Source organism: Saccostrea echinata, unplaced genomic scaffold (assembly GCF_033153115.1).
Source record: "Saccostrea echinata isolate AGI-Se365-2 ecotype Australia unplaced genomic scaffold, CSIRO_AGI_Sech_v1 ptg000016l, whole genome shotgun sequence".
Lineage (NCBI taxonomy): Eukaryota > Metazoa > Mollusca > Bivalvia > Ostreida > Ostreidae > Saccostrea > Saccostrea echinata.
Window position 1 is genome coordinate 22,733,701 of NW_026889765.1, and position 72,089 is coordinate 22,805,789.

At 32.4% G+C, this 72,089-nt stretch overlaps 2 protein-coding genes and 1 long non-coding RNA gene across 3 annotated transcripts; all 3 read left to right on the plus strand.

Moving 5' to 3' along the window:
* Positions 1-15,350: 15,350 nt before the first annotated feature.
* LOC133189019 (uncharacterized) lies at positions 15,351-18,620 on the plus strand. The gene is made up of 6 exons (XM_061324463.1): positions 15,351-15,415; positions 15,563-15,621; positions 16,971-17,013; positions 17,118-17,381; positions 17,539-17,575; positions 18,414-18,620. Exons 1-6 carry the CDS (start codon positions 15,365-15,367, stop codon positions 18,566-18,568), a joined length of 609 nt encoding a protein of 202 aa, XP_061180447.1. The 5' UTR covers positions 15,351-15,364; the 3' UTR covers positions 18,569-18,620.
* Positions 18,621-34,591: 15,971 nt separating this feature from the next.
* LOC133189020 (uncharacterized) lies at positions 34,592-36,239 on the plus strand. Its single transcript, XR_009721384.1, has 3 exons — positions 34,592-34,654; positions 34,803-34,861; positions 36,186-36,239. It is a non-coding gene; the product is annotated as an uncharacterized LOC133189020 (long non-coding RNA).
* A 68-nt stretch (positions 36,240-36,307) lies between these two features.
* LOC133189021 (uncharacterized) lies at positions 36,308-37,859 on the plus strand. Its single transcript, XM_061324464.1, has 3 exons — positions 36,308-36,568; positions 36,727-36,763; positions 37,641-37,859. Exons 1-3 carry the CDS (start codon positions 36,428-36,430, stop codon positions 37,793-37,795), a joined length of 333 nt encoding a protein of 110 aa, XP_061180448.1. The 5' UTR covers positions 36,308-36,427; the 3' UTR covers positions 37,796-37,859.
* Positions 37,860-72,089: the final 34,230 nt, after the last annotated feature.

Genomic DNA, 72,089 nt, shown 5'->3' on the forward strand with positions numbered 1-72,089 from the left:
ACTGATATTAATATGCAAGCATCCCCAGGTATTACAAATTCAAGTTTGTTCAAAACATGGCCCTCAGGGTATAGCCCCTGTAGGATTTTCAAGTTTTAGATCTAAAATTATATGAAACTGTGTTTAAAGATCTTACCTCTCAAGTATAACAGGACGATGATTCTTGATTTTTGCAAGAATCTGCAGGTACTGCAGATCCTAGTTTGTTCAAAACATGGCCTTCGTGGATACTACTGGGCCCGAGTATGCTATCAATGTTCTACATGGTAATATAAAGAAACATTTTTGCAAAATATTCTTTTCACGAACAATAGGGCTGTGGTTGGTGATATGTATATGCAAACATTATTAGATATATTTAAGATTTGGCACCTTTGGGTGGGGTGGGGCCACAGTAGAGAATTGAAAAATATCTTTATTTTCAAAATCTTGTTGTAAAAACAATATGGTCATGATAAGTTATTCTAAAACGCAAGCATCTTCAGGAAGTGTACATAAAAGTTTGTTTAAAGCATTGCCCGCTCGGCCAGGGTGGACAAGTGTAATGAAGAAATACTGGACCAATGTTACTCTGATGAGCGTTGTGGCCCATGTGTCTTTTGGTGGTCTTAGTCGGACTCAAACGAATTCAAAGAATCGCAAGAATCTGATGAAAGTGATTGAAAAGCAGACAAAGTGTTGACGGTCAGTAAAACTGAAGAGAAAGTAAATGTTAATGATACAGACTCAGTAACATTTCTCAAAGAAGAATCGGTAAACAAAACTGACGTGACAGAGATAACGCCGATTCTTCAGAAAAGAGAATTTATAAGAAGACTGAGGACATCTGCTGGGATTTTGAAAAAGGAAAGCTGTAACGAAATTCCCGAGGTATTTATTTTCGTCGTGATATACGGACAATGTGTTTATTTTAAGACAAAACAGTCGAATAGTTAGAAGGTAATTCAAATCATGTAATATCTATTTCCTTTTTCTGTTTATTAGTTTATCAAATATTCAAGTAAGTATTATCAGGTTGTTTTTATCTATTTTCAGTGGATAAGCTTTTGTGAAAGTGATGAAACTTGTCATTGTAATTTTCTTCTGTTTTAATTTTATTTAGATTTATTTGACATATATTTTTTTTTTTATATATTTTAATTTTTTTTATATTGATCTTTATTGAATAGAAGTACACGTATAACTCTTTGAAATTAAAAATGACTCAGACTTACATATACATGAAATTCATTAAAAAGAAATCTTACTTTTATATTATAATATCATTTCTATAATTATAATTATTGCCATTGAAATTTAGAAATACTGATGTTCCAGGATTCAAAAAAGCTCTACAGAAGAGTTTCATAAAAATCTAAGTAAATATAAAGTTTCAAATTATCATATTTCTACGCCGGATATTTGGTGAAATTCTGAAAAGTTTAAATTAATATCCTCCATTTTGTCGCTGACATGAATATGTTTCTTACTACGAATTAGCAATGATACCTCACTTCAAGTACTCGATTTTCAATCCGGATTCGCGTGTCACCTTCGCTCTGGTGTTAGGAATGGTGGAAATCAAACGAAATAAATTAAGTACAGGTTCATTTAGGAATCATGCAATATTGAAAATATGTGATAAATAATATGAAACCGACTATGTTCAAGTTGATATTAAAATAAAGTAATGACTGAATTAGAGCATCTCACCAAAAAAATCCACTTTTGATGTCAAATCAAAAAACTACAGGCAGTTGAAGTTTTGGGCTTGGGTCCCAATTTTTAATGAATTATATAGTAGAATTTGAAAAAAAAAAAAAAAAAAAACAACTCAGCTTTCCCAAACCAGAATGAAAAAGTGATGCATATTTTTTCTTTAAGTCTAGTGACATTAACATGTATGCAAAATGACAGACCTGACAAATACACGTTGTCTGAGAAATGTCTTTGAAGGAGTAGATTTTTTAATTCTGTGAGAAGAGAGTCCAAGATTTCCGTATCGGAGATTATTGTAAAAAGACGCCTTGCTAAAATGTATGGAATATTATTCATGGTGTGTCTAGGGTGATATGAATCACATATAAGGCATTGCTTTGTATCTGTTATTTTGTAGAAAAAGTCCGTTATTATACGGTCACAGTGACTTACTTTTGGAATCTCAAGGCAATATCTGAATATTTCAATTAATAAAAAGCTTAGCATCATCAAACTCTGTCATCTTGGATCGTCGGAGTGTGTCAACTCAAAAGTAGGTCACGGTGATTTACTTTTGGAATTTCATAACTTTATCGGAATATTTCAAATAAAGGAGGTCTCGTGATATTTGGGTGAAAGATTCAACGGTCAAAGGATAAAAAGAATGTTAGCAAAGTTGACAATCTAAAGAGAAACATTTGACCTTTAAGTGAAAATTAAACTTATTGTAAGTCATTTATTACATCAATTTACAAGCTAATCCCTAAGACGGAAGACCCACTCGTTGCTTTGCAACAAGCTTTGCTCTAGTTAATATTTATTTTTCTTTTTTTTTTTTTTTTCCTTACCGATTCTGTGCACTCGATTTCTCGAAAACAGTGCGATGAATTCCTATGAAACGTTCAGGACTTATGTTACACCGCTTGAACCTTATGATTTTTTTTTTCTGTTTTGATGACGTCTCTTACGGTTCGGAGATTTCGTCAATTTAATGATTTTTGAAGGGTCGGGTTGTCCGCATTTTCCCATAAACGGTTCTAGATAGAAACATGAAAGTTTCAGAAATGATAGACCTATGCCTGTAGATATACGTAAGGTATTTCATTTTTACCGCAAATGCTAGACGTCGACACTCGCTATGGTCCGAAAAAAGGCATATCGAAAATAGCAATTATCGGAGACGTCGGACTTTATTTTCGTCGATTGACGTCACTTCCAGTCAAACCAGAAATTGTTTTAAGTTGCTTCAATGTCCTAGCAATTGGATGATTAAAGTCCCTGAAGACGTCTTGCATCATTATAAGTTGTATGCTCTTCAAAACAGTATTCTTTTTTACCTACTTATTTGCATTTTTGACCTTCATTTTCTTCTTCGAATCGGACGGAAGACGTGCTTGTTTCTCCAGCTGTAGTTATTATTAAGGTCTTTCGTCTTCACGGAAGACCTTATAGTGTTATAGTGATTCTACTGTTTCTTACTATTATTATTCTTTTTTTTTTTTTCTTTTCTTTTTTTTTGTGACCAAATTCTGTGCACGCGATTTCTCGAAAACTATTCATTAATTTTCAATGAAACTTTCACAAAGTATGAGATATCATATGAACTTTGTTCATCACAAGTGAAATTTGGAAAATTCGCTTCCGGTTCCAAATTATTCCTGATTTTCAAATGGAATTTTGTCCGCGGCGAATCTAAAGAACAACTAAAGGTATGAACTGGATACTTATTAGAGATTATAGAACATATCTCTTAGATTACCAGAATTGCCCTTTCGTGCGTCGTCACTATTTACGGTCGCTACCGGAAGCGAATTTAAAAAGTGGAATTTTTAAACTTTTTTCCCCAATATATTTCGATGATATTTGTAGGGTTTTCAGAATGCATAATATATAATTAGTTTGAAAATTGATAATAAATATTAGAATTATTTTTAATATTTTTTAGACAAATATTATGCATGCGATATCTCGAGAACTATTCAGTGGTTTTTCGTCTAACTTTCAGGGAAAATGCGTTTTAAAGAGCCATTGTTTAATTTGAAAGAGTTTTGGAAAAAATCACTTCCGGTTCCATGTTACGGGAAATTTCCTGATTTTTAAATGAATTTTTTTCCGCGGCAAATCTAAAGAACGGCTAAAAATATGAACTGGAGACTTAATGGAGAGCATAGAACATGACTTGTGGATTTGCTTAATTGCCTTTTTGTGCGTCGTCAATAGTTCCGGTCGCTACCGGAAGCGAATTAAAAAAATCGAATTTTTCAACTTTTTTGTCTCTCAATATTTTTTAATGATTTTTCTAGGGATAATAGAGACTCTAATAAGAAATGCGTAATGTTCAGAGTGGTCAATTTTCACGCGGACGACCTGGACCCAATCCCCAGAATGTCTGGATTTTTTTGTACCATTTTTCAGCTGAAATATGATAATGTATCTTTGAAATGATATCTGGTATAATTTTCTGTTCGAATTACGCAATATATTTTTACATACAGTTTACGTTTAATAGTATTTAATGTATGAAGGAGTTAAATGGAATGCACAACGTAATACAGATAGTGTTATGAGTGAGGAATTAACTTCTCTAATAATGGAAAAGGGACGGAAGACTTTCCTGTTGCCATGGCAACATGTTTCTAGTTATTATACTTTTTTTAACTCACCGAAAGCATCCAGTCTCTCTTTTTTTACTGATCGACGTCACTTCCTGTCAAACTTAATGTAGTCAGAAAATGCTTATCATTGCAAGTGTCGGCACGAAATTGAATGATTTAAGTAATTGAAGACGTACAAACTTATGTTTTATCGATCGGCGTCACTTCTGGTCAAACCGGAAGTATTTACCAGTGGCTTCTCTTTACAAAAATCTCCTTCCGATAGAATGATCAAAGTCCCTAAAGACGTTTCACATCATTATAAGTCGAATGCTCTTCACAACACTGTTTTATTTTTACATATTAATTTGCATTTTTTCCTTCATTTTCTTCCCCGAATTGGACGGAAGACCTGCTTGTTGCTCCAGGAACGAACTTTGCTCTAGTAATTCTTTTTTTCCCGATTTTGTGCTTCAGATTTCTCGAAAACGGCTCAATCGATTTTCATGAAACTTTTCCATGTGAAAGATAATAAAATTCTCCAGAAACATACTTTTTTTTATTGATTACGTCATTTTTGGTCTCTAGATATGGACGTTTTCTTGATTTTCAGAGGGTGGGTTTGCCCAGAGGTGTTCTTAGAAACCATTCAAGATATCATGTTCAAACCTTTAGCAATTAAAGTAGAGTGGTTGCTGAGGTGCTGATTTTTTTTTTTTTTTCGTTAATTAAGCACAGAAGGCACCGAAGCTCAGTAGGGCTCTTAAATATGGTTCACATATATTTCGCATAATTTGACACTTTAGTATATCTCTTTACCTGTAAATATTTTGATAAAACATATAGATAAAAAGTTGTGCAGAATTACAAGATATAACAAAGGATATCATGAAAAAAGGGGCTGGATCTAGATCTAGAGGGGATACACATGTAAATGAATTTTCTTGATGTCTCAAAAAAGTATTGAGCATTTGTAATACATCAAAGAAGCAAAGTTGTTCAAAATAACAAGAAGCAGCTCGTGAGATCATCAAAAATCGTCCAATGACGTCTCTTGTGGTCAAACCAAATATGTTCGTAAATCGCTCATTTCCGCCTATATCATAGTATGTTTCAATTACTTGTGCTAATGAAGATGTCCGACATCTCTTGGCGCACTTCATAATGATTAGTCTCTTTCTCGATCTCGTTTCCTTAAAAATTGGACGGAAGACCTTCTTGTTGCTTTACAACAAGCTTGTCTAGTTATTATTAATTATCATTATCATTATTTTTTTCTCACTTATTTTGTGCAGTCTTTTTCTCGAAAACTATTAAGTGGTTTCAGGGGTTATGGGCAATCTTATGAACTTTGTGCATCAGAAGAAAAAATTTGAAAATTATCTCCCAGTTCTATGTCAAAGATGTTAGAGCATGAATTGTAGATGTGTGGGTTTATTTTTCGTTCGTTGTCAGTGCTTACGGTCGCCGCTGGAAGCAAAATTCAAAAATCGACTTTTTCATTTTTTTTTTTTTTTGGGGGGGGACTATATTTTTAATGATTTAATTAGGAATAATGGAGGGTCTTCCCTAATCCTAAATATATAATTGTTCAAAATTAATCAATCTGTTTTCTAGATATTCGTCATTTTTGTTTACTTTTAAGTGGTGGTCCCGTTGGCGTTATGGATAGCGTGTTGGATTTTCACGAGGGCAACCCGGGTTAAATCCCCAGACTATGCAGACTATTTTTTTCTCTTTTTTAACTTTAATATACGTTTTTATCTTTAAAAAATGATATGTGGAAAGATCGGGGAACATTAACTGGCAGTATTGTAACATGCAGCTATTTTATTTACATCCGTTACAGTCTAAGCATTTGATGATAGACTTGAAAAAGGGCGGGTACAATTTGTCGCAGATGTCTGAAAAAACATTGGATTGAAAATGTCCAGAATTTCAATCAGTATTTTCTCAGATGTCCGCGCCGAATGAACTAGAATTTCAGTCCAATATTCTCTCAGACGTCCGCGTAGAGTTATCGCGGACGTCTAAGAAAGCATTATATTAAAATCATAGTTCTGTTTTTTGAGACATCCGCGTCGAATTTATTGCAGACGTCTCAGAAAACATTTAATTAAAATCCTAGTTCTAACGAGAATTTCAATCCAATGTTTTCATAGACGTCCGTGTCGCATTGTTCCCACAATTTTTGTTTCTAGAATCAAATGTTTTGATTGAAGCACGTGGAAATACCTTAGGAGAATGTTAATCCAATCTTGGCATTATTGTTCCTCAACTCAATTTTCCCCGCTCCATTTCTGCATTTTTTTTCACAGTTTGTAAAAAAAAAACTTAAATAATGAAATTTTTGTGTTTTTGAAAGTCATACTTATATGTATCTCTTCATACATACAACATCACAGATAAAAATGGAAGACCTTCTTGTTGCCATATCAACAAGTTTCCAGTCTTATTAAGGTCTTATGTCTTCAACGGAAGTCCTTCTTATTATTCCGTTGTTTCTTTTCCACTATTATAACTATTATTCTTCTTACCGAATCTGTGCACACGATTTCTGGAAAACGCCTCAATGGATTTTCATGAAAGTTTCAGCAGTGATGAATAATTAAATGAACTGGTCTCATTTGTAATCATTCACGAGTTAGGGTCGATTTTCAGTTTTTCATATGAAGATTTGTCCTGGCGTTTTCTCAGAAATGATTGAATATAAAATCATGAAACTTTCAGGGATGGTAGACCTTGACCTGTAAATGTGCCTAGTGTCTTTCATTTTCTCAGCCGTCATTCCGTTGTCAACAAGAAGAAGTTCAAAAATATCGATTTTTTAACGGTTTTTTTTTTATATTTAAATGAATGTAAGTGTTCATAATAAAGATTTTTAAAAAAGAAATGCTTCACGTCTGTCCATTTCCACCGGAGATATGTTTCGTCCAAACAGGAAATTGTCTAAAATTGAGTATTTTTCAACGAAACCTTCAGGGATGATTCCTACACGCTCAGTTTGGAAATTTAAGTCGTTTTGAGTTCTTCCGGTCACACGAGAAGTGCATGAAAGAGATCAGGCAGTTGTGTAGAATTATAAATCTCGCTCTTTTGTGTGCTTCTTAACATATTTGAACGCATTCATGTGCCTTTTTAACTTTTTAACTAGTAATTATTATTGTTGTTTTTCTTACCGATTTTGCATTTGCGATTTCTTAAAAACGGCTCGATAGAATTTCATGAAATTTTCAGGAGAGATGCAATTGAATTATTATTTTTCAAAATTCATTTCCGGTCGCGCGATAAGGCCGATTTCCTGTTTTCTAAATGAAATTGTGTCCGCATTATTTCTCAGAAACGGTTTAAGACAAAAAAATGATATTTCAAGGATGATAGTTCGTGACTTGTAAATGTACATATGAGACACTGTACGAAAATATGTGGAAAATATAGAAAAAATGTGCAAGCACATGCGCTGAAATGTGATTGGTTAATACCCATACGACTATATAAAATTAGTTTTACAATAAATACTTTTGAAAATAAAATAAAGTGTACATATATAATAAAAAGGTATTGCCTGTTGATATAATGATGCCAGTAAGGAATGAGCATCATAGGGGATTGGAGAGCCGTTTGGGTAACATCTGTAACAGTTCCCATTACAATTAGCATTAGTTTGGAATGAAACTTCACACATCAACAGGGTATTTTTTTTAACGATAATGTGCTGATGTTCGATTTTTTTGTTTTTAACATAACAAAGACTGTTATTGACTGCCACTTTTTGAAAAACCCTCATTTGCTTTTGATTTCGACCAAAAAAATGTTTCAAAGTATGCGGCGTAGTGCTGATTGAACTTCTGCATCTTGAATGTTGAGATTGAGAGAGAAAAAAAAGCTTTGATGGGGAATGAAAAAATCTCAGTCGGCAAATATTTGATCAACATTTTTATGATGTCATGGGTTAGATATTTAACACCCGTGTCATATACTTCTTCATTTATACCATACAAAGTAACAAACTTTAATTTATATTATGTTTTGGATCTTTCCGTTCATTTCTAGGAATTGAAATTAATCTTTAAATATGAATATTAAAAATCATTACCTCTAGAGTTTCTAAAAGTTAGCTTTCTATGAAGCTATATTGTATAAGCAAGTAAGAATATCTAGTTTTAACTTTAACAAACCGCGTTTACTTTTCCGCAAAGGATGATTACATTATGCGGAAGCAAAGTTATTATTTTTGAAACAAGACAGGTGCCTGCTGCATTTGTTTTCGTGTAGGGTAGTTGAATAAATATTAGAGATACCTAGGGTTGATCCAAAATTCGTGGAATTTCTTAATATTTTATATATTTATTAGTGGAAGTGATTGAAAATTACAGATAAATATATATACCTTTGTTGAATTTTCTTAAGAAAAATATATTTTAAATATTCATGATAGTGATACTTTGGCAGTTGTCATAGAAACGGATTTTTCAAAATGCCGGGTAGATAATTATTCGTTAATTATCACTTAATTCTTTATACTCACTGAGAGGAAAAAACGCGTTATGTGGCATATGAAACGATAATGAAGTCATAATTACGAAAGGTTGAACTCATAAACCATGTGTGAAAGTATTATCGATTTTACTGGATACTTATTTCTATTGCTGATTTGTTGGTCATTATGACATCGTTAGACAACGTCGAAATTCGTTCATGTAATAAGTTTCGTGAAAATCTCGGGAACACTCTGACTTGAACGCATATACTAATCCTACAGGCAGGACAAAGGTACAGCAAGCAACTTGATTTTAAGTGGCGGGAAAAATTTAAGGAAAATAGAACTTCCATGGAGGATGATGAAAAGTATGGCCGCCTATTGGAAGGTCGTTTTTTTTCTCGAAGACAAATTGAGGGTATTAATGGGCGTGGACCGCCGACGCACTGTTCTTGACAATGCCACTAAAATTGGAACATCATACGGAACGACGGAGAAGCGTATTTTGAAAAAAAATGATCGTAATATGAACAAAGTGGGTGCGAGATGGGTACTCAGGCTTTTCTCGAGAGCAGAAATGGAGAAAAGATTGCAGTGTTCTGAAGAATTTCTAAGTCTATTTGAACATAAGGTTGAGATGCTCTTTGAACGTGACGTGACAGACATCGCTTGACGTTAAGTCGAAGTCGAAGTCTTCCACAGATTATGCAACTGTCAATGATAAGAAGGCTCTTGTGACCTTAATGGTTATTGGAACGTGGTGAAAATTTTCAGTATTGTTGCATAATGGCTATCTTTTGTAGATATGGCTATTGCTTGCTTTAATCACATCACATTAAAATTTTGCAAAGAAATACCACAAACGTGGATCAACCCTGGTACAAAGAACGTTTAGGCCATCATGTATAATTTAATTAGCTCTTTTGTTTAAATGCTTGATTGCTTGTTTCTTACAATAAGACACTTTTTTCTATTTATTTCGAAATACATGTCTGTTCAAAGATTGTGAGTTAATGTCAAAATATTTATTTGTTATTTTGTAGGGTCCATGATGTTTATTTTATAACTTAAAAAATGCTCTTTATTAGATGGATCATAGGTAAACTCTACCATTTTCACGTTATATTGACAGATTATCTTATACTAGTAAGTGTCAACGAACTTTACAAAATGCCAGTGTTGTACATATGTAATATTAATTTCTTAACTGTTATGACAATATATGAGGGTTTACACAAGAGTGATGAAATAGGATCGATTAAATATGCAATTGTTTGACGTTTTTTTGAAAAGTATTAAACTAAAGATGTGATATCAGGATTTTTTTTTTTTTTTTTTTTTTTTTTTTTTTTTTTTGAAAAAAGTTTATTTATAAGTTTTATTTATTTGTATAAAAAGTTTATTTTTAAAATTTTTAGATTAGAAGCTTGAGCAATATAGGTCAATCCCTAGTCAAGGACAATGTTTCGAAAACTTTTCGTCTGATGTGTTCGGAATTCAGAAGTAAAACATTAGACAGATTGCATGATCAATATCTGCTTGTCCCTGATGATAAAGCAGATAAGAACATTGTCTTTTTTTGTAAGGCGTATTATTACAATTACAATTTATTTCTTGTATTTTTATGCTTTTCCCCGCTTTAAGAATTAACCTTATATTTTACTCCTATTTTTGATACTTTATTTACCTTTCAACGGTCCCAAACAGACCTTTATGGTTTTGGAATGTCGGTTAAAAAATTCCCATTCCAACGTCCATGTTGGGGATTGTGCGAAAAATAGTCTTTCAAAGAACATAAACTTACAGAAAAGGTGTAAATAAAAAATTCAGGAGGTTCAAAAATCATGTACATTGTCTATAAAGAAGACATTGAGTGTGTAGAAAAAGAAAATAGATATATAAAACTCGGGCATGTTATTTCAGGATGAAAACAACATAGAAGCCAGAATGTATTTTTTAAACTGATACTCCAAAACCACATACGGCAGTTAGAAACCGTTGAAAGGAAAATAAAGTATGAGGAATAGGAGTAAAATATATGGATAATTATCGGATAGGGGTAAAGCATAAAGTACAAAAACGAAACAAGCGACAAAAAAGCGGCTGCGTAAATCGAATGTTTTTATAACGCTTGGATCTATAGCCCTCTGCTTTATCTGTTCGAATTTTCTCAAGCAGAGAGCTACAGTTCTGCAGCTAGTAAATGTGCTGACGTGAGAAATTGTGCGTGAATCGGGTTCAATCGTTTGCAGTTTTGATCTTGTTTGATCGTGCGGCAAGAACCGTGCAAATTTCGTTTTGTCAGTTATTATCAGAATGTAAATTATAAAAAAAAAAAAAAAAGCCCAAATTTGTATTTATTTATTTATTTTTGTTTTTTTAATGGATATAAAAGAAATAAAATCATTTTATAGAATATACATATTGTAGATATATTATTTATTTTTCTGATAGCCATGCAGTCTATCAGATGATCCAAAAATGCCGTTTTATTTAATATTTTTTTCATTCACTTATTTATTTATTATGTTTTATTCATAAAATTTCTGTCAAGGCATAAGCTCTTATAATTGTTTATGACACTAGATATTTTTCAACTCGAATTGTCTATCTTTCAAGATATAAAATTATCAATATTCGGTAAGCAACTATTTAAGATGCTTAATGATTTTTTAAACGTTAATTATGTTCACTGCTAATTGTGTCTAGGTATTTTTATATCAAAACATCGAAAAATTATATCTTTACAAGAAGAAAAGAAAATTCAGAATTCGTATATAAATATATGAATATAAAATGACATGAAAGCAGGGATTACTGTTATCCTGGATACTTATTTTATTTTCCTTAATTCTGAGAATGAATTAAGTGTTAAAAAAGTATATAAAAATTAGCTGATTTCACATATCTACAAATGTAAAGAATGGTATACTTTAACTCATGTTTGTCTTGCCACAATAATTTAACCTTCATTATTATATACATCATAAAATCCAATAGAATCAAAACTCACGGCCCACTTGTTTCATCTTATATTGTATGCGGCAGACAAGTACATGTATAAATTTCGTAATTGTAGGGTGAAAAATCATCTTAACATATCTAACAGTTAAAAAAATATTTTCAAGTGTTTCTACATTTGACATGATGAATTAAAATTTGCAGTTGTTTCCCTTAAAATTGCATATTTTGACCAATATCTCAAAATTTACACCACGGCCCCATCTTTTTCTTTAATTATTTTAAAGTACACAAATTCTTCTAACCGATCAGCACTAGAGTAAAAAGAAAAAAAAAAAAAAAAAAAAAAAAAAAAAAAAAAAAAAAAAAAAAAAAAGGAGAAACTTGATACATGAAAATAATGTATTGCCTATTTTGATTTTTAATATCCCAATTATGATACTTTTTAGTGCAAAAATGTCACAAAATAATTTATGCGCATAAATTTGCATGATTTGTTCAATTATTAATATTATTTAAACTATTTTATGTAAAATAAGATTATATGCCATTTGATGCCATGATTACATCTGGTTAAGTATTACAAATGTTTAACTGATTTATCTAAGAGTTACAATTTCAGTGCAAAAAATCAAGTTCAGTGTACCGTTACTCAGTAAGATGCACATTGACCCCCAATTTTCTTTGCGATTTTGAGTCATGCTATATGAGTATTTATCTAAAATATACTTCTCAAAAAATCCTTGATATAACTAGTTTCACGAGTGACATACCTTATCAATAACAGCAATGAAGAAGAAACTTCAAGAGTACTTACACCAGCATTGTCGAGAAGTGATGTAAATCAAATACGGATACTTAAAAACTTCAAAGAACTTTAAGAATACTTGAAATCACAAAATTTAACTAAACTCAATTGTATTAAAATGTATTACTTTTCAGCACATAATTTTTACTACTATTCTCAACGATAAATTAAAGACCAGTCCTCTTGACAACGATGACAACTGCTTCTTCACTAAAATTCAAACAGGTTAATATGCATACCTTGCAATTGCAAACTTATTCAGTTTAAAAACATTCTTATTCTACACACAAATACTCCGAGGCTAATATCAAAAAGTGATTGAGTTTTTCAGTGACAATATCTATGTAATTTTTGAAGTTCAGGTTAATTCCCTTGGGTAATAATTGTGCCACGTTATTAGCAGACCTGGTTTTGCATATTTTTATGAGTCAGAATTTATTAAAAAAATTCTAATTAAAAGAGAAGTTGGAAGCCGTAGCCTTCAATGCGACGGCGTTTATTCCTTTTAATTCCTAGGTAAATTAAATAAATTCTATTGAACTCGAAATAAAGGACACCACAGATTCTGACATATCTCTTTACAATAAGACATTAATGGCAAATTGTTTATTTAAGACTGCAGATTCAGATTTAAAAACGGTAGAAGATCGTTACTCTTTCTTTTTTTAGGGAATTTTTTTTATCTCAAATAACAGAGTCATGCAAGTTGACAACAAAAGTGCAAGGAAATTGATTTTAACTTCAGGCCAGTTGAAAGAACTTATACATGAAATATATTGATATAACGAACATTATTCAAGCTCAAAAGTAGATTAAACAATACAAAATAGGAGCAGAGCAAACACGGACCTCCAAAACATCACAGGTGAGATCAGGTGCCATGGAGGAGTGAGCATCCCCTGCCGACCGGTCACACCCGCTGTGTTCTCCTTGTCATTATCGGGTAATAACGGAAAAATTCGTCGACAATTCAGTGTGCAAATAATGGCCTAACAATTAGTATGAAAAAAAGTCAGTCAGCATTTGACTCAATGATAAATTGTATTTGCTGACAAGGGCATTGTATCGATCATACGAAATGATGACTTTAAACGAGTCAGCTGATATTCTTGTATCATCAACTTGTTTGTCAATAATTTACCTTGTTTTAAAAATTGTACATACGAAGAGCATGCTCTTGCGTATCGAATCAACTAAGAGATATATACCCCGTATGCAGGTGATGAAGGTATATTGCTGCATAAGTAAGGGAAGTTGACGATTGAAAAGTTAAAGTCATCACGTTTATCATAAAGCTTGCTTGTTAGATTACCATTAACGTCTTTTTCAAGTAAAATATCCAAATATGAAACAGATGTGCCAGACTCTGTGGTATCTTTTATCTCAAGCTCACAGGGATATATCATATCGACGTAAGAATGGAAATAACCATTGTTAATTGACAATACGTCGTCGATGTAACTAAATGTCGAGTTGAAGGCCACAACAAGCGTTTTCTTCTTTTCACGTATAAGATTTTGGACAAATTCTTCTTCATATGAATACAAAAAAGGTCTGCTAATAAAGGGGCGCAATTTGCACCCATGGGAATTTCAATAGACTGATGGAAGACCTGATCTCCAAAAACGACATAGATATTATCAATCAGAAACTCAAGCATCTTTTTAATGTCAACTTCAGAGTACTTGTGTGTACAATCAGAATGTTTTTTAACAAAATAATTTTGCAAATGACCAATGACAAGGTAAGTAAAAATTTACGATTTCCATTTTTTTTTTTTTTTTTTTTTTTTTTTTTTTTTTTTTTTTTTTTGAAAAAGCAGCTGTCAATGATATCAAAAAGCTTGAACTTTAATTTTTCGTGGGAAATGGTTGTGTATAAAGTTGAAAAGTCGTAAGTTTTTTAGCTGTTGATTTTGGTAAAATCTTGTGATTTCAATGAAAGGCAGGACTCTAGTTGGCGACTAATTTAGTCGCTATGGCGCCTAAAAATTATGAAGGCCGCTATTTTTTTTTCTATCAGTCGCCAAATTGTTGACCCTTTTACATTGATTTGGTAATCATCAAATTACTGAGCTATAAACATTTTCAATTTTGTTTTATTAAGAGCAGAAAAAAAGTCAAGTTTAAAAACGGACTTGTCCCTATATATTGACAAATATCAGTTTTTGAATTAATGCTTAAGGAAAATTTGCCTGGCGACTAAATGTTTGCATTGTGACAATTTTTTTTTTTATTCTTTTTTTGATAAGGAGCCAGCTGGCATCTCAATTTGAGAGGTCACATACAGGCCTGAAAGGTGATATAAGGAGTGCTAGTGGTAGATTTCAGGAATCCTTAATGAAAGTCCACAAGATTTCTTTCAGAGATAAAGATAAATAGAAAATGATTTTCATGCAGTATGTCTTGAAAGAAGTCATCATTTTGAATAGGAGATTGAAATATAATCTCGGGGTCTTTTATGCATTCAAAAATAAATAAATACGCTATTTATTATGTTGATGTTTTTAAACAATATTCAAATTGTGATATTTGGAAACAAAATCCTGTTGACTTTCACCTTAAGAATTATTTCAGGCAGCTCATGTGACATAACTTTTGGATAAAGGCTTAATTCAATTCTACCTTCATTTATGATGCTTCACGCAGTTGATTTGTGAGCAATTTTCCACTGAAAGTCCAATACAATTAAATTCATATCAAGTATGCAGAGAGGTTTTCAAGTAATTTGCCCTGTAATTTGTCATATTTGCAGTGCATGCACTGGAGGAGGTATAAAAACAAGCGATGTATGTAAATATGTATTTTTCTCTACAGACCTAGAACTTTCTCGGGGAGAAGAAATATGATAATTTTCAAATCATTTTTGATTTTGATGCATCTTTTTGCTATTTTGGTAGGTATTATCATTATTTCATCTATCGTTTCAATTTTTGCTTAGTTGAAGTACATGACAAAGGAACCTTTATATAAAAACATTATTTCATTAAGGATTAATATTATAATCTTTAAAAAAAATGTAAACTGATGTTGTTCTTTAAAGGCAGCTTCCAATGGAATCAGATCAATGCCAGAATCGGAGAACATTAATGCCAAAACAAGGTATCTCTCTCTCTCTCTCTCTCTCTCTCTCTCTCTCTCTCTCTCTCTCTCTCTGATTTTTAAAATGAATTAAAGGCCTCCAAGAGAAGCTCATATAGGAACTATAAAAGACGGATTTCGATATAACGAATTTTCGATTTTTTATAAAGAAATAATGTAATAAATTTTAAAATTCGTTTAACTTAATTTTTATAACAGATTTCTGAATTCGTTTAAACGAATTTAATCCTTTAAAACAAATATATTGAATTAATTTTAAGTGATTCTAAATCTTATTTTATCAAATTAAATTTCAACGAACGAATTTCATAATTCATTATTTTCCAGATTGTTCAATTAGATCTTAGCGATTTATAAATTTCGTAATATAAATTTTGCCACATTTTTTTCTTTTTTTTTTTTTTTTTTTTTTTTTTTTTTTTTTTTTTTTTTTTTTTTTGTATTTTACTGACTATTGACCATAAGGGCCAACTAACAACTAAATTTTCTGACAAACGAGATGACTGACTTTAGCTTTTCCATCGTCAACTTTCCTTATTCATGTGGTAAAATTCTGCTGTCAACTGAATATTAGGTTTAATTTCCTAACTTGTTCGATACTCAAGCTCTTCCTCTGAGTACGATCAATTCTTAAATCGAGACAGGCTACTGACAGTTAATATTAGAGGGATTTCAACAACCTCGTTCAAAGTCAGCTTTTCGTAACAACTATTATCGTTTAAATGACCTTTTTAGAAAATATAACCTATCATTGGGTCCTATTTTTGCTGAAGTTTTTCATACCAATTGTTAAGCCTTTGTTTTTATACTAAATTTGTCAGCAGAATATTCCGTCAAAACGAAATATGACGTAACTAAAATTATCAATACTTATGGCTCACGGCAAGTGTGACCCGTCAACAGTGGTTGCTTTCTCCTCCTAAGCACGTGATTCTACCTATAGAATTTCAGGGGCTCCTGTTTTTTGCCCTGCTCACAGAATTGTATTATTTGTGGATTTGTTTGAGATCGATCACGATTCGTGATATTCTCCTTTTTCATTTAATATATTTTTTTCCAATATGTGATAACAAACATAATATATTTCATTAAACGAATTGTGGACTTTGACTTAAATTTAATTGCATATATTGCATTTCAAATTCGTAATAACGAGTATTATCTGTTGAAACGACTTCTACAAATCTTTTATTTATAACAAATTAAATTCGATAAAAGAATTCAAAAACTGTATTCAATTCAATTTTTCATATTAAACAATTTGTAATATCGAATTCAGAAACACTTTTGATAGGTTCTAAATGGGCTTCTGTACAACGCCTCCCGTCTGACATTTTTCTCTATTTTAGACGGTGCTTAAGCAAAGCGACAGACAATAACCTCAGTCGACAGGTACACTGTACATACATAATCTCTCTCTCTCTCTCTCTCTCTCTCTCTCTCTCTCTCTCTCTCTCTCTCTCCGCCGGCTCCTCACTGTTAAATTTTCTTTGAAGTTAGACTCAAGCGAATCCAAAGGATCTGAAGAATCTGATGAAAACCACTTAAATTCTGACCAATTATTAAGCGTCAAGAAAACTGAAGAAAGAAACGATGTTGTTGACAAGGACTTTACAACAATGCCCGAAGTAGTAGATTCGACAACGATGATTGATGATACAGGTGTAAAGCCAATGCCCGAGAAAGCAGAACTGACAGATGGACCTGATGAAACGTGCTGGAATTTTGAAAAAGAACGGTGCAATGAAATTCCACAAGAGGTATATAATTTTGTTCTCTTAATAAAACGAATTTCGATGTGTTTATCCAAGGCAAATATAACAGTTGTGAAAAGTGAATCTAAGTACATGTCATAAGGGGTTTTTAAAACTATTTAATTTTAATTAATCGTTTGAGCAGTATTACATTTTTTTTCAGTGGAGAATCTATTGCCAAAGTGATTCTAGTTGCCAGGGTAAGCTGTTTTTTTTTCTTTCTATGATAATATTTGAGGCATATAAGTACAAAATAGTGTTTGGTATCAAAACAAACATCAGTATAGAAAAAGAAAAGTTGTTATCGTAACGTTTTGTAGGTAATTCAGTCTTAAGCCCTGACAAATATATTTTGTCTAAAGTAGAAGTATTAAAGATTTTGCCATATGAATTCAAAGTACATGCATAAATTTCTTTTCTAAAATACTTAAATAGGTATGTTTTATTTCATCAAATTTGTGAACGCAATTTGTTGTTGATGCTGACTGGTTTTAAAATCTAATAGAATACCCTTTCTCTTAAAGAATGTACTAAAATATAATGTCACAGTTTTAAAAAAAAAAAACAAATATTTTTTTTTAGTTTGAAAATAATTTATAGCAAAAAATACCATGGTAGTAAATAAAATTAAAACTATAATTTAAGTAAATGAAGTAAGTAAATGAAGGCTTTACAATATTAATCACAATTTTTTTTTTTTTTTTTTTTTTTTTTTTTTTTATGCGATTCGCACATGCCAATGAAATTGAAAGAAAATATTACATGAAAATTCACATTTTATTTAACAAACGGACATCAATGGTAGGAAAATTAACAAATATTAGGGCTGTACCTTTCAAAAATATTATAGAGTAGAGTTTCACTGTAAATCAAAGTATTAAAGTATTTACTATAGTTATGTAAAAAAAAAAATAATGAACTAAGTAAAGTTTTGTTAGTGATGTTTACTCAATGACATTTTCTGTCTTTTTTTAAATATTTCAATTTAATGAAGAAGAAATTCAGACTTGCTGAGTACATGTATTTTCTTGTCTGTAGACGATGGAGTAAATAAGGAAGGGGAATGCTGCACTGACGCATGTGAAAATAATCCGAGGTTTCATCCATTAAACCAAAGATTTTGTCGTTGGCCAATTGATACCTATGATCTTGTGGAATCTTTTAAACCAGTAAGCGCGCGGCAGAAGAAATGAAACTCTATTTGAGATTGGAAGCATTTGAGCAAATAAATAATTCCACAGCTTATGAACTTGAACATAATCTACTGAAGTTACAATACAATATTTGTATAAAAAACAAGAAGCCCATGGGTTATAACGCTCACCTGAGTCACCACATAAGGTATGACTTTAGGTAAATATAAATTGATTATTTTGTGTGTATACAGACATCCATCTTATGTTGAGTCATCTTTTATGAAATCTATGTGCAATTTGCTTGAAAAAAGTACATCTTTTTATGAAAAAAATATGGTTATTGGATATTTAAATTTTGACTTGATCAATATAGAGAAATCTAAGTGTATAACAGAAAGATGTGACATATTTGATCTCTGTAACATTATTAAATCACCCACATGTTTCAAAAAAGGTTGTGAACCATCACTGGTTGATGTCATAGTAACGTCTGATAAAACAGTTTGTAAATTCTCCATAAAGAACTATATATGGTTTGGGCCATTTTAGGCCCCCATTCAGAAAATGTTTATATTTACTATGGGGAGTGATAAGGCACGTGTGTTGCTTAAAAATATATTTTAATGTGTTGAGGCATTTCGTTGCCATGGAAATCCTCGTCAAAAACACATACCTTCAGACCTAAAAATCTGGAATCTATTGTCATTTAACCAATCTTTATTTTTGATACCAACTATAATGTCTTCAGTAAACGTCTTTATTTATACTTTGGGATATGTCAAAACGACTGTTTTACGAAGAAAATATATTTTAATTAGTCAGGCATTCCGTTGCCATGGAAACCATCTTCAAAAACGTATTTTTTCATACCTGAAAATCTGACTTTTATGGAAATTTGACAAATCTTTAATTTTGGTAACATCTATAACATCTTCAGTAAATGTCTATATTAATACTTCGAGAAATGATTAGGTGATTGTTTTACTTAGACAAAATGTTTTAAATTGATAAGCCATTCCGTTGCCATGCACATTATCTTTAGAAAAACGTATACCTGAAAATGTAGCTTCTATTGTCATTTAACAAATCTTTCATTCGCAATACAGTTAAGGTGCCAAATGGAAATATCGGCGAATATTTTAGAACTTGACTATTACCGGACAAATGCAATGTTATTGAAAATCACATGTTGAGGACGATTAGATTTCTTATTTAGACTTGTCACGTGATGTGGCAGTCACGTGATTTTAGCAAGTCTGCCGTCATGAAACTAAACGGCGACAGCGCCGGGTGATCATATAATGTCTTTTTTAATTTAGAATAATTTAGCAAATTATCAACATATCAAGCTAAAAATTTATATATATATATACTTTAAGAAAAATCCAATTTTTGGTAAAATAAAATATTAATATATCTAATGAAAAAATAAAGAATCACAAGACTCGATTTATGCCTTTTAATGGCTCTTCAGACAGTTACAAAATGAATATGAAATTGCTTAGTAACGTTCATAAGCACGACGTCAATTATTGTCCTTTGTGACGTCATAATAACGTTAAAAGGTAGCATCATAATTCGCACAATTACAATCACTTATAATTTAAAATCAAATAGAAAATTAAATAGAAAATTAACTCTGAAGCAATTATTTTCTGTTAACTTTCGGGTTAAATAATTCAATAAAGTAGTCCTCCTTTGCTACTCTGGATATTTCACAGTCATTGTGCATTCTATAAAATGGAAAGACAATTTTAAACATTTATATATATAAGGTTTCTCCATCATTTGAAATTTGACTGTGTTGCAGACTTTACGTGAACCACTAATATTCGCGGTATTTTCGCTATCAAATTCGCAACCGAACCACTATTCATTATAATTACAAAAGCAAACACACAAACACAGAACTGTTTTGAATCACTATTCGTTATACAAATGGTATGATCGTACAAATACCGGTACATATCATTAAAAAATAAATTAATGGAATGGATATTTAAAACAATTAGAAATTTTCCATAAAATAATGTACATACAATGTACTATAAGACAAACCAACTGTCAACCCATCCCCACCCACTCCCCACCCCGAAACACGCAACTTTAAAAAATATGTCCGATATAAAAAATAATCATTAAATATACTTGTATCACTGTCTACAAGTTGTTTAATATTAAACCTTGATATTTTTGTACATACAATGTATATTTAACTTCATATTTTACACATACTCTGAAGAGCAGAGAAAATTCTGGTAATTAAATCGATCTACTTCCCCACTTTAAAAGTAAATTTCCCGTGATTTTTGTCAGTTGATCGAATTTACGAATTAAAAAAAAGAAACTTGAGAAAAGCAAAATACTTTTAGGGAATGCCTTTAAATTCTTCAATAATACATTTACATCAATGGAATGATAACGGTACCGTGAGGATGTTTGACTCACAGTGCCAACATAATTTTAGAGACTTGGTTCTCAAGTTTAAAGATATATATCTATAAAAAAATGATTTTTAAATAATGTTTAAAAATGCAATTTATACGGTTACGTGGAAGTGTAAAAACAAGTTATTTGTCTTTTTTCCTTCAAGCGTAAAGTCCAGTGAGGGTCTAGGAGATAGTTGATTATTCAAGGGTGAAGCAAGACAATGTGCCCTAATTAAGAGATAATTAAGTGCTCTGCCTTAAAAATTGAAAGACGGTAGATTTGTTTGATTAATGTTTCAGTTAGAGAGATTATAATTATGTTCTGATTTTCTGATTATGACAGATCTTACTGTGTCGCAATTTTTTACCTGTGTCGCACGCATAAAAATTTGAATCGTTACTGTGTCGAGGAAAATTTTACTGTGTCGGGGCCGACACAGTAAAACAGCTCATGGAAAACCCTGTATATATATATGTGTGTGTGTGTGTATGTGTGTGTTTGAGGGTGTGTGTGTGTGTGTGTGTGTGTGAGGGAGGGTGTGTGTGTTTGTGTGTGTGTGTATATATATATATATATATATATATATATATATATATATATATATATATATATATATATATATATATATATATATATATATATATATATATATATATATATATATTATATAATATATATGACGCGAAAGGTACGAGTTTTCATGGTCGTAGGAAAAGGGGGGGGGGCAACGGAGCTTGTCAAGGATATTTTGAATTTTTGGTAGTGCCCCCCAACTGAAATTATAATTTGCCCCCCTCCCCTCCCCTCAACTGAAATGGCTTCCTACGGGCCTGGTATAACGCGAAAATTTTCGTTTATTCGCGAAAGTTACACGTTATAACGCGAAAATTCAGCTTTATTACGAGACAGTTCTGTGTTTATTCGCAAAATTTTCGTGTTATGAGGCGAAAAATATATTTTCTTTTTATGTACGAAAATGAACTCAATGGGCTCTCATACTTATTTAATTAGTACAAACAAGACATTGTATTTTTTTTTTTATTGTGATGTTTCAGACGAAAATCTATCCATTTAACCATGTTTAAGTAAGGTTAAATCACTGATAATTTACCGAAAAAATATTTTAATGGGGATAATGTATTGAATACATTCATCTTTTATCCAGGTCTTGAATTGATATTCTTATAAGTAGTGAGTTAGATTAGCAATCTACATACTTTTCAAATTTATGATAAATTGTCTCTGTTGGTATACATGGAAATCTTACCAAAATTTTATTTTGTAAGAAAGAGTCGCTAGGAATATTATTTCGATATGTGCAGCAATTAAGAAACTGACTTTTATGCCTGCATTTTAAATCTTTTACAAAATTTACATGTACTAATGTTTTTGGAGCTCGTGATAAAGAGGACAAATTTGTGAATTGATTGGCCTGTGGTCTATCAAAGTTTCAGAAATAAGGGATGAAAAATAATTCTAAAATAGTTAAGCTAAAAACTCTGTACATGTATAATTATGATTAGCAAATTTTCAACTTATATGCATATGCTATGATTAACAAAGATATTAAAATGTAATTTAAAAAAAGTAGATAGTAGTGTAAAACATGTCTAAATTGAAATCAGCTGACACAATACATGCAGTAATAGGACATACATTATTCTAAAAGCTGTGGCCGGATTATACACATTTGCATTACGTTCTCAATTTAAAGGACAGAGATAAATTGTATTTAGTTCAAGATTCAAGTACAACTGACGGGGACAAATTACATATATAATTTTGAATTCCTAGAACACTGTAGGTTCTATCTGTTTTGTCCAGCTTTAAAATAAGCCAATATTAAGGTAGAACGGTTGAAAAATTAACAAATTATTTTTAAAGACATTTTCATCACCTGAAAGCTTAATTCAATGATGCAAATTATCCAATATTTCATAGATATTCACACCTGCTTGTATAAATACTGTGATATTCCAAGCGGATGCCAAATACTGAGAACAAAAAAAAAAATCTTCATAACCAACTTGCTTTGCTTTTCTTTTTTTACCTCTTGTGTCGCTATTCGGAGTATGCAGCCTTTGATGTGAGGGGAAATTGATACAAAATATTGAAAATTTTTATATGCCTATTTTATCTGATTAATCAGTAAAATGTAAAAAAAGAAAAAAAATCATCAGAATTGTTTATTCCTATAATTGTAAGAAAAAGGCGCATAGGTTCTTTCGAAATATTTAGAACATTTTAAGCGGATCCATCCGATCATATTCTTCAAAGAAAATTAAGGTCTTCTGAGTTATTCATCTGGTCTTCAAGACTTTTTTTTTTAATTGTTATAACTTAGTTTAGGAACATCATATCCATCTTTTTTTATGACTACACGCTTTCACTACTTTTACAAAGATTTTCAAAGTTTTTTTTTTAGTTTTTTTTTTTTTTAGTGTACGAAATTTGTTAAAAATATTCGATTCATCTTTTACTGTAATAGTCTCTTAATTCAGGACTAATAAAATATTTTAAAAGTGTTTTCCTTCTTCTGTGTAATTTACCTTTGTCTCAGACAATTTCCCTAAAATCTATTCTTTTTTAAATAAATATTATTATTTTTCTTCTATTCTATTTGTTAGTTCTTCCGTAGATTTCTGTGTAAAATTCTCCTCAAAACACAAGATTTCCTTTTCTACCTGTAGCTTCAGATATTTTCTTTTCTTATAGACTGAGTAGGAAATTGATTTTCCTCTTACTTCCATTAGTAATGTATCTCTGAATAAATTAAGTGATCAAAAAAGGGCAGAATTTTTATCAAAAGCATTAACATTTTCAAAATGATACGTAGGCAATCTGTATATAATATATATTCATCTTTATTTAAGATTCACATCCATGTATTCTTTTTTGGCAAGTAGAGGGGAATAAAAACTAAAAATAACTCTCCCTTTCATGAGTTCATTTCTTATAAAACTAATTAATACTGGATAGTGATCAGAAGGGTAAGTGATATCATACTATATATGTATGAGGACAAATAAAGTAATCAAACTGAAATTTGGAGTCAAATCAAGACTGTTTATTTTTTCTTCTCTATATGAATCTTTTTTTTCATGAAAAATCATACCGTAAGGCCATTATTTTTATACAAGATTTGACTGTGGAATGTTCCGTCTACCTAATCAATACATAGGGCTCACGACGGGTGTGGCCGGTCAACAGAGGATGCTTACTCCACCTAGGCACCTGATCCCACCTCTGGAATTTCCAGGGGTCCGTGTTTTATGCCGTGTTCTCAGATTTGTATTTGCAGATTTTTTGAGGTCGATTACTATTCGTTATCTTCACCTTTTTTCATATTTAATGTCCATTAGTTGTAAGATTCTTATTACGTTACTATGGAAGCCCATTGAAAACTTCTAAACAAATATTTTGGAATTCTTTGTAACGATTTTTTTTTTTTTTTTTTTTTTTTTTTTTTTGAATTCTGTATAATGAATTCAATTTATATTTTAAACAATATTCAAAATAAATTTTGATACTTGTCGACTACTTGCACTTAGGGGGAAAAATCTTTTCATTTGTTATTTGCGATTGTTTATGTAAATTTATTGGTCGTAAACTAAGTTTTACCGGAGACGCGTCAGTAGAGAAAGTTCGCAAATAACAAATGAAGAGATAGTTATTCTCATTCTAATGCAATTTATGTATTTTATTTGTTTATATCTTCTTTCGTTGAGTTTTGTTATATGAAATGTGTCAGGAACGTTGTGTTTTGCATCGCTCTATTATGACGTCACTATGAAAAGCTTTCACTCTTGTTTATGCTTGTTTAACTGCCTCAAACAAGAGTGCAGTATGCAATCAAAAAGCAGATTACAAAACACTTGCATTAAAAGAAAGAATTAATGTAAATGAAAAAGGTGAAGATAACGAACAGAAATCGATCTCAGAAAATCTACAAATAATACAAATCTGTAAACGGGACATGAAACACGGACCCGTGGAAATTCCGGAGGTGGAATCAAGTGCCTAGGAGGAGTAAGCATCGCCTTTTCACCAATCACACCCACCGCATCAAAAATTGATCATACTCAGAGCATACTCTCGAGTACAGAATAAGTTGGGAGAGGTAAACAGCATATGCAGGTGATAGCGGAATATTAGTACATAGATATGGAAAGATGACGATAGAAAAGGTGAATTCATCTCGTTTGTCATACAGTGTAGTTGTTAACGGATGTGGCAGACTGTGGGTTTCTTTTATTTGAAGTTCACTGGGATTTATCGAGTCGACATATGAATGGAAGTAACCATTTTTAATTGATAAAACATCGTCCATATATCTGAATGTCGAGTTGCAAGCCACAGCAAGTGTTTTCTTCTTCTCATGTAGAAGTTTCCAAATTCTGCTTCATAGGAATATTAAAACAGGTCGACTAATAAGGGAGCACAAATAGTACCCATCGAAATTCCAGCAGTTTCTTGGAAGACCTGATCTCTGAAGACTACATAGATGGTGTCAATGAGGAACTCCAGCATCCAGTTCATACCAACTTTGGAGTACTTTTGTGTAGAATCAGATTTTTAACAAAGTAACTTTGTTGATGACCAATTACAAGATACAAAAATTTCTGACTTCCATTTTTACTGACGAAGCAGTTGTCTATGATATCAATAAACGTTATGATTGATCGTAGGGAATGGTTGTATAAAGTGTGGAAAAGTCGTATGTTTTGGTATTGACTTTAGAAAAAAAAATGGAGATTTTAAATTTTCTGAAAGTTCTATGGAGTTTTTGAGAATCCACATCTGATTTACACCACTTCTAGAATATGTAAGATAGCGTAACGCCTGTGATATTACCTGTGAATCACCCCGTATTTTAATTCTACATAGATTAATGATGTGCCATACATATTGTCTCTATGCCATTCTCAACTGACAAATTCAAAATAATTTTGTTATTAATTTTGGAAAAAATAACTGTGTTTTTATGTATTGCGCAAAGTGCATAAAGAGAGATACGTCATGAAATTTATTTTATTTATAGAGCTCGGACAGGAGAAAATACAAAACCTAAGAGTTAGATTGAAAAGATAGCCATACTTTTGTATTAAACGAACACTTTCAAGGGACAAAAATATGACGAATTTGGAATTATTTTTCATTCTGACACTTCTTTGTACTATTTTGCTAAGTATCGACATATATATCATCTATCTATCTATCTATCTATCTATCTATCTATCTACGAGGGGTTATCAAAAAGTTCGTGGACTAGCGCTATAAAATTAAAACCGCTTTAGGTACATTAATGAATTGTAATACATTTAGTTAGCATATATATAACTTATAAAACTTCTACTAAAGGACAGCAGATCATAATTACCGGTAGTCATATTGATATAGAAGCATCTTAAGGCAGTGTAAATTCAAATTTGTTCAAATCATGACCTCTTGGGGTAGGGTCAGGCCACAAAAGGTTATCAAAGTTATAAATCAGCATGTACAAAAACATCTTTAGATTTTTTTTTCCCAAAACAGCGAATCTATGATTAGTCAAATTAATACAGAGGCATCTACAGAAAGTGTAGATTCAAATTTGTTCAAGTCATGACCCCGAGGGTAAGGGAAACAGAAGGCAAATCTTGAGAAAAACGTCTTCTCAAGAAAAGCAAAGCGATGTTCAATCATATTAATACAGAAGCATCCTCGGGAAGTGGAGATTCAATTTTTGTTCAAATCGTGACCCTGACGGTAAAGGGAGGGGGGTGTCTCAATGAATGATAAAAGTTTTGCATACTAGGAAAATAGAGGACAAATCTTGAAACACATTTCAAGAAAGCAAAGCCATGTTCAGTCATATTTATATAGAAACATCCTCAGTAAACGAACTTGTCTTTAGGTTATATATATCACCTTTTATTTAGCATCTGTTACTTTCAGTTGACACTTGTAGTGTTTTTAAATTAAGTGATTTTTTTTTTTTAATAAATTGAACTTTGAATAAAGTCATATAGAACTGTGCGACAAAAACAGTCCATTTGAAGAACTTCTGATTAAAACCAGAAGTAGTCAAAAACTACTTTTTCCTAGCCAAAGTGCTCAGCTGTGTTATGTGGCCCATGGGCTTCTTTTTTAAAAAAAAAAAATCACTTCCAGTTCAATTTTTTGTCCTTTTTTCATGATCTAAATAATCATTTTGTCCTCGCCTTATCTGTAAAACAACTCAAGACAAAATCTGATATTTTAAGGGATGATACATAATAGAACATTTCTTTGGGTTATACATTACACTTTTTTTGCTTCCATTACTTTCGCTTGTCACTTGTACTGATTTAAAATTTAGCTTTTTTTTTAAACTTAAACTTTGAATAATTTGTAAAGGCAAAAAGAACTTTGCAACAAACACAGTCCTGATATGAATCTGAAGTAGTGTTTTTTTTTTCTCTTAAATCATAAGAAGTAATAAACAATGATTTCTAAATGAGGTTAAAGGTTTTGTTCTGGACTTTGAAACTTCCGAGATACCTTAATGTCCAGAAATGTATGGATTGAGCTTGAATTTGTCAAGATATGAATTTGTTGTGTATTTTTGGCAATTTGGCTAAATTTTATTATTTATTTAGAAAAACATGTCTAAACACATTACTTTCGTCGTCCGTCGGAAGACCTACTCGTTGCTTTGAAACGAGCTTTGCTCTAGTCTTATTATTCTTTTTTTTTTTTTCCCTAGATGCCAACTTTGAAGCTTTATATCTTCCTCATTCCTGAACGGATTTGTTCAAATTTTCAGAGCTTTTAGACTTTATAAAGCACTCTTAGAATACTGTAATACAATTCGAAAATTGCCTTCTGTTGACGAGTTATTCCCCTTTGATTTAAATTTTAAGGCCTTTGATTTCCAGAAAAGGCTCTGAGACTGTAATAATTGAAGCACAAAACCCTTTGAAGAAGAAGCATTGAAGTTGTGAACATCGGTTTTTGTTTTCTGATCTTTGCATTTAAAATGGCGCTAGAGAGGGGTCAAAAGTTAGAACGCGGAATAGAGCCAAAATTTTGACATATTTTCCTTTATATCTTTAAAACTAAAAATATTTTGTTAAAACATGTAGAATAAAAGTTGTGCATAATAGCACGAGCTTTCATTTGATATCATTTAAAAGGGGCTGGCCCCTAAAATTAGGGATCTAGAGCCCTTGAAATTTTCGCTTTATAACTCAAAAACGGTAAATATTTCGATATGCCTTCCGCAATAAAAGTTGTTCTTTAACACCTTATTGATCTCATACAAATGTTGTTTTGTTCGAGTATTGCGTAATAGGTCGTAATATGTAGGTAAAAAGCAGGTCTCGTAAACAGGTAAGCGTTTTCATTCGGCAAGTAAATCAGAACTCTTCATGTGTATAACTTAAACAAACTTGCAATAAATTATATACCCAACTGTATTTAATGCTAATTTTCTTTTAAATAAGGTTTTAAACGTGTTCTGTGCTCGCTCGTAAACTATTTTTTACAACTTTCTTTTCTTTTTTAATTTAGTTTTAAAGGGAACACGTCTTCAAATAAAGGAAGAAATTAAATGTATCTATATAACTATGTAAGTAATACTAAACTTTAAGGATCGAATAATTAATGATCATTAACTCTACGCATTTTACGTTCTCCATGTTCACCTCGATCTTTATAGTTATGTAACACAAGCCGCAATCCCACGTTGCCGAGGTCACCAATGTACCAGCCACCTGCGGTCATAAACCATGTAAACAAAACAAACATCTGTGAAGACAAATCCATTGTGTAGAAGCAACGATTAATGAAACATTACGTTTTTTTATTTATATCGAATCTTTAAGATAACTTAATCACATCTTTGATTTAAATCTTAATTCCAAACACTAGTGCATAAAATCATTACGAATTTTAATCGCTGTCACCGGCCTGTTCACTGTCGACACAACAATACGATTAAAAAAAGGAACAATTTATTTCTCTATCCCGTGTTATTGTATTCTATTTCAATTGTAATTGAAAAGGTGCTACGACAAATAATTGCAATTAGTGATGGAAGTATTAAGTATTGATACTTGTGTAAATTATGATTTTTACTATCAGTCTCTTGTTTCTTCATTTATTTTTTCATTTCATATTAAATACACTATATACATAAAATAGTACTTTTAAACATACAATAATTCACGCCTTCTTACAGCACACATTATACATTCCGCTCTGTCTTTGTGTTTAACTTTTGTAACCCGCTCGCCGTTCACACGTGGCCGCAAAGATTAGCGAGCCGCGGTCATATCGGTGTTAAAATGCAATGTGTACTCATAGCGATTAATGGAAAATTGTGTTTGAAATCATTTCGAATCTTACATATTATTTTATTTCACTCTATCTCACACTTGTTTTTATCATTATTTTATCCGGCTGTGCATTTATTCATTTCAAGTTTTATGCATTTTAATTGTCGACTTAACCACTGGGTTTCCAACAATTTATTTTTCTGTCTCATGTTTACACATGCATGATAATTGTAAGTGGAGGTGACGTTTTCTTTTCTCGGGAAAATTGAAAAATTAAATTGATCACTTCTAAGTTTGCATTATTAGCTACCAAACTTATAATTGTATTGTACAGAATGATATACTTATGCATTTCTTTATTTCGTCGAATAAACAGAATATCCCAATGCACGATTTTACGGATACATGCTTGTAAGTATATGCAGTTTTACATGGGAGAGCGCCAAAACTAAATACATCCTGAGCAAATTTCAGAATACACATGCTTGTGTACAAAGCAAACGGGTAATGGAATACGGAGAAAATGATCAGCATTCCACAGGTGAAATGTAAAGGGAAAATGTACTTTTTCTTCTTGGAAAAGAGTGAAAGAGAATTATCTAAATGTGGAGACTACACCCTCTTTATCTGATACATATGTAGGTTCTGTTCTTCATTATGGATGTGAGACGTGGGGATTTCATAAAGTCCCACATGTTGAGCAAGTACATATTAACTTATTGAAGAAAATTATGTTGCTTCGAAAATCTACAAATAACTTAATGGTTTATTTCGAATTTGGTAGATGCCCAATGTATGTTCAAAGTAAACTTTGAATTCTGAAATATTCGGGTAATTTGCTCAATACAAATAATTGCGTTCTGCAGACATGTTATAAACAATTGTTATGTGAGTATGAAGAACAACAGGAAAATTGCACAAACTGATTAAGTGCAGATAGAAAGCGTTTTGAAAACGCTATTTGGTTTGAGTGATAAAATCCTTTAAAAAGAATATTGATGACTACCCTAACTCATTTGGAAAATCTGCAGCAAAATTTAAATTCTAATGAATCGATTTCGACTTCTTTATCAAAATTTTCCCGAACTTTTTCGTAGACCTCTGGCTTTTCCCTTAATTCTGTAACACTCGGAACTCGAGAGTTACCCGCTAGGTGTCGTGTCTGCATCACTTCCGTATAATTTCTACTTTGAAATTTCCAAATCCTACATTTTTTACGTTTGACGATGAATACTCGGATTATTGTGGAATGCCTAGGCAATTAAATAGCACGATTAAAGACAAAAAATATCTACCGAAACAAGATATAATAACATATTTTGGTGACATGTAGTAGGTATATGATATTTTAGGCCCGATATCCAAGAGGGATCCAGTGTTAACAAATGGAAGTGACTTACCTTCAGGAACTTTTTAAAATTAGGGGTAGAATCAAGTGCCATGGATCTGTCATGTTGTAAATTTTAAACTTACGGATTGGCAGTAAATACAAAATTTACATGTCATGCTGTATATTTTGTATTAACTGCCACCCGGTAAATTCAAAATTTATAGCATGACATATCCTTTTCATGCTAGCACTTACCCCAACACGAGACCTTATACGGTCTCATCCAAAGAACCGATCTCCACTTTTTACTACTTATCCAAACTGGACATAAAACATTTTCAATGAATTTTTAAATCATTGTGTTGAACCTAACAAATTTTTTCCGACTCGTTGTATGGTCTGAAAAAACAAGGCTGAACTTATCCATTCAGAAACCCACAGATTGGGATTGCTCTTAACCAGTGTGTGTTATGGCCTTGATGCAAGGTCATTTGGTCGAGTCAAGGTCACTGACCGAGAAACTAATTTCTCTACCGTATTTCTACTAGTGAAACATTGCTGGTATCATGCAGAGTGTGACATGGCCTTGACTCAAGTTCAAGGTTACTAAGGAAAAGATGTATTGACTGTATGTATGGACTAAATGAACATGTGTCACTGTGAACTTTTCAAGTCGGTAACACACGGATTGGGTTTTATGACGAGAGTGTGTCATGGCTTGACGCAAGGTCATTTGGAATGTTCAAGGTCACGTACATTCCTTTGCAGTATTTCCTAGCGAAATATTGTAAGTTGCTTCCCCTTCCAAGATTGCTTATATGTACAACTTTAGAATGTGGCATGACATTGACTCAAGGTCACTTCTTCCTTCTGCAGCTCCAACGGAAGACCTATTCGTTGCTTTGCAACGAGCTCGCTCTAGTTTTCCTTACCGATTCTGTGCACGTGATTTTGTAGATATACGTAAGGTATGTCATTTTTGCCGGGAATTCTAGACGTCGGCACTCGCTATGGTCCGAAAAAAGGCATATCGAAAATAGCAATTATCGGAGACGTCGGACTTTATTTTCGTCGATCGACGTCACTTCCGGTCAAACCAGAAGTATTTTTAAGTGGCTTCAATGTCTTAGCAATTGGATGATTAAAGTCCCTGTAGAAGTCTTGCATCATTATAAGTTGTATGCTCTTCAAAACAGTATTCTTTTTACCTACTTATATGCATGTGGATACCTAAAAACTTCAAAGAACTTTAAGAATACTTGATATCACAAAATTTTACTAAACTCAATTATATTAAAATGTATTACTTTTCAGCACATAATTTATACAACTATTCTCAACGATAAATTGAAGACCAGTCCTCTTGACAACGATGACAACTGCTTCTTCACTAAAATTCAAACAAGTTGATATGCATACCTTGCAATTGCAAACTTATTTAGTTTAAAAACATTCTTATTCTACACACAAATACTCCGAGGCTAATATTAAAAAGTGATTGAGTTTTTCAGTGACAATATCTATGTAATTTTTGAAGTTCAGGTTAATTCCCTTGGGTAATAATTGTGCCACGTTATTAGCAGACCTTATTTTGCATATTTTTATGAGTCAGAATTTATTTTTAAAAATTCCAATTAAAAGAGAAGTTGGAAGCCGTAGCCTTCAATGCGACGGCGTTTATTCCTTTTAATTCCTAGGTAAATTAAATAAATTCCATCGAACTCGAGATAAAGGACACCACAGATTCTGACATATCTCTTTACAATAAGACGTTAATGGCAAATTGTTTATTTAAGACTGCAGATTCAGATTTAAAAACGGTAGAAGATCGTTACTCTTTCTTTTTTTAGGGAATTTTTTTTATCTCAAATAACAGAGTCATGCAAGTTGACTACAAAAGTGCAAGGAAATTGATTTTAACTTCAGGCCAGTTGAAAGAACTAATGCATGAAATATATTGATATAACGAACATTATTCAAGCTCAAAAGTCCATTAAACAATACAAAATAGGAGCAGAGCAAACACGGGCCTCCAAAACATCACAGGTGAGATCAGGTGCCATGGAGGAGTGAGCATCCTCTGCCGACCGGTCACACCCGCTGTGTTCTCCATGTTATTATTTGGAAATAACGGAAAAATCCGTCGACAATTCAGTGCGCAAATAATGGCCTAACAATTAGTATGAAAAAACGTCAGTCACCATTTGACTCAATGATAAATTGTATTTGCTGACAAGGGCATTGTATCGATCATAGAACTTACGAAATGATGACTTTAAACGAGTCAGCTGATATTCTTGTATCATCAACTTGTTTGTCAATAATTTACCTCGTTTTAAAACTGTACATACGAAGAGCATGCTCTTGCGTATCGAATCAACTAAGAGATATATACCCCGTATGCAGGTGATGAAGGTATATTGCTGCATAAGTAAGGGAAGTTGACGATTGAAAAGTTAAAATCATCACGTTTATCATAAAGCTTGCTTGTTAGATTACCATTAACGTCTTTTTCAAGTAAAATATCCAAATAAGAAACAGATGTGCCCGACTCTGTGGTATCTTTTGTATCTTTTATCTCAAGCTCACCGGGATATATCATATCGACGTAAGAATGGAAATAACCATTGTTAATTGACAATACGTCGTCGATGTAACTAAATGTCGAGTTGAAGGCCACAACAAGCGTTTTCTTCTTTTCACGTATAAGGTTTTGGACAAACTCTTCTTCATATGAATACAAAAAAGGTCTGCTAATAACGGGGCGCAATTTGCACCCATGGGAATTCCAATAGATTGATGGAAGATCTCCAAAAACGACATAGATATTATCAATCAGAAACTCAAGCATCTTTTTAATGTCAACTTCAGAGTACTTGTGTGTACAATCAGAATGTTTTTTAACAAAATAATTTTGCAAATGACCAATGACAAGGTAAGTAAAAATTTACGATTTCCATTTTTTTTTTTTTTTTTTTTTTTTTTTTTTTTTTTTTTTGAAAAAGCAGCTTTCAATGATATCAAAAAGCCTGAACTTTAATTTATCGTGGGGAATGATTGTGTATAAAGTTGAAAAGTCGTAAGTTTTTTAGCTGTTGATTTTGGTAAAATCTTGTGATTTCAATGAAAGGCAGGACTCCAGTTGGCGACTAATTTAGTCGCTATGGCGCCTAAAAATTATGATTGCCGCTTTTTTTTTTCTATGAGTCGCCAAATTGTTGACCCTTTTACATTGATTTGGTAATCATCAAATTACTGAGCTATAAACATTTTCAATTTTGTTTTATTAAGAGCAGAAAAGAAGTTAAGTTTAAAAACGGACTTGTCTATATATATTGACTAATATCAGTTTTTGAATTAATGCTTAAGGAAAATTTACCTGGCGACTAAATGTTTGCATTGGCGACAATTTTTATTTTTTTCTTCTTTTTTGATAAGGAGCCAGTTGGCATCTAAATTTGAGAGGTCACATACAGGCCTGAAAGGTGATATAAGGAGTGCTAGTGGTAGATTTCAGGAATCCTTAATGAAAGTCCACAAGATTTCTTTTCAGAGATAAAGATAAATAGAAAATGATTTTCATGCAGTATGTCTTGAAAGAAGTAATCATTTTGAATAGGAAATTGAAATATAATCTGTGGGTCTTTTAAGCATTCAAAAATAAATAAATACGCTATTTATTATGTTGATGTTTTCAAACAATATTCAAATTGTGATATTTGGAAACAAAATCCTGTTGACTTTCACCTTAAGAATTATTTCAGGCAGCTCATGTGACATAACTTTTGGATAAAGACTTAATTCAATTCTACCTTCATTTATGATGCTTCACGCAGTTGATTTGTGAGCAATTTTCCACTGAAAGTCCAAAACAATTAAATTCATATCAAGTATGCAGAGAGGTTTTCAAGTAATTTGCTCTGTAATTTGTCATATTTGCAGTGCATGCACTGGAGGAGGTATAAAAACAAGCGATGTATGTAAATATGTATTTTTCTCTACAGACCTAGAGCTTTTTCGGGGAGAAGAAATATGATAATTTTCAAATCATTTTTGATTTTGATGCATCTTTTTGCTATTTTGGTAAGTATTAACATTATTTCATCTATCCGTTCAATTTTTGCTTAGTTGAAGTATATGACAAAGGAACCTTTATATAAAAACATTATTTCATTAAGGATTAATATTATAATCTTTAAAAAAAAATGTTAACTGATGTTGTTCTTTAAAGGCAGCTTCCAATGGAATCAGATCAATGCCAGAATCGGAGAACATTAATGCCAAAACAAGGTCTCTCTCTCTCTCTCTCTCTCTCTCTCTCTCATTTTTAAAATGAATTAAAGGCATCCAAGAGAAGCTCATATAGAAACTATAAAAGATGGATTTCGATATAACGAATTTTCGATTTTTTATAATGAAATTATGTAATAAATATTAAAATTCGTTTAACTTAATTTTTATAACAGATTTCTGAATTTGTTTTAACGAATTTAATCCTTTAAAACAAATATTTTGAATTAATTTTAAGTGATTCTAAATCTTATTTCATCAAATTAAATTTCAACGAACGAATTTCATAATTCATTATTTTCCAAATTGTTCAATTAGATCTTAGCGATTTATAAATTTCGTTTTATAAATTTTGCCACATCTTTTTTTTTTTTTTTTTTTTTTTTTTTTTTTTTTTTTTGATGTATTTTACTGACTATTGACCATAAGGGCCAACTAACAATTAAATTTTCTGACAAACGAGATGACTGACTTTAGCTTTTCCATCGTCAACTCTCCTTATTCATGTAGTAAAATTCTGCTGTCACCTGAATATTAGGTTTAATTTCCTAACTTATTCGATACTCAAGCTCACCCTCTGAGTACGATCAATTCTTAAATCGAGACAGGCTACTGACAGATATGTTAATATTAGAGGGATTTCAACAACCTCGTTCAAAGTCAGCTTTTCGTAACAACTATTATCGTTTAAATGATCTTTTTTAGAAAATATAACCTATCATTGGGTCGTATTTTTGCTGAAGTTTTTCATACCATTTGTTAAGCCTTTGTTTCTATACTAAATTTGGCAGCAGAATATTCCGTCAAAACGAAATATGACGTAATAAAATTATCAATACTTATGGCTCACGGCAAGTGTGACCCGTCAACAGTGGTTGCATTCTCCTCCTAGGCACGTGATCCTACCTATAGAATTTCAGGGGTTCCTGTTTTTTGCCCTGCTCACAGAATTGTATTATTTGTGGATTTGTTTGAGACCGATCACGATTCGTTATATTCTCCTTTTTCATTTAATATATTTTTTTTTCCAAGATGTGATAACAAACATAATATATTTCATTAAACGAATTGTGGACTTTGACTTAAATTTAATTGCATATATTGCATTTCAAATTCGTAATAACAAGTATTATCTGTTGAAACGACTTCTACAAATCTTTTATTTATAACAAATTAAATTCGATAAAAGAACTAAAAAAAAACTGGTATTAAATTCAATTTTTCATATTCAACAATTTGTAATATCGAATTCAGAAATACTTTTGATAGGTTCTAAATGGGCTTCTGAACAACGCCTCCCGTCTGACATTTTTCTCTATTTTAGACGGTGCTTAAGCAAAGCGACAGACAATAACCTCAGTCGACAGGTACACTGTACATACATAATCTCTCTCTCTCTTTCTCTCTCTCCGCCGACTCCTCACTGTTGAATTTTCTATGAAGGTAGACTCAAGCGAATCCAAAGGATCTGAAGAATCTGATGAAAACAACTTAAATTCTGACCAAATATTGAGCGTCAAAAAAACTGAAGAAAGAAACGACGTTGTTGACAAGGACTTTACAACAATGCCCGAAGTAGTAGATTCGACAACGATGATTGATGATACAGATGTAAAGCCAACGCCCGAGAAAGCAGAACTGACAGATTCACCTGATGAAACGTGCTGGAATTTTGGAAAAGAACGGTGCAATGAAATTCCACAAAAGGTATATACTTTCGTTCTCTTATAAAAACGAATTTCAATGTGTTTATCCAAAGCAAATATAACAGTTTTGAAAAGTGAATCTAAGTACATGTCATAAGGGTTTTTTTAAAACTATTTATTGTTAATTAATCGTTTGAGCTGCATTACATTTTTTTTCAGTGGAGAATCTATTGCCAAAGTGATTCCTATTGCCAGGGTAAGCTGTTTTTTCTTTCTATGATAATATTTGAGACAAAACAGTGGTTGGTATCAAAACAAACATCAGTATAGAAAAAAAAGTTATCATAACGTTTTGTAGGTACAATGTAATTCAGTCTTAAGCCCTAACAAATATATTTTGTTTAAAGAAGAAGCATTAAAGATTTTGCCAAATGAATTCAAAGTACATGCATAAATTTCTTTTCTAAAATACTTAAATAGGTATATTTTATTTCATCAAATTTGTGAACGCAATTTGCTGTTGATGCTTACTGCTTTTATATCTAATAGAATACCTTTCTCTTTAAGAATGTACTAAAATAAAATGTCACAGTTTTTTTTTCTTTTTTTCTTTTTCTTTTTTTTTTTTTTTTTTTTTTTTTTCTAAAAACAAATATTTTTATAGTTTGAATATAATTTATAACAAAAAATACCATGGTAGTAAATAAAATCAAAACTATAATTTACTGGAATTTGAAAGCTTTTGCAAGTAAATGAAGGCTTTACATTATTAATCACAATATTTTTATCTTTTTTTTTTTGAATTATTTTCTGCGATTCGTACATGCCAATGAAATTGAAACAAAATATTACATGAAAATTCACATTTATTTCACAAACGTACATCATTGGTAGGAAAATTAACAAATATTAGGGCTGTACCTTTCAAAAATATTATATTGTAAATCAAAGTATTAAAGTATTTACTATAGTTATGTAAAATAAAAAAAAAATAGTTAACTACATGTAAGTGAAGTTTTGTTAGTGATGTTTACTCAATGACAGTTTTTTTCTTTTTTTTTTTAAATATTTCAATTTAATGAAGAATAAATTTAGACTTGTTTATATGAGTACATGTTTTTTCTTGTCTGTAGGCGGTGAATTAAATAAGGAAGGGAAATGCTGCACTGACGCATGTGAAAATGATCCGAGGTTTTTACCAGAAAACCAAAAATTTTGTCGTTGGCCAGTTGATACTTATAATCTCGTGGATTCTTTTAAACCAGTAAGCGCGCGGCAGAAGAAATGAAACTCTATTTGAGATTGGAAGCATTTGAGCAAATAAATAATTCCACAGCCTATGAACTTGAACATAATCTACTGAAGTTACAATACAATATTTGTATATAAAACAAGAAGCCCATGGGCTATATCGCTCACCTGAGTCACCACATAAGGTATGACTTTAGGTAAATATAAATTGATTATTTTGTGTGTATACAGACCTCCATCTTATGTTGAGTAATCTTTTATGAAATCTATGTTGAGTCATATTTTTATGAAAAAATATGGTTATTGGAGATTTTGACTTGATCAATATAGAGAAATCTAAGTGCATAACAGAAATATGTGACATATTTGATCTCTGTAACATTATTAACGTAGGTCGCAGGGTTTAGTGACCTTTTAAAATTGCTCGAAAACATATTATGAAAATTTGTATTTGAATCTCCTACTTTTGTTTAACATTCTCTGAAAATTTTATAAAATTCGCCAGCATCGTTTTTGCGTTATTAAATCTCAAACATGTCATCGTTGTCATAACATTTCGTCTCAAAAAATCTCAGTAATTTTTAAATGGTGCAGACGAAATTGTTTCCCTTTTGTTCATTTCATACAGAGATACAGAAAAAAATTAACATGTCTTCGAGTTAGTTTTCTCATAATTTAAATGTGAATAATTGATTTTACATTGTAGCAAAATGTAACATTTTTTAAGAATGACGCTATAAACTATCGCGACGTCACGCTTTACGTCGTGAATACGGTCCGGTATAAAGTACAGAAAAAACAAAATATATACATGTTATATAAAAAAAAGAAGAAAGAAATTTATGCCTATATATATTTAATGTAAAATTTATATTTTAAATAAGCACGGATATATCTGTTAGGTAACTGTATCTTGTCTGAAACATCTTTACGGGTCTCAGTTGTTTATAAGCTGTAACTAAGAGAGAGAGAGAGAGAAGGCTTGGGTGGGGCTTGCAGGTGCTGTACTCCTAGTGTAATTAAGAGACTCTTACAAGAATGGGGGAAGGAAGATTAATTAGAAAAAAAACAACAGTTTTTTACACACCGGGAGCTAGTTCTTATGTGGCAGGATTTTTTTTGTATTTAATATGGATGGATTATATTTTTATTCTTTAATATAGCTATACAAAACCCTTCTTTGTAAATGGGATTTTCACGTAAAACTTGTACGAGTACACACGCCGCATACGACTGCTCCTTTAATATGATGTCGCTATCGTATCACCACGTTGTCAGCGTTTTTTTTTTTTTTTTTTTTTTTTTTTTTCCGAATTAATCGCATTCTGTTGGTAACTAAAAAATAGATACCAAGAACTACTCGTGTTTTGTCTGAAAAGATCACAAATTTTCACCTAACGTTGTACATTTTTTGAACATCCGATTTTTCATTCTCGACACCGTTCGATATTGCCAAAGTATTTGCAAAACATGGTGCTACATGTATGATATTCTAAAGAATTAAGCATTTGGTGAGCGTTTTTTTAAAGATATTAAAATACACAGGAACATAGGATGCAATTTTTAGTTGGGGGTGGGGGACAACCCAACGGATACAGACAAGCTCAGGCCTGTAGCAACGGTTTCAATTTATTTGTCGGGGGGGGGGGGGGTAACTTAAAAACAAACAAACAAATAAACAAGCCTAATTAGCTGTCCAAATCCTGGATGTGTCAGTGCTTGACCTTATAATTACATGAACAAAAAGTGGGGACCCTGCCCCCCCCCCTCCCCCCGTTTTACCGGCCTGAATCAAACATTCTTGGGGTGCACAACCGCAAATTAGTTCTGTTTTCTAATTTATATTGTTTTCATGTACTGTTAAAATTATTGAGGGGGACAACAACTGTAAATTAGATTTTCTAAAGTAATTTATATACATTGGAAAAATTATGGGGACACGCCCATCCTCCGATTCCTACCGAACTAATATCCCTTTTTTCTCTAGCACGAACTCCTCATAAGTCGGTCAGCGATCTTTTTTTAATCAGGTGAAATAACACACAAGTATCTATGATAATAGATATATATCTAAATCTAGTTGAACATCACTGCCTCAGTTTTTCAATTGTGATATAGATATACATGTATTTATTAAAAAGTTACCACTTGTTCAGTTGTTACATATCATTTCGTGATACTGTTGTGATCTCAATGTGAAGATATATAAACGCTTTCTTTCGATTTTCCAACATTTAAAAAAAGATTTCTATTTGTGATAACTTTAGTTTGTTGTATTGAAGAGTTTTAAAAAACAATGATCGCAGATTTCTTACTCGTTGTGACGTCATAATCAAATGTGCACAAGAAAGTTGCCCATATCATATAAACTGCGTACCCAGTTTTAACGACGTCAGCAAAACCGCGATCTACGTTAAATCACCCACATGTTTCAAAAAGGGTTGTGAACCATCACTGGTTGATGTCATATTAACGTCTGATAAAACAGTTTGTAAAGACTCCATAAAGAACTATATATGGTTTGGGCCATTTTAAGCCCCCATTCAGAAAATGTTTATATTTACTATGGGCAGTGATAAGGCACGTGTGTTGCTTAAAATATATATTTTAATTTGTTCAGGCATTTCGTTGCCATGGAAACCGTTGTCAAATAACACATACCTTTAGACCTAAAAATCTGGCATCTATTGTCATTTAACCAGTCTTTAATTTTGATACCAACTATAATGTCTTCAGTAAACGTCTTTATTTATACTTTGGGATATGTCAAAATGACTGTTTTACGAGGAAAATATATTTTAAATTAGTCAGGCATTCCGTTGCCATGGAAACCATCTTCAAAAACGTATTTTTTTCATACCTGAAAATCTGACTTTTATGGAAATTTGACAAATCTTTAATTTTGGTAACATCTATAATATTTTCAGTAAATGTCTATATTAATACTTCGAGATATGATAAGGTGACTGTTTTACTAAGACAAAATGTTTTAAATTGATAAGCCATTCCGTTGCCATGGACATTATCTTTAGAAAAACGTATACCTGAAAATGTAGCTTCTATTGTCATTTAACAAATCTTTCATTGTGGTAGCATCTATGGTTTCTTCAGTAAATGTCTATATTATTTATTCTGTGGGATATGTTAACGTGAATGTATTGCTAAGGAAATATATATTCAATTGATCAGACATTCCGTTGCCATGGAAACCATCCTTTTAACAAAACCGTATACCTTCAGACCTGAAAATCTAGATTCTGTTGTTATTTAACCAGACTTTTATTTTCACAAAAAACAATCGTTAATTTTAACACAGTCTTTATTCCCTTCGTTCCGATTTCTTTTTGTTAAACTATACATTTTATAGTAAAATGAAAAATATATATTTTAGCGAAAAATATTTTTTGAAGGGGATGGAGATGGGTCATTACAAGGATTCAACTTGTCCGTATGACTATTAGTCTGTCCATCAATGCAGTCGTTTCCGATTGTTTGCAGATACTATTTGTTTAATGGGCAATTCTATTTAACACTTGAATTATTTCGGTACACATGGGTACTAATTTTTATAAAACTATGCTAATTGTTAAATCATAGCATGTCATTAGAAACATAAATCAAATAAAATTTGGTTGCCATGCGTCTTGGTCGCCATGGTAACAGATTGAACATTCAGAAATTGAGATCAGGTTCTTTGAATCTTAATAAAAAGCATTGACAAAGTCTTATGAAATTGAATTGACCACTTATAAAAAAAATATTATACTTAGTTGCCACTGAATGATATAAGGAAATTGTATTTATAAAACTCTAATAAGATGTTTGCCATAGCTACATTTTGAATACATTTTATATGCTGAAAAATACTCAATATTTACTCATTATAGAAGTTATATGACCAAAATTTATCGCCAGCAATAGAGAAACAATAAAAAATAGTTGATCTTATGAAAAAAAATTGCAAGATCATTCTAAAATTAAATATTTTGGTTTCATGATAACACAGCATAGCTACACACAATTTGTGTCATAATTTGATTAATCATGTCATTTTGAATGTGTGTAGATTAAGTGTGCATGTCAACACTCGAGGAAAAACATATGAAAAATATCTTTAGGCCTTTTAAGTTTTAACAGCATACAAAAGGAAAGTTATTCCTACATTATAATTACCATGGAGACAAAATAGCAATAGTTAAAGTGGTACTTTATGAATTCAGTTATTTCCTTATAAAAAATATATATATAATTTTTTTGCAAACAGTAAGAAATATAGTATCTTAATCATCATCAATTGTATATATCTGATCTTGGATTTTCTGCATCATACCCAAGTAACTTCATAAATCAATTAAGTCACATTGTCATAGTAACCATTTCACATGATGTTTTTTTTTCCTATAAGAGTTTATGATGATATGGTATCAAACACTTTAATATATCGTAGAAAGATCAAACAATACTAGATCCGACTTTAGAGAAAGGCGTTAAAGAGCTTTATGTGGCTGAAAGTTTGATTTTATTCATATTTTGAATGCTTAATATTCATTGTCAATATGGAAATAAAACAAAACAAATTATACTTCTCTATAAATCAAAAGAATATTAATTTATCAAACATTCTTGAACAGGTATCGTTGCAAATTCAGCATTTTTTTTTATCAATTTCATGTACAAATCATCGTCAGATATCTCACATTTACACCTCATGTATGGTCTGCATTTTCATCCATAGGCAGAAGTTTAAATGATGATAAGGTTTTTTGTCATTATATTTTTAAAGAACAAATATCTTTCATGGGTTATATATGTGGAAACATAAATGCTGGAAATCTGCCAAAAGTTCCGTCGACGGTATTGCCATTATCATCATCTTTATTCGTGTAATAAAGCATTATTAGATAGAATTTAAAAATGTAGAATGCAAACGTCTCCGATGTTATTCCTCCATGTATTCCAGGTCAGAGTCCAGAATCCTGAAAGTGTCTCTCTGGGGATAGTCACATTTTTGGTAGGAAAAGGTTGATAGCGTTCATACCTTAAATGCCAAATTACACTTGCTATATGCGAACAACAACCGACGACTCTGGCACCAACCTTGCATGTACAATACCATCCTTGTATAGGCTCCTGTTCGTTAGAGCGGTCAAATTGCAGCCACGGAGTATATATGGATAATGCTCCTTACATGTCTTGACTGTATCTTAACCTATATGAGGTTAGATTGTACTTTGTGCACAAAAACTTCGTAAAGCCATCTTTGAGTCAGATGCTTCATTGTATATGAAGAGGCCTGTTTGAGCTGGTACACGCCAAATTTTATATTGCGTAAATCTTCCAAAGAAAGCTTTGGAAAATTGTCTAATGTTTGAACACACTTCCCCAGCTCTGTAAATACTGTTCATTTGCTCAGTAGTCCATTTTCTTGTAAATACTTCAAGAGATAGTTTGCTTCTTTGGATTTTTGTAACACGGTGACTGTGAGATGTTCAAGAAACTCAGGGTTGGAGTAAAAGTGGAACGGAAACGATTGCAAAGAACACAAATAATTCGAACAAAGTCTCCTACACTAGGTATTAGGGTGTTTGATATACAGTACCAACCAGACCCAACCTGACACCTAAGCAGTCCCAGAAAGTAGTCCCCGGGAATGCTTTGGGACCGCTCTGGGACTGCTCTGGGACTGCTCTAGAAAGCAAAAATATCTAGGCCTATTTAATAAATAAATGCTGTCAAATTATTTACTCAAAGTTTGCATTTGCACTATTTTCAAAAAAAAAAAAAAAAAAAAAAAAAAAAAAAAAAAAAAAAACTTTCTTCAAGTTTCATTTCAGTAAGATATTCAGAGGGACATACTGCACTGGATTTTTTTTTCTTAATTGAAAAAGCTAATACCATGCTTAAAAAAAGCACTCCATGCTATTTTTCACCGCCCTCAAATAAAACCTAATAATTTATTAAATGACCATGACTGAAATAAAATTATTATACCATTCTCTTCTGTCACATAAACAATGTTAACAATTAATGGGGGATTTATTTATAAATTAGTTTTAATTTATAAACAAGTTAAAAGAGTACATTTTTTTAAAAAAAATAAACATTTGAAAATGTCGGAAATTGTGAATTATTTCTTATTTTGTTTTGTTTGTGTTTACCTGGCCGATGAAAAAAAAGCAATACAATTGTATAAAATGGTGTCAACACCTGAGGTTTCAATCGCCTTTGGGTATAATTAGCAGAATGTCAAGCCATGTTATTTAGGTATCAGTGTTTCACATCACTGAACACGCTGGTCAACAATGATATTTATATCAATCTATGTACTGCAAAAAATCTTTGTTTCAATAATTGTGTATAAATTTATTTCCGGATTAATTAATTTTGAACATAATCTGAGGGTTCCATTCGCGTGATTTACAGTTGTACACTCGAACATTTATATAATAAAACACTTAAAACTGAGAATCTAACGATGTATTGAATTGGCAAGTCATTGAAAATAATCATGTCTGAAATATAATACTCGGCAAAATTTAACAAAGAATTTTTAAAAAGCTCAATTACTTCAGAAAAATGCATGCAGAGTATAGTATGGGAATCGGCCTTGCTCTATAATTATAAGACCTATTTAAAGCTAATCCTGGTGGAAAATAAACAATTCAAGTTTAATTTTCTATATAAAAAAATAAATATGAAAACCAATATCAATCACAGAAAATAAAGAAATTGATTTATTTTGGTGAAAAATTAATATACCAAATAATTGTTTTTAAGTATTCATGTTTTTAATAGGTGTGAACGTCTTCTTCATTCAATAATTATTATTTGTTTCTATACGTGTACTGTGATTTTCTTAACAGTTCAGAAATGACTGTCGCGTAAGAATTGTAAATATTTGTTGATGCACTCAAACAGAAATAATCATCAATTTCAACTGCCTTTTATAGTTAATTGTTTATTGGTAATCTCATTCTGAGTAAGCTCCGCCCATTAAATCATTAACCCCGCCCACTGGGGCTGCTGGGACTGCTTTCCAGGACTGCTGGGACTGCTTTCTGGGACCGCTGGGACCGCTTTGGGACCGCTGTGGGACTGCTCTGGGACCGCTATGGGACTGCTATAGCAGTCCAAGAAAGCAGTCCCCGGGACCGCTCTGGGACTGCTTTGTGTCAGGTTGGGTCTGGTTGGTGCTGTAACTTTGTTTAGCATCCTCCACTGTTTTATCCTCCCGTTCACACTTTCAACGACCCAACGCACTTTTATTATCAAACACGATTTCTTTGCCTCCTCAGTAGAATGCTGCTTTGCTACTTTAGATGCATGGCATTTGTACTTGAAATCCCGCGTCTTCTAGAAAATCAACCGCATCTCGAAATCCACGATCCACAACTAAAATGTCATTTTCTTTAAACCAGGATCTAGCTTGGTGATTGCCAAAAAAAATGCTTTGTAATAGAAGCATCGTTGTTTGCATTATCTGCAAAGTAAGGTCCGATTACATCAAGTTCAAGTATATAGCCATCTGTTTCCACGATTACCACTGGTTTCAATAGTGGGCGGTTTCTATACATGTTGTATGAACGTCTCTGAAAATCATAATCGGAACTCTTCTGAAATATATATATATATATATATATATATATATATATATATATATATATATATATATATATATATATATATATATATATATATATATATATATATATATATATATATATATATATATATCATCTAGAACAATTACAGCATCACCTGGGCCTGTGGAAAACAAGGAGGAGGCTACCTGAGCTGTGTGTTTTTACAAAAATCTTTATGAGAAATGTGATGAAAGCCAAGGTATCCTGGTACAAAATCTGTCATGAAAGCTACCCGTACACTGTTTGACAATACACTGGATTTGCGATTCTTGAAGTCCAACTAGGACAGATCATTTTGTTGGATAGTCCGGTGCGTAACTTCAATAAGAATGTTGCAATAGATGTTCTAATGGATATCAGTGCAGAATTTTTCAATAATGTTAGGCTTTCTGTTATTTCATGGAATTGATCTTTATTGATACCGGTGAGTGTAACATACTCATCATTTGAAAGAAAAAGGGATTGTCGAAATTTAACTGGTAAAAACTACTTGTCATCATTTGTCGTATATTGTTAAGAAGTTTGTAGACATCTCCATTCGAAGAATTGCTTTGCTCTCTCTGAGTAGATGATATTATGCCCAATACCTCATTATTGAAATACCCTGAGTCAAGATGACGCCTGCAACACCTACCCTTTGGAAAAGCAAATACACCAGTATGGATGGAGGTTTGAGTTAATGCACTTTGAGGAATATTTGACAAGGAATTCCTTCTACTCCCATCCTGCTTGCAGACAACGCAGTATTTGTGGCTTCCAGGTGTAGATGCAATATCCAAAGAAAATGATTTGGGACTTCCAAGAGCCTATCTTCTGTTGTGATTGTGGTCAATCAGTAGTTCTTCCTGGGAAGCTTCCTTTTAACGCTCACTGTCATTAAATTTCAGATTCCTGTAAACTCTTGAGCTGCAGGAATTTCATATCACCTCAGTGCTTGACACATCTCTGTCCATATTTTTTTCTATGCAATGCTGGAATCAAATTCCTGGAGGAATGTGACGTCTTGAGTTCTCCTTGCATCGTTTAAAACAAAGACAGCAATACTCTTGTTACGGCATCTAAAAAGGAGCAGAAAAATAAATCGAAGTTGTTTATTTGTAAAATAGAGAAAATGGGACTGAGGGAAATCAATCGGGTCACTGCAGAAAAAAGTGTTTATTACAAATATTTTAGTCAATATGATCACAATGCTTATATTTGTGAATAAGCAAATGAATTTGCAAAAAAAAAAAAAAAAAAAAAAAATTAAAACTATAAAATCATACTGTGATTATAGAGAGATGTATGCCTGTTAGGGCCCCTCTCTGCAGATACCCTATAATGATCAGTCTGTCCACCCAATTTCATTTGTCCGAAGTATATTTCTCTCCAAGTCTGGCTAAAACGTCACTAGAAGAGTGCTAGTGGAAACTGGGTGTACTATGACTGAACAAGTTTTTGAGATCATAGGTCAAGGTCAGAATAAAAAATCTTTTAATAGGCATACCCAATAACCCCCTTCCTTTGGCCCCATCTTGTTCAACCTTCACGTATAAAGTGACCTGCATAGATGATTTGCAATGACCTTGGTATAACATGACTTGATTTTACTTATAGATTGTTTAATGGTTATGAATATGCACTGACCTTGAACCAGGTCGAGCATTTTTCTGTTTTAAGGAAGCTCTTAACACTAACATAAAGTGCTTGTAGAAAAATATATCATAAAAAGGTATGCATATTGAGACTATGGAGCTCATTTTCAATATAGGGTGCCTGCCTTATTTCCACAGGAAAAATGTTCAAAGACAGTGGACTATTAGTGAACTATTAGAAACTACTGCTGTTTACGTACCTTGGGAAAATTAATGGAAATAATGAATTCAGTTACTTATTCTTGCTCTAATATAATGCTATGAATATTTAAATCATTCTATTACAAATTGTGTAATTAACTGTAAATAACCATTTTTTCTACCTTTATTACGTCTAAGGGCAGATCACTCTACAAATAGAACTTTTTAGTGTGCAGTGTTTAGAACTTCCTTAAATCTGCCTTTTGGTGTCTTATTGTTTGGAATGTTATGACTTATGACCTATTGCACATATAACTATCTTGTATCTCCATTATTCCAATATATATATATATATATATATATATATATATATATATATATATATATATATATATATATATATATATATATATATATATATATATATCAAATATAAAAAGAAAACACAAGAATTCTCCGTAAAGCTTTACATTACAAAAATGTATACAACGGTAACATAGTAACAATGATTATGACGTTAAACTAAGCGGAACGTTTAATGTCTATATTGTGACGTCATAGATAAAATACTGCAATGTTGATGAAAAAGTTCGGGAAATCATAGGTAGTTTATAAGAGACTATTAAGTTTTGGCTTTAGAATACAAATAAAATGTTTTTCTTTTTCCCGTCTCTGGATATCACTGGCACATCTGAGTTTATGAAAAGGGAAAATGTTAAATCGTTTTTTCCACAAGTTTCCAGGTGTGCACTTAACTGGATTTGTCTATATTCAGGTGTACTGATGTGTTGCTTATGTACACGTACACGGGCACGGAGACTGCTGCCAGTTTCACCAATATCATATTCTTTGCATCCAGGACATGTGATGGTGTATATGACATCTTTCGTATCACATGACATGATGGCATTAACTTTAAATTCACGCCCGTTAAAATTATAACTCGTCCCTTCTGTAATGTAGTCACATGTGCCGCATCGAGGGTCCGTACACTTTGACACTGTATAATTATGGTCAGCGAATTGGGAGGAACAAAGTATTCTCTTAAGGTTTTTGGGCTGACGTTTACTGCTGATAAAACGACAGTTTTGTACATGTATGTAGTTTTCGTTTGTTCATCCTCTCTAAGTAAGCTATTTAATTCATAAACAATTGAATTGATGTTTTTATTTCTCGGATTGTACGTGTGAACAAAGGGTATTGTTTTTCCGTCCTTCGCATGTCGTGTGTTTGAAAGTAATTATGTTCTATCACACTCCTTGGCTTTAATAATACTATTATCTACCAGTTGCATTGGGTATTTTTGGCTCAATGAATACAATTTTAATTCCTCCAAACGGATATCCCTCGTATTAATATTGCTCACAATGGTACAGATCCTTCTTGCGAGATTATATGAGCCGTCCCATCCGAAAAGGGCCCTTATGTATTTTGACGTCATAATGAGAAAAACGCCGGTAAAGATAACGTCACAAAATGCAAGTTTGTGACGGTACATATTGTCGTTTTGTACATATTGTCGTCAGCGACAATATGTACCTACCCTCACTGCACATATTGTCGTCCATCGGTACATATTGTCGCCGGCGACAATATGTACCGAGACGAGTCTTATTTTCTTCTTGCATAATGGACGACAAAATGTACAGTCAAGAACCAGCACATATTGTCGTCGGCGACAATATGTACAGTCAAGGTCGGTATATATTGTCGTCGATATATTGTTCTGACGAATATTTACTTGAGAAAAGAAAGAGAAATTGACAAACACACACACGCACGGATGGAGACAGACAGCATTACTCGCAATACTGTAGGGAGAAAACTTTTTGGTCAGAAAATTGTGTCCAGGATTGATGTACATCACTATGACATATCAAGATACCGTTACGGTAATTCTTGAGATATCTGATAAATCAGCTAGTCTTTTTTTCTTGTAATATATACTTGGAGATTGTATACAGGTTTTTTTTTGTTCAGTAGTAATATTATTTGGAAATAATTCTTATAAACGATCATATGCCGATATAATATTATAAATATAATTTATTGTTAATAATAATGTAAGAATAACGCAAAAAATAACATTTTTAGATCGCCTGAACTGGAAGTTCAAGTGAGCTTTACTGATCAAATTTTGTCTGACCGTCCGTCTGTCTGTTAACTATTCATAATTTCAGCTTCTTTTCAAGAACTACTGGGTCAATTTCAACACATTTTTACAACAAACAAACAAAAACAAAATCAATTTTGTTCAAGTCATAACCCCAGGGGTAATGTTAGCCACAATGGGTGATCAAAGTTTTACATAGGAATATATACAGAAAATCTTTAAAAATCTTTTCAAACACCAAAGGCAGATGTAGCACCCCCCCCCCCCCCTCGCTTGGTGGTTTGATTTTTTTTTATTTGCTTTGGTAAATTCTGTTTGTTTAACTTGTATATACTTAGTCTACAGGTAAAATTTCATGATTAAATAATTAAGTTAACATATACAATAACACTGATGGACGACAATATGCGCAGTGAGGGAAGGTACACATTGTCGCCGGCGACAATATGAACAGGACGAAAAATGTACCGTCACAATCACGCTGCATGAAATAGCAAACGAGACACGTCAGTGTGATTCTCACACCAATTACATTCACAAAACTACCAAAAAACAGCAAAAGACATCTTTAAACAACAATATCTTTGGGCGACAATATGTACAGTGAGGGTGAGGCACATAATGTCGCCAACGACAATATGTACATATGTAACTTTTCAGTCGGCGACAATATGAACAGATGGACGACAATATGTGCAGTGAGGGTAGGTACATATTGTCGCCGACGACAATATGTACAAAACGACAATATGTAACGTCACAAAAATGCGTATGTTATATATTTTTCCAACATTTTTACCTGAGCGCTATCAACTTATTTTCATTGTTGTTTATATCATTTAGAGCCAATAAAATATCAGGAAAATTAAGAAAATATGAATTATTAGAGCTAAGTTCCATAAAAATGGACATTTCCAATATTGAATAATAAATTTTGCTGATATAATCAGGTGCTAGTTTTTTATCCAATTTTTAATACATTGAAAGCGATTGTATATGCACATAATCGATATATACCTCTACATGTACACATCCTTTTTAACACAAATACATAGTAACCGAAGTGAAATGATGAACAATAAATGAAAAAAAAATTCTTAAACCGTTCCCAGCATATAGGTTTTTATATGCGATTAAAATTTTGTTCAGCTCTACATGTAGCAAATGACGAAGTTCGAAAAAGGTTTATTCTTTGTAAAGCATTAAATTTATCGAAGAAAAATCTGATTTTTTTTTCTTCAAAACAACATTTAGTACCATTCTGTGTGTATAAACGCGATAAATGACGATCTGCCTTTGTTAAGGTCATTGAGGGTCAAAGTTTTTGTTGTCTCATTCAATTAAAAAACTGGATTTTACTGTTTACGGATACCGCCTAGCTTCTGTGTTTGCCACGATATATATTTCTCGAAATTTGAGAATAAAATCTAGTAATATTTGTTAAAAGTGTTGGACCAGGCGGAAAAAAATGAGAAAAAAGTAAATGCTGCAAAGGAAAAAAAAAATGACCAATTTTTTTTATGCATTATAAGGGAAGGTTTGAGTTTGCTACAAAAAATGGGGGGGGGGGGGTATTAGAGGTGGGTGGAATTAGTCATTCAGTGAACATCTTCATTCTATATCATTCAATTACCAGTAAAACATTATGTATAGACCCCCCCCCCCATACAACATGCCTGCATTTAACTCCTAGTAAATAATGCGTCATTATTTTTAAAACCCCAAAAACATAATACCGAGAAATTAAATCTGCAAGATTGAATACAGATTTATTTCCCTGTAATACTGTGTCTGATTATTATTTTAATTTCTTCCAAAAATACAGTGTTTGTCTGAATTAAAGGTTTCGAAAATAAATACATTTTTGTGTAGGAAGGTTTGCAATAAGTTCAGTTTAATCCTTGAATTGATAAATGGGAAGAATGACTGCTTATTTTTCTTAATGAATCATATTCGATCATTTCTTTAGGCATGTACGTAACACCGTTTTTCTGAAAGGGGGAGGGGGGCTTAAAATAACAATTGAAAATAAACCCCCAAAAAAACCAAAATAAAAACAAAAAGAAAACAAAGAAAAAATGTATTTCGGTAGGGGGTTGATACCTTTTCGACAAAAGAAAATTGAGCTAAAATGGCAGTGCTCAGCAATGTCGGCGATACCCCCAGAGATTACTCAGTAGATAGATACAAGAATATCCAATGCGTACAAATTTATCAGACCTCTGGTCAAGGGGCGTTTCACAGATACTAGTATAACGTCAAAATTTTACGAACTTCAAACGACAGGTTGTTAGTGTCAGCGAAGAAAATTTAATTTCTTTTTAAAACTGAGATAAATACTTCTATCACCTTGCAAAATCGACTATTGAGATAAATCTTAGTTTGAAAATTATTCAAAACATATATTCTTTTTATCAATTTTAATTACAAATCTGTATTTAATGTAAATTGCCCTCAACACTTTAAACTTCTTTCATGTCCATCTTATCAAAGCTTTTCAAAGACATTGTAATTTACTCAACACATGTCAATTTATCACTCAATTCGCTAATTGTTGTCAAAGAACTCTGTTATATACCAGTATATAAATTGTATGTGCACGGAGGTCCGACGAAATACTGGCCACTTCCGTCTGTGTCCCCGCATGAAAGTTAAAATTGTTGTCCATCCTTAAAAGCTTTAATCAACTCGGAAACTGATTTACTCATTACTCTGGATTTATAATACATGTATGTGATTTCGGGAAGAGTCCTAGGAATACGGCACTACTACTTCCGGTCCGCAGCGCGTCATTTCGATTCACTGCCAACATTCCCTCTTTCCATATCAACGACATATCTTATTAGACCCAAACTAAGCGGTCATACTTCCACAAAATTTGAGAACCACAAAATGAATGGAAGAATATGTAGGCCTAAGCTTTTATTTTATTTTCTTCAAACGAAATTTAGCGAAAGGGGGGGGGGGGGTAGATGATGAATCAATGTGACATAAAAAAGAATTCAAACTTCAAAATATAATCTGAACTTATAAGTTATATTTAGAGTACGAGTTTCCTACTGTATCGTAGATACAGGGTGGGGCTTAAGGTGAGAGCGATAGCTCGAGCCGGGCCCCGCCCTGTATCTCCGATACAGTATGAAACGAGTATTCTAAATGACTTGTGACATGACCTTTCTTATGACCTCGCTAATTTACATGTGTATTTGGGTATATATCTCTCAACCAACCAGATGATTTTGCAGAAAGTTGATTTAGTACCCCATTTTTAGCGATCGCAACTGAAATGCCGAGTGAGGTGGACGTGCAGGTATCTATCAATTTAAATAATTGTAATTATGAGATGCATTATATAATGTGTTTTCCCAAAATTTAATTTATATTTGATTGCGTAGGTTTTTTTTCCTTTCTATTTAGCTTTTGTTGACTTTTTTAAAATCTAAGCTACGAATTTAGTCCAAAACACTTTGATACATAAGAATCATATATGAGAATGTATTTGAAGCAAAAATGTTTCGGGGAGGTTGTATTCTGAGAGAAATCTCCGACAATGTCATCGACCGGTCATCATACAGGTGTATACAAAATTCTTGTCTCCAAATTGAAATAAACAGATGTAAGAAAGGGAGCATATTACCTTCATGTTGGAAACAAAATGTAGAGGAACCAAAAGCAGATCCAGCACTCACTCGCGCGAGTCGGTATCCCCCCCCCCCTTTCGATTTTTTTTTCTTTTTGGCTTTCGTAAATTATGTTTGCTAAACTTGTACATACACTTATAATTTATCAACACGAAACGATCACACACATGTAGTGTCAGGCCTGATTATGAATCTACCCCCCACGAAACCCCCGATTTTCCAGTTCGGACATTTTCTTTTTCGAAGAAAACCATTTGTGTACTGCCCCACTCCCTCCTTTCTAAAAGTTTTGAATCCGCCACTAGTAACTTTACGTTGTAAAATTCTATTCTTAATTCATCTCAAATTTTGAATAAATACTAACAGCGCTATCATGCAATTTGATTGATTCTTATGTCTATATTATTTAAGATACGGATTCAGTTTTCCGTCATCGCTAAAAATATACCGTACTGTATCGTTGATATTTTGCAGATACAGAACAGTTTCTGCTCATTTGCATAAGAAACGCCGGCCACTAAAAGTGTTCTGTATCGCAGTTATTGTACGGCTGACTTCAAAGGAAAACTCGCCGGGTCATGTCACAATGACCGTATAAGGATATGATGATAATATGAAAACTATATCCTCATCCTCAGTTTTTGTGATAGTACATGTTCACTGCAAGACATACGAATATTGACCCGCTTATAAGTCGGTACAGTGCAAATAGGCAGTGCAAATATTTTGACGGTTTACGACAATAATGCAGGGAATACGACCAACTTTAAAATAATGTTTGTATGCCCTCTCCCGACTGAGGACGAAAAAATTGGGTCGGTATGTAGGTGCGAATTTTTTTCCCCAGAAAATTTTAATATCAATGCTGAATTTTCAAAATCTATTTTCCGAAATGCAATAAATTAAAATGCTTCCTGGCAGTTAAAAAGAGTTTTAAGTCGGGCCATTTTTATTCACGCCTAACATGACGTCGCAAGTTTTTAAAAGAAAAAACATACCGGGTATTTACCGATATAAAACCATTATCTGTGTTTTATTTATCGAGAAAACTTACATAAAGATTTTTTTATCGGATTTTTAAAATCATGTGTGTTACAATTGACCAAAATGGACATTTATGCAAACATGTCGACACTCTAAAAATGTACATGTAACTTACGTCTGATACAGAGTCCAAAACATCTCTTCTTTATAAATTTAAACTAATACACTCATCGTCTGTAAAACTAGTATATAAATTATAGATATACTTTAACGAAAACAACTACATCAAATATTGCATGTAAAATAAAGGCAGGGGATTTATCATAAACTTTTCGTTTATGTTTTCGTGTGATAAAGTATTGTTTTTTCAATCAGATACATATTTCAAGTATTTCTGAGAGGGATATAAAAGCGTCAGTTTGAACGTCATTTTTCAAGGTAATTTTAACATTTTCTTAACCTTTGATTCCCTATATCTCAGTAATTATTCTGAATATTTGAATCAAACTTTATATTTGGTTATTTTACACTATAATCTATCACAATCCATTGAAAAGTCAATTTTGAAAATTTTTACCTTAAGGGCCCTTTTCGCATAGGACGGCTCATATGGTATAGCCGTTTTAGTATGGTGGGGATGGCACGATCGGAAATGCAGATATTGGTGTGTATCTGTCGGCTTATAGTATATATCCGTATTTAAGCTGGTATTATCTTTTGATATAAAAACATCGAGAAATGGCATTTGCGTATCATCTGTTTCCATAGTGAATTTGATATCCGAGTTCATTTGGTTTAGTAGATCGTAAAACACCGATAATTTGTCGACATCATCATCCCATAAGATAAAACCGTCGTCTAAAAATCTTTTCCATTTAGACTGTATAGTATTAGCAGATTCTATTCCCCACAACGAACATAATTGTTCATGTAACTTATGTTCTAAATAACCTAAAGTTAATGTTGCATAGGTAGGTGCGACTTTCGTTCCCATTGCAGTTCCCTTAGTTTGAAGGTAATGATGGTCAGAAAAAGCAAATGAATTGTTTTCTAGAACTAATTTAAGTGCTTCTAAAATAAAATATTGTTGGAATCTGTCATTTAGTACATCGGGATAATTTTCCATCCAAAATTTTACAGCTTCCAATCCTAATTCTGTAGGAATATTAATATATAAACTTATGACATCAAAAGTGACAACTGCTTTATTTTTATAGGATCCACCGCATTAATAGGTAAATAATGCATTAATTTCAAATCGGCCTATTCCCAGACAAGGGGATGCATTATTTCTTTAATTGCATAATGACACTTTCTGGACAATCGTTGAGAACCTCAAATAAGTAGAATGTGAACGCCATCACTATCCTCTAATACCTTATCTAACATTTATGTAATTTTTTCATTGATCTTTCTTTCATGATAACCCTATCAAATCCCCTCAAAGAACAATTATTTGTAATTTTACTCAATAAATGTCATTTTCTTTCATCACTCATTTCGCAAATTGTTGTCAAAGAACTCTTTTATATGCCAGTGTCTGAATTATATGTGGCAGTTCGGAAGCCAGCCGCATTACCGGCCACTTAATTCATTCCTTGATTGTTAAAATAACCGTCAATCCTTTAAAAAATAATTAATTAGGAAACCATGTTACTTGTTACTTTGAACTTATGTAATTTTGGAAAGAACCCTACGAATACGGCTTTAGTACTTCTTGCCCATGGCGCCGTTTTTTTTTTCCTGAAAGCATTCCCTGTAACCAGTTCAAGATCATATTATTTCGGACCCAAACTTTGTGGTCATCAAATGTGGATGAATCCCTGGGGTCCAACGCCCAAGACCGCTTCATATATTTTGCAGTAGTCTGATCCTTTGCCTTAACCAAGCGAGTTCCCCCACGTTATGCTGAATTCACAGCAATGATGATGGACAAGTTTCAATTTCGGACAGCATTGACAATATATGCCTATAACGTGTATTATTTTCCCTTGAATTGAAATGTCGCACATTTATTTGTTTAAACTGGACATGTGACTGCGGGCTATAGTTCTATATCCGGCAGGTAGGTTAGAACTGATATTTTGCAATATGGCCGACGCGTTTCGTTTACATTTCGATATTAAAAATCATTTATTATTTATTACCACTTTCCATAATGGTTTCTTTTTGATATTCGAGTACTTTAGAGGCCCTTTTAAGAAATGACATCAGATTTGTTGTGACTGCGTCACAAGTGATGGAAGCGTCAAGATTCGCTCAAACAAGAGAGGGAAAATGTTTTGAATTAGAATTTAAGCAGACACAAGTACTTAAAAGAAAATAAAGATGCTCAAAGAATTATTAAGATAACATGACGGTATGAGACAACTTTTTTGTAAAGCGATTATCGAGTTTTTACATGAATCACAGACGCATGTTTGCAGATTGGTATATGTTTTTCTTTGCAAAAAGATTGAAGCATTTCAAATGGGAAAATTTTGTGAAACCCCATGTGATGTTGATCTGAAGTACAAAAGGGTTTGTCTGTTCCCAACATATTACCTGTACTTCTGATGAATTCTTTTTCGTCTAGAAAACCTACAGGATAAGATTTGCGTCTCTTAATCCAGTGTTCGGTTGTTAAAATACATGAAACTGTTGTTTGAAATTCGATACACTGAAGTAAAGAAACAATTCCATATCTTATAACTTTATTATCAAATATCATTATAATCTAGGTTTAAACCACCTCTTTGAAGATATTAAAAGAGTACAGACTTTTAATCAAACGAATCTTTGGAATGTCATATCAAAATCTAATGGCTTTTGTTATTGATCAAAAAATATTTTTAAAAAGTTAAACATCCAAGAAAGAATTGGATTTTTGTCTCATTAGAGCTGCCATCTTATGGCATATGGTATTAAGTCTGTTCGCTATCTGCAGATTTCATAAGAAATTTATGGTTTTAGAAACGTTGGTTTTGAGGTCTGAGGAAAGTCTGATGATGTAAGCCTAGATTTAATACAATAGTTGCTACTTTTACGTAAATAAAACTTTAATCATTATTAAATAGATTCAGTTTTAATTGTGTAATTGAAGATACAGATTAGGATTTGAAACTGTAAAACATGATAGCACACATTTTTTTCTCCCATTCTCTGTTAATACTTCAGATTTATGTTTTGTTTTTTATATAATGGCAAACCTGTCGATGATAAGTAAATTGTACATACATGTTGAAGTAGATGCATTCTATATGTCATTGCTTAATATATACATGTAATACAAGACAAAACCTGTCATAAAGCATATCCTCACCATTTCATATAATGTTCCGAAACACAAATATCAACCAAAGGGGCCAGGACCCAAAAGCTGATAACGATCAAGGACAAATTTACGTTATTCCTATTTATGAATTCATCAGATTATACTACAGTATGTTTCTTTAATTAGAATCAAATATCCTGATATTAATTGGTATCAGAAAACATAACTTTTATAGAAGATGTAATGGTAGGTCAATTTGTAAATAGACCGAACTGTAACCACATCGAATCAAACCCAAACGTCGACACGTAACCAAGAAAAAGAAGTCCAGTCATAACAAGGACTCTAGTTTCTAGCTGAATCCCTGATATAAAATTCACTGTTTACCCAGCATTAATAAAGTTCTATTTCTTATATGCATTAATATCAAGAAATACATATTTATTTCCGAGTATATATTGACATTTGAAAAAAAAATCGAGACACTATAATCTTATCTCCAATAGTGATAGATTATGTAAAGCAATGTCATCTATTTGAAAAACGTTTACACATCTCATATTTTTTTCAGAAAAGGCACTGGTAGATGAATCAAAATTGGGGATATTTACAAAATTCTTGGTCACCATGTAAACAAATTTTAATTGTTTTTTTAAGGGGGGGGGGGGGAGGGGGCTTATTGTTAACTTCTTCAAACACGTGCATGTATCTATTTACGAAAGCCTACTGAGCTCATTTTCGTAGGTTACAAAAAATATTTTTCGCGTTATAACGCGATACTTTCGCGCTATAATGCGTAACTTTTGCGAATAAAAGCGAAAATTTCGCGTTAAAACGCAAAATTATATATATAGTCATGTTAATCAGGGATCCGTGATACGGGCGTATCGTATGCTGGGTGCGCAGCTATGTTAAGGCTTCCCGAAGCTTTAGAATGCGCTCAAAACATAATCATTGCGAGGTCGGTTTTGGTTTTAATTTATAAGTCTTGAACTTTAGTACTTCCAATTTATATAAAGAGGTTCCTCGGCTATATATAAACATATTTGTTATGATATCACATGACTTTGTTGATCACGTGACGGTTATTTATAATTTTTTGAAGTGTTTCATATAAATCGCTTCGGCGCAGCTGATTAACACAATAATTATTAACATTTTGTTATATAAATTAACTCATCGTATCCTTGTGTATCCGAAATGTGCTTGGGAAAAGTCATAGTATTACTTGGGTACACAATATTTCCTGAGAAATTCATCTTACCTGCAAATTTGAGGGTATTTTCCACACAGTATCGTAATCTGTATTAAAACAAAGCCAACACACATTTTTTTCCCAAACTAGATTCAGTTAGAGAACAACATCTTCTTGCAGATTTCCACAAAAATTTTCACATTAATCCTCATTAATCACCTGCGCTAGACTATTTTATACACACAAAATAAATTCGACCTCCAACCACTGGTATTAAACAGAGTACATTTCAAAAGTATATTTTTCATACGCATTTTGAACATGCTGAATTTCAATCAAGGGTAGGTAAGCGGTGTATTTTAAAAATATTTGGACATATAAAACTTACAAAAACTTTAAGAACCCGTGAGTTTTGCAATAGCTATCTAGCATTTTACATGCAGTTTGAAATAAAGTGTAAAGTTCATGACACTCTCCCCGTCATAACACCTCAAGTTTGCAGTGACCTGACGTCATTTTCCATTATGACGTCATATTTTGGTAGTTCAGAGATGTGAAGGCACAGAGTGCAGTGTGATATTCTACGGGAAGCCTTAACCTACCTGCATTTTTTTTTTTTTTGCTAAATTGAATCATTAAATTGAAATCATAGTTTTATTGCTCTTTTTCCAGGAGGCTTTAAAGACCGGCGTCCGGGTATAAAAACAGCCAATCGAAAAATGTTGGGGAAATTCAACTTTCTATGCAGCTTTCAGATTTTGGAAACAGTTTTGAAAAAATAAGCTTTTCATGCATTTAATAAATTCCGATTTTTGGCATGGAAGTAGCTACCATGTTTGCGAATAATGTTTCCATCTTTCAATGTTAACAAATATATATTTCTTAATATTTTAGCAATAAAGTTCTGAAGCTGCAATGAATTTTGAATTTCTTCTATTTTTTTTTTTTTTTACGCTGTAGGCGGAGATAACCAATGTTTTGTTTACACGTGTCTTTCATTTGTCTTATAGATAATTAAATAATCTCATTTCAAATATATTTAGAATAGAAAAATATTAGGCTTATATTTCTGAATACAGTATAATATTACTCTCCTTGCATTTAGAACTGTTGCTATTCAGCATTACATTGAAGTTGATTTATATGCATACCTTATAATCTAAATTGTTTTCCTTAGAGTGAATCCATAACTATAATTCGAGTTGTAGTTTAACTGTCTTAATTAATGATGAAGATAAAAAACAAACATCACAAGATTTTTTTATATCTAGCTAAAAAATTTAGCCTTACTCATGGTGTATGAGGGTATATTAGGGCAATGATGTACACCGCATGTGTAAATTATTTTGCGACTGATGAAAAACAATTTTAGTTGTTTCTTACATCTCGACATATCTACTCTATGATTTAGTCACTGGGACATAGTTTTCCTACCATATGTATCCCATAAATTTAAACACTGAAACAGAATTTTTCTTGGATGATTATCCTGCAAGAACCCCCTTGTAATTTTGCACTAATCATGATTATGTCACCTACAGATGAAAGATCAGGAGTTTTGGCTTGAAGATGCCTAAAATGCTGAGAGGATTAGGTGTCAGTTGGAGCCATTATCATCATGGGGGTGTCAAAATATTAACACAGATATGTGTACAATTAATTATTATATTTATATCGTTAAAATTGAAAAGGTGATGCGTTAACTTATATAATTTTTGTTTATCGTGAAAGCAAACACAAAAATAAGTTTTAGTAAGGAAACTGTAGTACAAAAACGTTAAGACTTCTACCCTGATTCACAATTCATAATAGATGGAACATACCAATTATAAAACAAAGGTTAGGGATCTATTTACTGTTCTATATCATTGATTTTCATTGAATCATAATGGCAAGTCCAGCAAAAAAGAGAAAAAGAAATCCAAATTTCCGCAATGAATTCGCAGCAGATGAGGATCAAAAACATTCTGTATCGGAAAATTTGCTAAAGATCAGGAATCAGTTAACCAGCAGATTTAACAAACCTATGAGAAATCTACAGGTTATCATACATTTGTTCAAAACGTCAGGAGAATGATCAAGAGATGCCACCTGCACCTAGTACCTACGTAAAGGTTCGAAAGAAAGATGTCAATCAGGAAGTATTTTTGTGTGCAGAACAATCTCTGCAGAGACTTGTAGAAGTGGCAGAACACCACAGAGGATATTGTGAAGAAAATAAAAAAAATTACAACAAAAAGCACAGGTTGTTTCTGCACGATTTTCTGGTGGTGGAGCTTGTGATCACACTTTTCTATGGTCGCCATCCCCATATTTACCAAATATGGAGTATTTGGTAAACAACAGAGTAAACCAGTCATTTGCATGCAGTGGTATGCTACCATCCCATTATGTTAGATTTGTTGATGGTGCTGGCATTGGAGATATTTCAAAAAACAAGAGACAAAAGTTCTTCAACACAGAAAAGAAGTATATACGGGAAGAATATGGGGAGTCCATATATACATCTGTTCTAAAAGAAATTGCCTCATATGAGAATGAAGATCTTGATAGAGTAGACATCATGACAGATGCTAGATATGGCTGGAGGGAAAATGCCAAAGACACAAGTGCGATGGTCATTGGAGAAAAAAACACATAAAGTATTATCCTCTGATCATGTCACCAAATCCGATGATATTGTGACACAAAACCACGAGAGATTCGGAACAGAAAAAAAAATATGAACATCTGAAGGATCAAGACCTTACAGTAGGTGTTCATGCCCATGACAGGAATCTATCTATTAATAAATTTATTAGAGAAGAATGTGAGTCGGAAAGTCAAAATGACAGGTGGCATGCTGTAAAATCTGTGAAATCTGCTATGAAAAAAAATCCAGTGGATCAGCATATTTGGAAGGGAAAACTTGGTTATCCCAACTAGATGATAAAGTAGAACCCGTGGCTACCAAGTTCCACTGGGCTATCAGGAACTGTGAGGAAAATCCGGAGAAACTTCAATCCCTTCTATTAAATATCATTCAACATTATAAAAACAACCATGAAGCATGCCACTCAACATCATGATGCAGGAAAGATCCAAAATATGAAATTTCAAGACAGGTTATAACAGATCCACGTGCAGAAAAACTTTAATAAGGAGTTATAAGAAATTCTGTTATTTTTAAAAATCCTCAGGATTACCGACTTTGCCGGGACACATATTACGTTGAAAATTTTAACAATGTTGTAAATGTTTATCAGGACAAAAGAATTTCGTTTTCTGATGATCAGTATAAAGCAAGAGCTAACTTAGCAGTCTGTCACCGGAATGAAAATGTTGACAGGGAATTTACTTCAGTCTGGCAACCAAACCATAGAATGCCTCGTACTTTGAAAGGAAAGAAAAATTACAAAAAATTCACATATAACTTTCGGAAAAGCATTTGGAATAGATATATTTAATTTGTGTACAGAGCAAGAAAAAGAAATTAAAATGTAATATAAAGTTCTGGCTCAATAAAATTATAAACATTTCATTCCAGTCATGTACTGCTATAAATTAATCACAGGTAATTCATAATTATTTAAAGTATATATTCTGATGATTTATTTTTTAATATTATGTATGTAACATTTCTCTTTGTTTGAAGATATTATACAAATTCTCAGTTATAAAAAGATTAATATTTATTGCTAATGGTACTGATAAACACATTGATATAAACAGATTGGAGTTTTCTTGTGTGTAAACAAAGCTGACTCCGTCGCTCTGCATACAGTGCCTGCTAATTATCAGCATCACTGACAGTGATGTAGATAACTCTGCCTTTTGCCCTTATGTGTTTAATTGTCTACCAGGTGGCAGAAATTGTAGGTCAACCCCGGCCTTTAATAGCCTAAACTGTCCATGATCATTCAGCCCTCCTAAATGATCAAATTGGATATAGAGATTTAAGTTTTTCAAGTGTTCATTTGTTGTAATCCTCAGCTTGTCAAATCAATAAATAATATATCTCTGGTCAAATTTAGAACACTTCGTTATAAATGGGGCTCTAACCTATAGGACTGCGATTGGTTTTAGATTTTTGTTCCGTTCAATGATTTTAGGCTACATACACGTACTTATTCGTTTCTCATAAATTATTTTATTTTAGTACTAATATGTAGAGATAGGAGGAAGCTTTTCATACACAATAACTAAGTAGTATGCTATTGTCAACGCATTTTGTGTTTGTTATTCCGAAATATTATTTGATATTTTTCTTTATTTTTCATTGTACATAATGGTAATGTCTATAGTCTTAATTCTTTACTTAATGTGTGTTTTTACAACACATTTCCGTGGATATTATTATTTATTGATTGATTGTATTTTGTTTTATGTCCTGTTCGAGAATTTTACACTCAGAGAGACGTCACCATATACCGGCGAAGGCTTCAAATTTAGACCTCTACTCGGCTTTCAGGGCCAATAAGCAATGAGGATTCTTTATTGTGCCAACGCCTACCGTGACACGGGGCCTCGGTTTTTAAGGTCTCATCCGAAAGACCCGCAATCTTCACTTCAAAATGCCGAGCGTTTGGCGAAGGAACAGTTCCTCCCTATTTTTTGTTGACTTAGGTCATTTGCGGCCGTGATTCGAACACACGACTTTCCAACCACGGAGCGAGTGCTCTACCGACTGAGCTACCATGACGGTCTTATATAATGAAAACATGCCATTAATGGGTACACATTATATAAATGAAATCCAATTGAGTGCAAATAATGATATGTGGTCCTAGTTTTTCAAAACATGAGATCTGAATTTAGGACATTGACTCAGATCATGTATGAAAACACAGAGTGAATAATTCTTGTCCTCGAAGAAAGTGTGCTATACTGAGGTACAGTTCCGCGTGACTGTGTTTTCGTTATATTGGACCTCATATACCATTGTATGATCTGAGAGAAAATAAACAATTTACGATTTGCTTTCTCTATCGTGTCTTTTATATCAAGAATATACATGCATAAAGGATAGAAAATTGAAGGAAAATACACAAGCCGTCTACTCAGCTCTAAGGGCCATTGAGCAATGAGGGTTCTTTATCGTGCCAACGCCTACCGTGACACGGGGCCTCGGTTTTTAAGGTCTCATCCAAAAGACCCGCAACTTTCACTTAAAAATGCCGAGCGCTTGGCGAAGGAACAGATCCTCCCTATTTTTTTTATTGACTTAGGTCATTCGCGGCAGTGATTCGAACACAAGACCTTCCGATCACGGAGCGAGCGCTCTACCGACTGAGCTACCGTGACGGTTAGCACATGTAAGTAAACACAGAGTGAATAATTCTTGTCCTTGAAGAAAGTGTGCTTTACTGAGGTACAGTTCCGCTTGACTTTCGTTATAATGGAATTTACGATCTGTTTTCTCTTTAGTGTCTTTTATATCAAGAATAAACATGCATATGCATAAAAGATAGATAATTAAAGGAAAATATACAAACCCCTATTAAAAAAAATTAAAATAGTCTTTGAAAAGGCGAGAATTCAAAACTATAAAAGTGTGAACCAGATGGATTCGAACCACGACTCTAAAAAAAACAAGTCAGTTAACAGTCAACCGCTATACCAATTGAGCTATTCTGTCTATGAAAATGGCTGGTATAAATGTGAACCAGATTGTCAAATACAAGTATCCTTATTTTTTGTAGTTGTAGTGTAAAAATCGACTCTTTAAATGACAAAATGCTGCTTTGACCAATTTTGGAGGATATTTTTTAAAGTTTCAAATAATAAATTTTATGTTTAAAATGCAATTTTGAAAAATTTAGACATATATACGATAGAAAACAACTAATGAAGATTGAATTTTAAATGTGACATTTTCCGGGAAGTTGTTTTCTCCTATAAGTCAATTCTTTTGAAATTGTGAATACATCCTTATGTATGTGAAATACATTTTATTTGCAGAATTATTGAATAAAACTTATTGTTTTTGTTGTTTTTTTGTTTTTTTTTAATTTATTTTTAAACAAATTTTCTTAGCAGATGTGGATCGGAAGGCCCGGGTTCGATTCTCGTTCGTCGCGGCGTGTCAAACTTAAAACGTAAACATAGGCAGTGACTTTTCCTTCGCCAAGCGCTTGGCACTAGAAGTGTAAGTCAAGGGTCCTTCGGATGAGACCTTAAAAACCGAGGTCCCGTGTCACGGTAGGTGTTGGCATGATAAAGATCCCTCACTGCTTAATGACCCTGAGTGCCGAATATAGGTCTAAATTTAAAGCCCTTCACCGACATACGGTGACGTCTCAATATGAGTGAAAAATTCTCGAATGAGACTTTAAACAACATACAATCAATCAATCTCAATAGATGTGTACAGGAAATCAGATATTATTTAAAACAGTTAGAAATGTTTATAACAAAGTTAAACTCATAATATATTTTAATGCCAAGGGAAATCGAAATCACTTTGCTGTAAATGTCAGTACAATAAGAGAGAGTTCGCTATAAGCTTCTTTTATTGTATACTGAACTCCATAGAAAAGTAGATGTTGGACTGTTAATTAAATAATGTCAAGTTTCTATTAGAGATATATTTGACGATTCCTTTTTCCGATCCCATGTGCTCTGCATCAAAATGTTCTGTCAAAGACTGTAAAACCTGTGTTATATTGATAACTAGCTCTTCGTGATCTAAAAATCTTAATGAAAGAATTCTAGAAAAAATTACAATCATAGTAATAGCTCATCACTGAGTACACCTTTCCGTAGACAACTAGAACAATACTGGATTAAAAAAAACTAGGCACGACCTTTCCATATGTAAGCAATGACAATGTCGATAGTGTTGTGAATCTTTCAAGCCCACAGTGTAGCAATGTGAATGTGATGGGACTTTTTGAACAGTACAAAGAGACGTAAGCGTAGTCATGGGCATCGGTCTTACAATAAACCTATTATACACGATGTCTCCTTTGATTCACTACTACCTTATGTAAACAAGCATTCTGAGAGTATTTCATAAGCAATACTAGTCCAATGAAGCGGGACGAAATGCAAAGTTGATCTATAGCTCATCAAGGTAAAATCACATACAAAAATCGGCGAAATATCTGAAAGCGTTTAGAAAAAAATTGCAGAAAACCCTTAAAAATTGAAAAGGTCGTAAATCCGTCAAAAATCAATGAAGCGGAACGGAATGCAATCTTGATCTCTAACTCATCAAGATACACTCGCATGCCAAAAATCAGCTCAATATCTGCAAGCGTTTAGGAAAAAAGTGCGGAAAACCAAGTGGGACAGACAGACAGACAGACAGAGGGACAGCTAGACAGACAGACAGACGGAAGGACAGACTCGGAGGAACCCTATAGACCCCTCCGGTTTCACCGGTAGGGGACTAATAAACAATTAGGCCTTTATCACATTTGCACCAAACTTTACACTGTCCCTTTGAAACTTTTGAATAGTCTATTTGTAAAAGTCAAGAAGGAAAGTCCATATTTGGATTTCTCGACACCAGAATACAGGCTCGAATCTGTGGTTGTGGATATTCCAAATCATAGGCTTTTTAAACCGCCACGTTTTTCGAAAGAAAATACATCTAAATCTACCTGTTTTTTACTAAACTTTCAAAATGCCCACAAAGGAATTTACGTGGTTAATATAAGTAATATTCTTATTCACAAAAGGGTCCAGTCTTGTGTTCCATCATATTTCCAACTGAAGACTACACCCTGTATTTCTTATAAATGTTAATCGACTTTTGCTTCCAAACTTTTTAATTACAAAAAGACTTTACAGAGCCTGGATATTGAGCAACTGATACATAATCATCAATCGCGTTCATTTTCTTCTTGACCCTACAACTATAGTCCTGCTGGACACGTGATTACTGGTGACGTAAATATAGTTAATAATGAGGACTTTTAGTCACTTATTTTAAAAGGGCCAAAATTTAGGGAACCCTGCTCTTTCAACTGGAATCATAATTTCATTAATATTATGATTCATTTATATGAATTTTGTGGAAGATTACGCCAGGCGATGGGCCAGACATGAAAAAGAAGACCTTGACACTTTGTCAGAATGGATTAAATGTATCAGATATATGTTAAAATCTCACATTAAGCTATAGAGGGGCTATATAAAAACAATCTATCCTTGTGTGTTCAATAATTCAGAAATGAAAAAGAATTAGATAAACTACACGATCAGTACGTACTGGTTCCAGCTGACAAAGCAGTTAACAACATTGTCTTTGTTTGAAAAGCTCATTATTAGTCCCCTACCGGTGAAACAGGAGGGGACTTTAGATTTCCTCAGAGTCTGTCCGTCCGTCTGTCTGTCTGTCTGTCCATCTTGATGAGTTACAGATCAGGTTTGCATTTCGTACGCTTTAATGATTTTTGACGGAATTACGACCTTTTCAATTTTTCAGGGTTTTCCGCAATTTTTTTTCTAAACGCTCGCAGATATTGAGCTGATTTTTGGTATATGACTTTACCTTGATGAGTTATAGATCAAGTTTACATTTCGCTGATTTTTGATGGATTTATGGCATTTTAATTTTTAACGTGAACCAGATTACACTTGCCGGTAGGGGACTAGTATTGCTAATGCAATACTCTCAGAATGCTTGTTTTAATTGTATTTTAGAAGAAGTGGGATTTAATTCTACAAGTGGCAATCCAAAATTCACCAAAAGACCCTTTTCTTAGGAGAAAATTCTTCAAAATCATATGTCAATTTTGCATATTTTTAATATTCCCGACAATAAAATGAATTGGATTTACCATATTTATATTGGATTCCGAAACTTCATATCTTTACAAACAAAGATATATAGCGGGTTCCAGTGAATGTTCTACCAAGCCTCTTTCTTTACTCCTCACTAAAATATTAACAGCAGTGAAGGAGAAACTTCAGGAGTACTGTGCAACAACATATTCGAGAAGTGGTGTAAATCAGATGTGGATACTTAAAAATTCCAAGGAACTTTTGGAAAATTTGAAATCACAAAATTTTACGACAATTCAACTCTGTGTAAAACCATTCCCCATGATAAATTAAAGTCCAGACTTTTTAACATCATTGACAGTTGCTTTTTCAATAAAAAATGGAACTCCTCAATTTACTTATCTTGTCAGTGGTCATTTGCAAAATTATTTTGTTAAAAAACATTCTGATTGTACACACAAGTACTCTGAGGTTGATATTAAAAAGATGCTTGAGTTTCTGATTGACAATATCTATGTGGTTTTTGGAAATCAGGTTTTCTAACCATCTTTTGGAATTCCTATGGGTACCAATTGCGAATCGTTGTTAGCAGACCCATTTTTGTATTCATATGAAGCAGAATTTATTCAAAATCTTATACATGATAAAAAGAAATCTCTTGCTATGGCCTTCAACTCGACATTTAGATATATCGACGACGTATTATCAATTAACAATAGTTTTTTTCCATTCATATGTCGACAGAATATATCCCAGTGAGCTTGAAGTAAAAGATACCACAGATTCTAACACATCTGTTTCATATTTGAATATTTTACTAGAAAAAGACGTCGATGGTAATCTAACAACAAAGCCTTATGATAAAAGTGATGTCTTTAACTTTTCAATCGTCAACTTACCTTACTTATGCAGCAATATCCCACTATCACCTGCGTATGGGATGTATATCTCTCAGTTGATTCGATACGCAAGAGCATGATCTACGTATGAACAATTTTTAAAATGAGTTATTGACAAACAAGTCGATTAAACAAAAATATCAACAGTCTCTTTTAAAGTCATCATTTCGTAAGTTCTATGGTCGTTACAATAACCTTGTCAGCAAATACAATCTATCATTGTCACATGCTAACTGAAGTTTTTCATACTAATGTTAGGCACCTATTTACACACTGAGTTGTCGACAGGTTTTTCCGTTATTTCCTGATCATGACGAGGAGCACGCGGCTTGTGTGACCGGTCGGCAGAGGATGCTCACTCCTCCATGGAACCTGATCCCACCTCTGTTTTTTTTTTTTTAAGGTCCATGTTTGCTCTGCTTCAGCTTTGTATTGTGTTAATGGACTTTGAGCTTGCTTACTGTTCGTTATCCATATTTCATAAATCAACAGATAAAAAAAATTCCGAGTTGGGTATGAAAAGAAAAACAAGGAAGTTAATTACTAAATGGACTGGTCTGCAACAAATAATTGAATTACTTATTAAAATCCCCATGTATATGAAATAAGTAAATAATTTATGCTTTGATAAGTATTGAAGTTCTGAATAAATGTCACTGATAATTCATAGAAGTCACTGTCTCCGTTCACGTTTCTTATTTGTCAGTCAAGATCACGGGTTGCTGATTAACATTATATATATATATATATATATATATATATATATATATATATATATATATATATATATATATATATATATATATATATATATATATATATATATATATATATATATATATATATATATATATATATATATATATATATATATATAAGCACTAAAAACCAGCATCACTGTATATCGATCCTGAGTGTCGGATCTACTAAGTAGATACAAGGTCACGGATGGAAATTTATATTAAGCACTAAAAATGACCAACGACGCGAACAATAATAATTGTCAAATTTTCCGGACGACCTGTCCCTTCCTCAGGACAAAGAAAGTGGTGAGTACAACAGAGTACACCCGATAGACCGGACGCAATTCATAGCGCTCCGGATTTCTTTGTTCACAACTGTTTATAAACTCCAAATTAAACATGTAACATTGTAAATATTTAGTGTTTGGTAGTTTAGTAGTAGTGCTAGTTGTTTTTGCTTCTCTATTTCCTTTGTTTTTATTACTTCTTAACTTTCTTCTTTTTTTCTGGGTAGTGCACCCAAACTGAAATTGCTTCCAACAGACCTGGTTATAGCACAAAAGTTTTACATTTATTTGCGAAAGTTACGCGTTACAATGTATGACGCGAAAATTTAGCTTTATAACGCGAAAGTTTCTTGTTTATTCACGAAATTCTCGCGTTATCAGGCGATTTTTTTTAATGAACGAAAATGAGCTCAATGGGCTTTCGAACTTATTTAATTAGTACAAACAAGACATTTTAATTTATTTTTTATTGTGATGTTTCAGACGAAAATCTATCCATTTAACCATGTTTTTAGTAAAGTTAAATCACTGATAATTTACCGGAAAAATATTTTAATAGGGATAATGTATCGGATACATTCATCTTTTATCCAGGTCTTGAATTGATATTCTTAAAAGTAGTGAGCTAGAGTAGCAATGTGCACACTTTTCAAATTTACGATAACTTGTCTCTGTACATGGAAATCTTACCAAAATTTTATTTTGTAAGAACGAGTCGCTAGGAATATTATTTCGATATGTGCGGCAATTAAGAAACTGACTTTTATGCCTGCATTTTAAATGAACAGTTTTATTTCTTTTACAAAATTTACATGTAATAATGTTATTGGAGCTCGAGATAAAGAGGACAAATTTGTGAATTGATTGGCCTGTGGTCTATCAAAGTTTCAGAGGTAAGGGATGAAAAATGATTTTAAAATAGTTAAGCTAAAAACTCTGTACATGTATTATTATGATTAGCAACTCTTCAGCTTATATGCATATGCTATGATTAACGATATTAAATTGTAATTAAAAAACAAAAAGTAGACGCTAGCGTAATATATGTCTAAATTGAAATCAGCTGACACAATACTGACACAATGCATGCAGTAAAAGGACATACCGGTACATTATTCTAAAAGCTGTGGCCGGATTATGCACATTTGCATTACTTTCTCAATTTAAAGGACAGAGTTAAATTGTATTTAGTTCACGATTCAAGTACAACTGATAGAGATAAATTACATATATAATTTTGAATTCCTAGAACACTGTAGTTTCTATCTGTTTTGTCCAGTTTTTAAATAAGCCAATATCAAGGTAAAAGGGTTGAAAAATTAACAAATTATTTTATAGACATTTTCGTCACCTGAAAGCTTGATTCAATGATGCAAATTATCCAATATTTCTTAGATATTCACGCCTGTTTGTATAAATACGGTGATATTCCAAGCGGATGCCATATACTGAGAACAAAAAAATCTCCACAACCAACTTGCTTTGCTTTTCTTTTTCTACCTCTTGTGTCGCTATTCGGAGTATGCTACCTTTTATTTGATGTGAGGGGAAATTGTTGCAAAATATTGAATATTTTTATATGCCTATTTTATCTGATTAATCAGTAAAATGTAAAAAAAAAAAAAAAAAAAAAAAAAAAAAAAAAAAAAAAACATCAGAATTGTTTATTCCCATATTTGTAAGAAAAAGGCACATTAGTCCTTCCAAAATATTTTGAAACATTACAAGCGGATCCATCAGATCATATTCTTCAAAGGAAATTAAGGTCTTCTGGGTTATTCATTGGGCCTTCAAGACTTTTTTAAATTCTTATAACTTAGTTTAGGAACATCATATCCATTTTTTTTTATGATTACACGCTTTAGCTTTTCAAAGATTTTCAAAGTTCATTTTTTTCACTTAGTGTACCAAAGGACTGTATTCAGTAATGACCAATATTTGCCCCCAAAATCAAACTTTGACAGAGAAATATATAATTATGTTCTAAAATAATACAAAATCCGAATAGTTTGTGACTTCATAGAAACAAAAATTGCAAATAACCTAATTTGAAGTATAATATTTTTTGTTAATTTATGTTTCTCATACAATATATACAATGCAGCACATTTCAAGAAATTTTCAAAATATGACTTTTATGGGGGCAAAAATATGCATATACCGCATATAGTTCTTTGTTAAAAATATTTGATTCATCTTTTACTGAAATAGTATCTTAATTCAGGACAAAAAAAAATTAAAAGTGTTTTCCTTCTTCTTTGTAATTTAATTTTGTCTCAGTCAATTGCCCTAAAATCTAGTTTTTAAATTCTTATTATTATTAATTATTTTCTCCATTCTATTTGTTAGTCTTTCTTCTGTAGATTTCTGTGTAAAATTCTCTTCAAAACACAAGATTTCCTTTTCTACCTGTAGCTTCAGATATTTTCTTTTCTTATAGGCTGAGTAGGAAATTGACTTTCCTCTTATTTTCATTAGTAATGTATCTCAGAATAAATTAAGTGATCAAAAAAAGGCAGAATTTTTATCAAAAACATCAACATTTTCAAAATGATACGTAGGCAATCTGTATATAATATGTATTCATCTTTATTTGAGATTCACATACATGTATTCTTTTCCGGCAAGTAGAGGGGAATAAAAACTAAAAATAATTCCCTTTCATGAGTTCATTTGTTATAACACTAATTAAAACTGAATAGTAATCAGAAGAGTAACTGATATCATACTATATATTTATGAGGACAAATAAAGTAGTCATTCTGAAATTTGGATCCAAATCAGGACTGTTTAATTTTTCTTCTCTATATGAATCTTTTTTTACATGAAAGATCATACCAATTGTTAGCCCATTATTTTTATACAAGATTTGACTGTGGAAAGTTCCGTCTACCTAATCAATACATAGGGCTCACGGCGGGTTTGGCCGGTCAACAGGGGATGTTTACTCCACCTAGGCACCTGATCCCACCTCTGGAATTTTCAGGGGTCCGTGTTTCATGCCCTGTTCTCATATTTGTATTTGCAGATTTTTTTTTGAGATCGATTACTATTCGTTATCTTCACTTTTTTTTTATTTAATGCCC

Excerpts from the sequence above, each read along its gene's own strand:
- LOC133189021 (XM_061324464.1), top strand. The coding sequence starts at position 36,428 with ATGCCCGAAGTAGTAGATTCGACAACGATGATTGATGATACAGATGTA. Across the intron at positions 36,569-36,726 it reads GCAATGAAATTCCACAAAAG|TGGAGAATCTATTGCCAAAG; the intron begins GTATATACTTTC and ends ATTTTTTTTCAG. Across the intron at positions 36,764-37,640 it reads AAGTGATTCCTATTGCCAGG|GCGGTGAATTAAATAAGGAA; the intron begins GTAAGCTGTTTT and ends TCTTGTCTGTAG.
- LOC133189019 (XM_061324463.1), top strand. The coding sequence starts at position 15,365 with ATGATAATTTTCAAATCATTTTTGATTTTGATGCATCTTTTTGCTATT. Across the intron at positions 15,416-15,562 it reads TGCATCTTTTTGCTATTTTG|GCAGCTTCCAATGGAATCAG; the intron begins GTAGGTATTATC and ends TGTTCTTTAAAG. Across the intron at positions 15,622-16,970 it reads AACATTAATGCCAAAACAAG|ACGGTGCTTAAGCAAAGCGA; the intron begins GTATCTCTCTCT and ends TCTCTATTTTAG.